Source organism: Salmo salar, chromosome 14 (genome assembly GCF_965601325.2).
Source record: "Salmo salar chromosome 14, fSalSal1, whole genome shotgun sequence".
Lineage (NCBI taxonomy): Eukaryota > Metazoa > Chordata > Actinopteri > Salmoniformes > Salmonidae > Salmo > Salmo salar.
Window position 1 is genome coordinate 27,691,240 of NC_138304.1, and position 72,089 is coordinate 27,763,328.

A 72,089-nucleotide genomic window follows, 5' to 3' on the forward strand; every position below is an offset into this window, starting at 1 on the left:
GACATGGTAGACACATAAATACATGTAAATAAAAATAAGGCAAATTAAGGTTGTGCAAATAATTTACATTGAAGTTAAGAATGAACAAATACGCTTTCATCTTCTGTTATTTTACACAGTTATTTCACAGAATTTGCCGTTTTTACATTGGTTATACCCCCAGCTTACTTAAAAAAATAGGGGGGCGATGTTGCACCGACTGATAGTCTGGTCGTCGTCAAAAAACACCAAAGAAGAAGAGAATTAGCTAACCGGATGTTACGTAAAACTACAAACTACCCAAGGCTGCTGAATTGTCTGGGGCAAAGCAGCATTTTCTTGAATAACCATAACTGGAAAACGATAATAAATCACTACTGGAAACTTATCAGGCTATAGAAGAAAACTGGGACGGCTGAAGAGCTAGGTAATTTGACCACGTCTTTTGTTTTACCAGTGACACATTCCTTTGATGCTGGGCATCATCACAAAAACATTAGCTAGCTAGTTAGCTTGCTAGCCTGTTAGTTAGCATTAGTTAGCTAGCCAGAATGATAATTTTGACAGCAACGCAAGTTACTGCAAAATGTTGATGTTTGCTAGAACACTCAGTATGGTCTTTAGCTTTGGTGTGATTAGTTTTGAGTTGCTAGGTGATGTGTAATGCTAGGAGGCACAGGACGGAGAACAAAACTGGATATGCTATTGAGGTAGCAATCATCTAGCTAACGTTAACATAGTGAGCATTATAAACGCATTAGCTAGTAGAATGCACAGTGACATTTCAGAGATATGGCGGAAAGAGAAAAAGATGAGACTCTGCGAAATGGTATACAATTATTTCCAACTGATTAAATCGATAGTTAATTAAACAGTAGCTAGCTAACGTTGTATACCTGACTAACGCAGCCGCAGCACCACGATTAATGTCCCCACTAGTACATGTTAGTTACCTAGATCAGGAGCTTCAACATACGGACAATTGTGGCATTGCCCCTGTGGTTGATCCAGGGTTGTCAATCAGGCCTGGTTATTGTCAAATTGCACCAGGGGGTATGTTCTACACTGAGCCAGAATGTGACCTCTTTGGACGATAAAGCGTTGACCTTTATGGGACCGTAAGCCTCCAGCTGTCACTTAGGCATGCCAATTAGTTACCAGGCAACTGCCAGTCCAGTCTGGGGAGGATAAAGTAATTTAAGTCATAGATTATCCCATATTCAAGGTGCTGCTGTACTTGCATTTTTTGTTCCCTGAGGCCTGGGAAATAATTGGCCATTTACATCATAGTTTTATATAAGATGTGCACTCCTGCAAATTTTACATTACTGTTTCCTATTCACACAGGTTGGAAAAAGTTTATACAAAACCATGGTGGAATATTATCACATTTTAGGAGTCCTAAGAAATGCATCTCAAGAAGACATAAAAAAAGCGTAAGTATTCTTGTCAAGTTTAGCGTATGTATTCCAATAGACTGGCACTAGGTGTAGATGATGGGAATTTCAGAAGTTTTAAATGTTTGATATACTGTGATAATAAGCTAGGCTTACATTTCAAGTCCCCTTGAGTTGCTGTTTAATGTATTTCTCTGCTTTCAGGTACAGAAAATTGGCACTAAAATGGCATCCTGACAAAAACCCAGAAAATAAGGAAGAGGCAGAGAAAAAGTTCAAAGAACTTTCTGAGGCCTATGAGGTTCTGTCAGATGGTAAGTCATACATTTGAAAGGCGTTTGAAGCCAAGAGAACACAGTATTTATAATATATGAACAATAAATAATGCACTGATATCTGCATCCATGACACGTAAAGTACATCTAACCAAAATAAGTTATTTTCTTTTCAAGGAAGCTGTTTTTCACATACAATAGCAGCATCCACAACTGTTATGCAATTGTTAAACTGTGTGTTAATGCGATGTGAGTAGTTGAGGTTGCGAAAGATTATATTTGATTCCTTCTGAAATTCCTCTTAATAATCCCATAAAGGCTGTATATGCTGATCTGCAGGTACTTACCCAGTGTCATGTCCCTCTGAACCCTTGGCAAGCATCCAGTGTATCTCACTTGTTATCATCCTGTATATCATTTTACTGTTTGTTTTGATGGGAGTTTACGTTTTTATATTCTATTGTAGCCAACAAGAGGAACATGTATGATCGCTATGGTAAAGCAGGCCTAACAACAAACAGTGGAGGAGGTGGTAAGTCCTTTATTAGGCTCTTGGCGGATCTCCGAAATGTATACAATTATTTTGTGGACGGTTAAATTGTTAGTTAGTCTCTATTCATCTGTAATAAACAGTCATAAGACTTATTATTATTTCCACTGACCATATTCATCCTTTTTGTTTTCATTTAGTTGGACATTACCACAATGGTGATCACTTCAACGAAGGGTTCACGTTCCGCAATCCTGAAGATGTCTTCAGAGAGTTCTTTGGCGGTCGAGATCCTTTTGCGGATTTCTTTGGTGAGCATTTTTGAGCTCAATTGCCCTCAGCTATGTTTAGACTGTTGTTGTTCGTGTTTGCTTGGTTCTAGTGTACTATGGAATATATTGCTTTCTTATTCTTGACGCTTCTCATAGCTACAGTATTTCACTTTTTAATGTGTATAGTATTGCTTACTAGGTTTGTCCAATCAATTTTGTAACCACTCCCTCTTCAAATTCAGGCTAAGTGGAAAAGCTGTTTTCAAAGAGGACATTGTATTATTTCTTTGTACCCCCTGACGAAGGCCATGCAGCCGAAACGTGTCAGTTTTTTTAAAAACGTTGTTTCTATTGAACATGCCATACAAATAAAGGCATTTTAATTAATTATATGAAGAGTGCCTTGGTCCTCCTTTCTTTTTTGATGACCAATTCACCCCGTTTACCAAAGGGCACCTTCTGTCTACGAAAATGTACTATTGTGTACCTTAGCAGCGCTTCCTTTCCTCCTCTTTCTACGAGCATTTTTGAGTATTGTTTTTTGAGTATTGGTAATACATTGTCAACAATATATATCTTTTAAAGCTTTTACAGAGAGCGCTGCAGACGGAAGAGGGGGACAATCAGTAGGAGATAGGGGAGCACAGAGAAGGAAGGACAGAGATGAGAGGCAGGCAGAGATGAAATAGGCAACCAGAGAAGGAAAGTCAGAGATGAAAGAGGGGGCCCAGTCGTCCTTTATGAGGATCGTGTTGGGTTGGTTACAATAGACACAGTATGCTTATCCCAGAAACTAATAATGTAAATAATTTAGTTCATAGCATCTACTAGATTGGAGATTTACAGTCAGTAAATTGCATTACATTCACTTTCTGTGCATAGGTGGTGTAGGTCTATTTATCTGAAAGCATGCAGGCTATTTCTCGTTGTTTATAACTTTAGCTGTCACCCAGAAACTGAACACAGTCTCTCTTCTCGTCACACTCTTTCTTCTCTTCTCCTGCAGGAGGGGATCCGTTTGGGGATGAGTTCTTCGGTGGAGGGAGGAGGCACCACAGGGGAGTGAGCAGGAGTCGAACGGGGGGACCCTTCTTCGGGGGATTCGGTGGCTTCCCACCGTTTGGTGCAGGCTTCACAGCGTTTGACCCAGGTCAGGAAACACAGGTCCCGGATATACAGTACCAGTCAAAAGTTAGGACACACCTACTCATTCAAGGGTTTTTCTTTATTTTTACTATTTTCTACATTGTAGAATATTAGTGAATACATCACAACGATTAAATAACACATATGGAATCATGTAGTAACCAAAAAAGTGTTAAACAAGATTTTATAATTTATATTCTTCAAAATAGCCACCCTTTGCCTTAGTGGCAGGTTTGCACACTCTTGGCATTCTCTCAACCATCTTCACCTGGAATGCTTTTCCAACAGTCTCGAAGGAGTTCCCGCATATGCTGAGCACTTGTTGGCTGCTTTTCCTTCACTCTGCGGTCCAACTCGTCCCAAACCATCTCAATTGGGTTGAGGTCGGGTGATTGTTGGTGGCCAGGTCATCTGATGCAGCACTGCATCACTCTCCTTGGTCAAATAGCCCTTACATGGCCTGGAGGTGTGTTTTGGGTCATTGTCCTGTTGAAAAACAAGTGATAGTCCCACTAAGCGCAAACCAGATGGGATGGTGTATCGCTGCAGATGGCTGTGGTAGCCTATTTTGTGTGCCTTGAATTCTAAATAAACCACCTACAGTGTCACCAGCAAAGCACCATCACTCCTCCTTCATGCTTCACGGTGAGAACCACAGAGATCATCCTAATCTGTGTCTCACAAAGACACGGCGGTTGGAACCAAAAATCTGAAGTTTGGACTCATCAGACCAAAGAACAGATTTCCACCAGTCTAATGTCCATTTCACGGGTTTCTTGGCCCAAGCAAGTGTCTTCTTCTTATTGGTGTCCTTTTAGTAGTGGTTTCTTTGCAGCAATTCAACCATAAAGGCCTGATTCACGCAGTCTCCTCTGAACAGTTGATGTTGAGAAGTGTCTGTTACTTGAACACTGTGAAGCATTCATTTGGGCTGCAATCTGAGGTGCAGTTAACTTTAATGACCTTATCCTCTGCAGCAGAGGTAACTCTGGGTCTTCCTTTCCTGTGGTGGTCCTCATGAGAGACAGTTTCATCAAAGCACTTGATGGTTTTTGCAACTGCACTTGAATAAACTTTCAAAGTTCTTGAAATGTTCCGCATTGACTGACCTTCATGTCTTAAAGTAACCTTGAATGAGTAGGTGTGTCCAAACTTTTCACTTGTACTGTACATGTTTAAACAAAAAGTTATCCCAAAGAAACAAACATGTATGTTATTTATCAGTTCACCTTCTAAATTCTTAGGAAATACCTGGTCCTGTCTCTACCGTCAAATAAAGTGTAAAGCTATCAATCCAGAACTTCTTTTCCTTAAAGCAGTTAGAGGATGTATTTCTTGTTGCCTTTAGAGATGTGATTGTTATGGATCTATAAGTGAATGTCATCTCTCTGTTCCCTGACAGGCTTTACCTCTTTCGGACACATGGGTCACATGGGTCATATGGGTCCTATGGGCCATATGAGTCACATGGGTCATCTGGGAGGAGGAGGAGGCCATGGTGGCTTCACTGCCTTCTCCTCCACCTCCTTTGGCGGCGGGGGTGGAGGCGGCGGGATGGGCAACTTCCGCTCTGTATCAACCTCCACCAAATTCATCAACGGCAGGAAAATCACAACAAAAAGGTAGATTAGTAGCTCTCTAACCACACGGTGAAGTTGATATTGTTTTGTTTAGTCTTTAATTGTTATGTTTTCAAGGGGAAAATGCAACTAGTTATCTACTTTTCAATTAGGCCAGATAGCCTCTGATGATAGTGTATCCTTTAACATGGGTTCTTATTGAAGTGCATTGATTTAGAAAAGTATTTTAATCCCCCTCAATACTTTAGAATTGTGGAGAATGGACAGGAACGCGTAGAGGTGGAAGAAGACGGACAGTTAAGATCACTAACCGTCAATGGTAAGGAACAACTACTGCGACTGGATAACAAGTAATCTACTGGAGCATTACCAGCACAAACTTGAGCTCAAAAAAACAATGTTATGTCATTGTTTGGATGTTTGTACTTTTGTTTGGTTTTCCCTTGTTAGAGTTTGTAGGTCAGTGTCCATTGAGTAAATTCAATTTTCTATGCATTTTGTTAATGTATTTATGAATTCGAGCTGTCAACAATTTGGCTCAGGATGGAGTGTTTTACTTGCGTTTGGGACCATGGTGTAAGTAAGTTAGGATCAGAGAACTTCTGTTTGTACTGTCTTTCCGTATGCACTTCTTCGCTCTATTGCAGTCTCTCTCTGATAGTGTTTTGGACAAGGAACGCTTTGTGCATTTGGATAAAGCATGACTTTGCTTTTTCATCTGGATATTAATATGAGTGTTAACTGGAAAACGTAACCCTTGCTTTAAAACCCTGTTTACGACCTGATTGCTTATCTAACCTTTGTTAGTAACATTTCTTTTATAAATGCTGGTAGAAAGTGTTAATATGCTATTTTATTTGTTCTAATACAAGTGTTTTTAGTTGTTTTGTTCATTTCAGCATGTATGCCAATAAATGTTGTTCAGTCTTAATGTTATGATTGCATAACCATGCACAAATTAACAATTCATTATATAAATGATACATGAATATACAAGGAATTTTGTGTACTTTGTAAAACAATTTAAAATCAATAAATATGAATTTCATCCTTTTTTGGGGATTGGACGGACAGTCTTGAGTGGCGTGGTGTGCTGTTTCTTCTAACAGAACAAGCAGTTCATCATCCTAAACTGCTGCTTTGCTTACAGAGGATTGATCCCTTTGTGTGAGTGCTACTGTACTAACTGCACGAACAGGCTTTCTATCTTCTACATATCTTTCTACCTGCATTCTATTTTTCCTATTTTGCATGACATTTCTGTCTTGTCATTTACTATGTTTTCATGGTGTGAAAGCATAATCAATGGAGGATATTCTTGCCATGTACATGATGTCAATTGGTCAGCTGAGTCCATAATAAAGTAGCATGGGCGCTACTTTTACCATAAGAATCAATTTATTGTAGTTTAGCTATAGTTGACTTGACGAAGTTGCATGCATCTTGATTAGCCTCATTCACATTTATCTCTGCTCATCTACAGTGTATTTGAAAAGTATTCAGACCCCTTGATTTTTTCCCCCCACATTTTGTTACGTTAGAGCCTTGTTCTAAAATGTATTAAATTGTTTCCCCCCATCAATCTACACACAATACCCCATAATGACAAACCCAAAATTGTTTTTTATAATTTTTTGCAAGTCTATTAAAATAAAAAAAAAACATCACATTTACATAAATATTCAGACCCTTTACTCAGTACTTTGTTGAAGCACCTTTGGCAGCAATTACAGCCTTGAGTCTTCTTGGGTATGACGCTACAAGCTTGGCACACCTGTATTTGGGCAGTTTCTCCCATTCTTCTATGCAGATCTTCTCAAGCTCTGTCAGGTTGGATGGGGAGCGCCGCTGCAGAGTGTTCGATTGGGTTCAAGTCCAGGCTCTGGCTTGGACACTCTAGGACATTTAGAGACTTGTCCCGAAGCCACTGTCTGTTTAAGGTCGTTGTCCTGTTGGAAGTTTAACCTTCACCCCAGTCTGAGGTCCTGAGTGCTCTGGAGCAGGTTTTCATCAAGGATCTCTCTGTACTTTGCTCCGTTCCTCTTTCCCTCGATCCTGACTAGTCTCCCAGTCCCTGAAAAACATCCCCACAGCATGATGCTGCCACCACAATCCATCACCGTAGGAATGGTGCCAGGTTTCCTCCAGACGTTACGCTTGGCATTCAGGTCAAAGAGTTAAATCTTGGTTTCATCAGACCAAAGAATCTTATAGAAACATCTCAAGGATGATCAATGGAAACAGGATGCACCTAAGCTCAATTTCGAAGTCTCATAGCAATGGGTCTGAATACTAATGTAAATATGGTATTTCTGATGGATGAGGGAAGAAAATCATTTAATATATTATTTTAGAGTAAGGTTGTATATCAAAATGTGGAAAAAGTCAAGGGGCTTGAATACTTTCCGAATGCACTGTATGTGAGATTATTAAGTCCTCATTTTTTATGTTTCACTCCACACCTCCTCTTTACTGGAAAATGTTTAGAGTTATTGCAGATAGAAAGATGCAATATAGAACAGACTGTGTTCTCTCTCTCTCACACACACTGTCTCACTCCTTTGTTTATATGACCCAAAATAATACACCCTATTGAAAAAGCCACAACTTTCACTCAGAATATGGCATTTTTGAGATTTCACAGCATTTTGCCTTTGTCCCTTTTATGTATTTAGCAATTAACTGTTCATTTCAACATGATCCATCTGATGGTTGCACCTGTTTAGGTTCAGTCATTTACATACTGTACGTCCGTTCTGATCCATGCATGGAAATCCAATGGAGCGTTTCCTATTGAAGACCGTATGTATTGTAGGGGGTAACTGGTGTCACCCCTCTCTTCTTACAACACCCCATTCCTCTCCCCAGGGGCAAAGCCTATTGCCACAGTTCAAGCAGTCCAACAGGAGGAGTGCAGACAAACTGTTACTGCACACTCCTCCAGTGCCAATGCCTCCCGGTCCCCTGTTCCCCGTCCTCCTCATCATCATGTAAAGACTTCCTCCCACAGGCCCACTCCAGACAGAGAGGAGGGAAGGAGCCCAGCTTCAGGTTAGAACCACTTTCAATACATGATCCCTAACATTCCCATAATAGTATAGTGGGCAATATTTATTTTACTTTTATAAGTTACTTGGAAACATGGAGAAGGTGTGCAGGGATTCAATTCTCAATCAAAGTGGAATAATGGTTTTTTTGTTTTCATACTGTAGTTTTGTGCCTATCAAAAGAGTAAGAGTTGTGATCTAGTATCAATTTAGCCTTTTAAATCATAATGAATAAGACAAGGAGAGATCACATCCTAGATCAGGTTTCCTGCTCTGAGACGCAATGTGAATATGGGCCCTGGACTCACTGGATCCACAATCAAATAAGCTGTCTTTTTCTTATGCATCTCTCTCCAGTACACAGTGAAAACAAGAGGAAGAAACCCATGCCTGAGCCCACAGAGGATGCCAAAAAGAGAAAAACATGATCCAGTACACACAGATCCTTGTCCTCCTAGTCAGCTACGGAAACAATATGTTATTGATACACCCTTAACAATGAATATTGTTTTAAAGGACACTTAAATATGGGGTCCTCAAAGCGCTTTAGCAAGAATGCACAGATACTGTAAATGTATAATCCTGACTAGTTTTCTATTATATATCCTATCTTACGCCCATACGAAAATGTGGGGTGCATCTGACTAAATGATTCAGAAAACCATGCAAAATACAATTGAAATGAGTTTAAATCATGACACTTGTCTTCCCTTACATCCAGTAATATACATTACTAAAGGAACACTGTCGATTAGTTTAGCTGAAATATTGAATGGGTGATGTGCAGGGGTTGACTTGTCAGTCCATTATAATATATGTGATGGATGTTACTTCCTAGCTGCCAGTGCCCTCAGCAGAGGGTTCCATTTGTTCTGGGAGGGGAGGGGCTTGTCCCTGTAGCCCTGGAACAGCTGAGGACCGTCATGCTCCTCCTCAGCCTCCGAACTGATCTCCATCTTCTGAACGATCAGCTTCAGCAGGTTGTGCTGCTTCTCAATAACATTAGACATCTCCTTCAGCCTGGGTAAATAATAGATTATCTATTTTAATAGTCTAAAAATGTCTGTAGTATTGAAGCGCTTAATACAAAATGGATAGAATGCACTTTAAATACTGATAGATTTTTAAATACTGATAAACTAAATACTGATAAACAATATCATGTTGCTCTGGTGTTGTATTTGAATAAGGTCAAACAAACCACTGGTGTGAACTAAGTCCTCACCTGTACTTCTGTTTACTGATTTCCTGTTCCATAGGTGTAGATGGATGGGAAGTGGGGTTGAGACGGGTTCTCTCATGCCCCATACCCAGCATTGCAAAGAACATTTCTCTCTGTTAAAGGAGATTCAGACTATTCATTATTACTATGTTGTTTACCAAACATCTATACCAAAAACTAACAGTGTCCTATGGTGGGCTTGGACAACCTCCATGTCTCTCCAGAAGTATTTCCATGCAGAGTATTAGTTGATTAAACAATCCTTTAAACTAACTGATTCACAATTTGTATAGATCAATAGATAAACTGAAGAAAGTCCTTTATTAAACGCCTTCGAAAGGATCTCAAAATGTTTGTTCTGTTTTTCAATTTGAAAGCCCTTCCATTTTACACAAACATTCAAAGGGCAGTTAACATATTCTTTTAAATACGACCACTTGTAGAAAGGACACACCTTTCTGCCGCAGGCTCTGTTAGGGTACTCAGTGAGAGAGGCCTGGTCAACCCTCTTCATTAACCAGTACGGCATCTTCTCCTCTAGACTAGTGTGAAGCTCAATCTGTAGAATAATGGTTTATAATACATGCCATTTTTTTTTATCCTGGCTGTCAAACACTAGTAAAGAGTTTAAAAATTCTTTATGAGTTTAAAAAAAATTACAAAGAAATCAAAACACACCTGCATTCCCATTTGCTTCAGCACAGCATTCGCCTGTACCTCTGCTATGTCACCAACAGCCAAGCCAATCTATGTCACACAAAAGGTAGTCACGTAGATGCAATGAAGCATCCTTAGTTGATAATGGGAGTTTAAGTAAATTGCTTCCTGTAAGATTTTAGGACTTACCATTAGGTTCATGAGGAGAATGGGCACAGCGAAGGTGAAGATAACAAAAATGGCGTAGGTCAAAGAAGGGAATGGCAGATTCCCTTCCAGAAATGGCTTCAGGATATTTTCTTGGTAGTTGAGTTCTCCAACCATCATGACAAATACTTGCATGATTGCTAGCAGCATGCCAGATCCACTGTCAACAAAGTTCTGGTAACAAAGATGCATAAAGTCATATACAGTGAACTCCATTAGTTTGTTGTTCTTTTGGCTCTGTAGTCCAGCGCTTTGGATTTGAAGTGCAGACTGTCAGCTTTAATTTGAGGGTATTTTCATCCATATTGGGTGAACCGTTAAGTAATTACAGCACTCTTTCTGCATATTCATTGCGCATAGTCACCCATTTTAGGGATCCAAAAGTATTGGGACAAGTTCACTTACAATTGAAGTCGGAAGTTTACATACAACTTAGCAAAATACATTTAAACTCAGTTTTTGACAATTCCTGACATTTAATCCTTGAAAATTCCCTGTCTTAGGTCAGTTAGGATCACCACTTTATTTTAAGAATGTGAAATGTCAGAATAATAGTAGAGAGAATGATTTATTTCAGCTTTTATTTATTTCATCACATTCCCAGTGGGTCAGAAGTTTACATACACTCAATTAGTATTTGGTAGCATTGCCTTTAAATTGGTTAACTTGGGTCAAACGTTTCGGGTGGCCTTCCACAAGCTTCCCACAATAAGTTGGGTAAATTTTGGCCCATTCCTCCTGACAGAGCTGGTGTAACTTGCTCGCACATACTTTTTCAGTTCTGCCCACACGTTTTCTATAGGATTGAGGTCAGGCCTTTGTGATGGCCACTCCAATACCTTGACTTTGTTGTCCTTAAGCCATTTTTCCACAACTTTGGAAGTATGCTTTGTCCAATTGGAAGACCCATTTGCGACCAAGCTTTAACTTCCTGAGTGATATCTTGAGATGTTGCTTCAATATATCCACATAATTTTCCTGCCTCATGATGCCATTTATTTTGTGAAGTGCACCAGTCCCTCCTGCAGCAAAGCACCCCCACAACATGATGCTGCCACCCCCGTGCTTCACTGTTGGGATGGTGTTCTTTGGCTTGCAAGCCTCCCCCTTTTTCCTCCAAACATAACGATGGTCATTATGGCCAAACAGTTCTATTTTTGTTTCATCTGACCAGAGGACATTTCTCCAAAAAGTATGATCTTTGTCCCCATGTGCAGTTGCAAACCGTAGTCTGGCTTTTTTATGGCGGTTTTGGAGCAGTGGCTTCTTCCTTTCTGAGCGTCCTTTCAGGTTATGTCGATATAGGACTCGTTTTACTGTGGATATAGATAATTTTGTACCTGTTTCCTCCAGCATCTTCACATGGTCCTTCGCTGTTGTTCTGGGATTGATTTGCACTTTTCGCACCAAAGTGCGTTCATCTCTAGGAGACAGAACGCGTCTCTTTCCTGAGCGGTATGATGGCTGCGTGGTCCCATGGTGTTTATTCTTGCGTACTATTGTTTGAACAGATGAATGTGGTACCTTCAAGCGTTTGGAAATTGCTCCCAAGGATGAACCAGACTTGTGGAGGTCTACAATTCTTTTCTGAGGTCTTGGCTGATTTCTTTTGATTTTCCCATGACTTCAAGCAAAGAGTCACTGAGTTTGAAGGTAGGCCTTGAAATACATCCACAGGTACACCTCCAATTGACTCAAATTATGTCAATTAGCCTATCAGAAGCTTCTAAAGCCATGACATCATTTTGTGGAATTTTCCAAGCTGTTTAAAGGCACAGTCAACTTAGTGTATGTAAACTTCTGACCCACTGGAATTGTGATACAGTGAATTATAAGTGAAAAAATCTGTCTGTAAACAACTGTTGGAAAAATGACTTGTGTCATGCACAAAGTAGATGCCCTAACCAACTTGCCAAAACTATAGTTTGTTAACAAGAAATTTGTGGAGTGGTTGAAAAACGAGTTTTAATGACTCCAACCTAAGTGTATGTGAACTTCCCACTCCAACTGTATATGTGTATTAAAGAAGTCAAAGTATTTGGTCCCATATTCCTGGCACGCAATGATTACATCCAGCTTGTGACTCTACAAATGTGCTGGATGCATTTGCTGTTTGTTTTGGTTATGTTTCAGATTATTTTGTGGCCAATAGAAATGAATGGTAAATAATGTGTTGTGTCATTTTGGATTATGGATAATCCTGAATAAATTGTGAATTATGATGAGTGAGAAAGTTAGACACACAAATATCACACACCCCCAAAAATGCTAACCTGTCCTATTATTGTAATGGTGAGAGGTTAGCATGTCTTGGGGGTATGATATTTGTGCATTTTGTAACTTTCTCACTCATCATTATTCACAATTCATTCAGGATTATCCGTAATCATGGTAGCATCCACATTAATGTAAACGTGTTAGAAAGATATTATATTGTTATTTGCAATAAAAGAGACTCCAAAATGACACAATACATTTTTTACCATTATTTTCTATTGAGCACAAAATAATCTGAAACAACCAAAAATGCATCCAACACATTTGTAGAGTCACAAGCTTGGTGTAGTCATTGCGTGCTATGAATATGGGACCAAATACTTAACTTTTGACTACTTTAAAATACATAACTTAATTTGTCCCAATACTTTTGGTCCCCTAAAATGGGGGGACTACAGTATGTACAAAAAGTGCTGTAATTTCTAAATGGTTCAGCCCATATGAATGAAAATACTCTCAGATTAAATCTGACAGTCTGCACTTTAACTTCATAGTCGTTGCATCATTTAAAATCTAAAGTGCTGGACTACAGAGCCAAAACAACAACAAATGTGTCACTCTCCCAATACTTTTGGAGCTCACTGTAACTGTGGAAATGCATTATACAATTACAGGTACCAGTTATTGGTCATTTTAAACAGATGTTCACAGACAAAAACACTCAGCTACATACATTACACAATACCATACAGTACAATGTTCTTCATACACATTGTTAAATCTCTGTGGTCCTGTAAACATACCTGGTCTTGTATCAGGGCATAGAAAGCCAATGCAAATGCCAGCAGCAAGAAGAAGAACAGTACGATGATGCTTAAAAGAGTTTTTGCAATCTCTAAAAACATCACCACGTAGATCCCAACACGTTCAAACCTGTGGACCAATAGTGATTTTATTTGTTAAAATTGCTGTTGTTGATCAGAGAAATACATTTGATCAGTTTATATAAATAAATGTTTCTTCAAAGATGAATCTCAGTAAACCTATACTATTTTATGTAAAAAAAACATTCAGTCTCCATACCGTTGGAAATAGAGGAGAAAGTTGATCCAGGATAGAAGAACTGCCACTACCCCAGCCTCCCAATGCCATGTGTCCTTGAAGTCCATCAGTAAAGGGGTCACAAACAACAGAGAAGTGACGGCAGCACCCCAGTCCAATGCATTGGTCACATCACGGAAGTACTTTGAACCCTTGAATAGAAACACATCAAATGAACGTCTATTTCAATATTGCAATGAATTCGGGAGGTAGCCCCGAATGGGACTCGAACCCGGGTTCAGCGACTGTCAACCCAACACCTTAAACGTTATACCAAGTTATCCAAGCTCTTTGACAAGGTTGCTAGATGTTGGGTTAACTTCGCTACAATATATTTAAAATGATCAAATCACACTACCAGAAAAATCACATACCATGGATTGAGGCTACAGTATTTAGAACAGATTTATATTTCCATGATTACCTGCTGAACTATCTGCACCAGCTCCTTGCCAACTGTGTACAGATTCATGGCAAGAATCAGGAACATGCAGGTGGTGATAAAATAGCTTTGCTGTGAAGATGGAGGAGTTGTTATTGAATTGGGTTTCTGAGACAAACAAATACACTAGGAAAGAAGTCTAATGTCTTGCTGTGGATGTAATCGGATCTCATACGGCACCTTGTCAAGGGAGGTGGTCACCATGCTTACTGATGATGATGGTGATGTAGTATGGGTGACATTGGTGTTGAGGATGGGCTTCAGAGTATGAATGATGTGTGTCAGAGGCCCCAGACCAAGTGAGTAGACAGCCAGATTGAGCAGATGCACTTTGATACCATAGGCGTTCCTATATAGATATAAGAAATCCTTTGGTGAGTATTCGCAGGTGACTGTGCACTAATACATTTTGTATATAGCTTACTATATACTGTAGCTTGGCATGACTTTTAATCTGATGTTGTTAATATTTACAGTGTTGGAGACAGTAGTATGATGTTAATATTTACAGTGTTGGAGACAGTAGTATGATGTTAATATTTACAGTGTTGGAGACAGTAGTATGATGTTAATATTTACAGTGTTGGAGACAGTAGTATGATGTTAATATTTACAGTGTTGGAGACAGTAGTATGATGTTAATATTTATAGTGTTGGAGACAGTAGTATGATGTTAATATTTACAGTCTTGGAGACAGTAGTATGATGTTAATATTTACAGTGTTGGAGACAGTAGTATGATGTTAATTTTTACAGTGTTGGAGACAGTAGTATGATGTTAATATTTACAGTGTTGGAGACAGTAGTATGTTGTCAATATTTACAGTGTTGGAGACAGTAGTATGATGTTAATATTTACAGTGTTGGAGACAGTAGTATGATGTTAATATTTACAGTGTTGGAGACAGTAGTATGATGTTAATATTTACAGTGTTGGAGACAGTAGTATGATGTTAATATTTACAGTGTTGGAGACAGTAGTATGATGTTGTCAATATTTACAGTGTTGGAGACAGTAGTATGATGTTAATATTTACAGTGTTGGAGACAGTAGTATGATGTTAATATTTACAGTGTCGGAGACAGTAGTATGACGATAACGTATTATGATAAAGGTCATGCAGTGTCACTCACCATTTCATTTCTAGATACTTCTTGCAGACAGGATGGGTCAGAAGCTCTATGCGGTTAAATTGCACCATGGACTAGTAAAAAAATAACAATATAAACACTTTGAATACATATCAGATAATAATGTTTTCCTTTCCACTATCCAACAATGTTGTGTTGTGGGAATGACAAATACATACAGTGCCTTCAGAAAGTGTTCCGACCTGATTTTTTCCACATTTTGTTACATTACAGCTTCATTCTAAAATGAATTAAATATTTTTTTCCCTCATCAACGTACACAAAATACCCCATAATTACAAAGCAAAAACAGGTTTTTAGAAATGTTTGCTAATTTACAAATCTTTTTTTATTTTTTATATCACATTTGCATAATTATTCAGACCCTTTAAGCAATACACTGTTGAAGCACCTTTGGCAGCGATTACAGCCTTGAGTCTTCTCGGGTATGACGCTACAAGCTTGGCACACCTGTATTTGGGGAGTTTCTCCCATTCTTCTCTGCAGATCCTCTCAAGCTCTGTCAGGTTGGATGGGGAGCGTCGCTGCATAGCTATTTTCAGGTCTCTCCAGAGATGTTCGATCGGGTTCAAGTCCGGGCTCTGGCTAGGCCACTCAAGGACATTCAGAGACTTGTCCGGAAGCCACTCCTGTGTTGTCTTGGCTGTGTGTTTAGGGTCGTTGTCCTGTTGGAAGGTGAACCTTCGCCCCAGTCTGAGGTCCTGAGCACTCTGGAGCAGGTTTTCATCAAGGATCTCTCTATACTTTGCTCCGTTCATCTTTCCCTCGATCCTGACTAGTCTCCCAGTCCCTGCCTCTGAAAAACATCCCCACAGCATGATGCTGCCACCACCATGCTTCACCTTAGGGATGGTGCCAGGTTTCCTCCAGACGTGACGTTTGGCATTCAGGCCAAAGAGTTCAATCTTGGTTTCATCAGACCAGAGAATCTTATTTCTCATAGTTTGAGAGTCTTTAGGTGCCTTTTGGCAAACTCCAAGCAGGCTGTCATGTGCCTTTTACTGAGGAGTGGCCTTATTAAAGGCCTTATTGGTGGAGTGCTGCAAAGATGGTTGTTATTTTGGAAGGTTCTCCCATCTCCACAGAGTGTGATTGCTCAGATTGCTCAGTTTGGCCAGGCGGCCAGCTCTAGGAAGAGTCTTGGTGGTTCCAAACTTCTTCCATTTAAGAATGATGGAGGCCACTGTGTTCTTGGGGAACTTCAATGCAGCAGACATTTTTTGGTACCCTTCCCCAGATCTGTGCCTCGACACAATCTTGTCTCGGAGCTCTACGGACAATTCCTTCGACCTCATGGCTTGGTTTTTGCTCTGACATGCACTGTCAACTGTGGGACCTTATCTACACAGGTTTGTGCCTTTCCAATCATGTCCAATCAATTGAATTTACCACAGGTGGACTCCAATCAAGTTGTAGAAACATCTCAAGGATTATCAATGGAAACAGGATACACCTGAGCTCAATTTTGATTATGTAAGAATATTCAAAGGTAAATACACAACGCAGAGGACTAAAGGTCAAGAGGGGAACTGAAGATGAATGGTTCAGGGACATGGGAGGAATTTCAGTCCAGGACTCATAGCTACATGTGCCCAGTTCTCATTGGTCCAAATTGTCTATACATTGAGCCTGAAACGGGATACTTGTTATTTGGCCATTGGCCCAATTTTGCTGCAAGGAATTCTAATTGGTCAACCACAGGCTAGGGTTGGGGTATAAACTACATCCTGTCTCTTTGTTCAGTGGAGAAAACATTGAGGACAGGGAAGAATGAACATCTGTCATCTACGTTCCAGCTTAACAACTATGATTTGTTCTCTTTGAAGAAATATATTTTCCCCCCCTGATTTGCTTTGGGGTCTGTGTTATTGAAGAATAACATCAACTGCTCACAATTCTCATAGGCAAAGGGTCTGAATACTTATGTAAATTTGGTATTTCTGTTTTTATTTTTAATACATTTGCAAAAATGTCTAAAAATCTGTTTTCGATTTGTCATTATGGGTTATTGTGTGTAGATTGCTGGACTTTTTTTTATCCATTTAAGAATAAGGTTGTAATGTAACAAAATGTGGGAAAAGTCAAGGGGTCAAATTACTTTCCAAAGTCACTGTATATGACCTGTTCCTGATATTGCACTGTTTTGCTTTAAAGTGTTAGTTGGGGAAACTTCATGGCCCTTAACCCTAGAGCAAAATACCATGTTTGAAAACAGTGCAGTTCAGTTTACAGCAGTGTTTCCCAACCCTGGTCCTGGAATACCCCCAACAGAACACATTGCTGTTGTAGCACTGGACAAACACACCTCATTCAACTCATTGAGGGCTTGATGATTAGTTGACAAGTTGAATCAGGTGTGTTTGTCCAGGGTTACAATAAAAATATGTACTGTTGGGGTACTGGAGGACCAGGGTTGGGAAACACTGGTCTACAGTATTGCAGTGGGTACTAACGTTCAGAGCAGTGAGAGGCTGGAAGTAGTAGCTTTTGTCTGTTTTTGCAAGCTTAATGATATGAATGGGAGCTTGGAGCCATTTGAAAGTGTACTCGATCTGTTGATAAAAGACATATTAGTTTACAACACACCCTAACTGGAATGTTTTTGTGAATTTGATTAAGCAATAATGAATCTGCGTTTTAAGAAGGTAATACCAAATACAGAATAGAGAGAACAGACGTACAGAGTAGTTGTAGCTATTTTCTTCATCATCTGACTCCTTCACACAAGTGTCCAAAAGATGCTGTGGAGAAACACTGTACCATTAATGTTTTCTAATATGCTGACTGAGAAATGGGAGATTTGTATCCATTTCCTTTATGATAGTTTCCTTTATGCATAGTTTCTTTTATAAAACTAACTTTGAATGACTCTGGCAGGAACTCTATCATGTCCATGACAACACATCGCTTAGTTGACTTCACTTCGAACAATAGCATAGCCTCAGCACATCTGAAACAGACAGGTTATATTGTACATCTCAATATGGTATTGTCATACAATCCAACTGAATACCAATAATCAAACACATCACTGTACTGTCAAAGCATCGTAACAGCACATAGATAAAGTATCCGCTGTATCGTACAACAGTGGCCCAACCTCTCATTGTCGATGACAGCGAAGGCAACGTCTTTCCTGCCGTTGAGAACAGCTTCGTGGAGGAAGGAGGCATCACTCTTGTTGAGCATCATCTGGGCCCCTCTGCCCAGGAGCAGTGTCACTGCAGCCGCATGGCCCTCCCTGGCAGCCAGATGTAACGCTGTGTTCTGCACCAAAAGTAAAACATAGCACTTCGAAATTAGAACAGAGGATTGTATATAATGGCAACAATAACCTTTGGATTTCTTTTTTCAGAAAGAGGAATGATATCTATTTGTGGAAGACTTTCTCTGTATTTCAACATAGACATCTTACTCCCTCAAGCTAAACAGAAAGGAAACAGATAAGATGAGCCCACCTCAAGGGTACGGGAATGTGAAGATGAGCCCACCTCAGGGTAAGGGAATGTGAAGATGAGCCCACCTCAGGGTAAGGGAATGTGGAAAAAGAGAGGACCCAAACCCTGTCTTCATCTGTTTTGTCCAGCAGTTTGATATTTGATTCCAGGAGTATGATCATGGTCTGGGTATATCCCTCTGCTGCAGCATGATGTAGACAGGTCCAACCTTTAGAATCACTGCAATGGCATACAGTAAACATTCATTACTACTGTAGCTGATTCAAAATGGAAAATTTAGTAAAAAGATAGACATTGGTTTCCACTGGTTTGGGCAGTAATGGTTCACCTCACTCGGATTAACATTGAGTTTGAGTGAGTGTGTGCGTAGCAGGTCTGAAATACTGTCAGTGGTGTAAAGTAATTAAGTAAAAATACTTGAAAGTACTACTTAAGTAGTGTTTTTGGGTATCTGTCCTTTACCACTTTACTTTTACTTTTACTTCAGTACATTCCTAAAGAAAATTATGTACTTTTTACTTCATACATTTTCCCTGACACCCAAAAGTACTCGTTACATTTTGAATACTTAGCAGGACAGGAAAATTGTCTAATTCACACACTTATCAAGATAACATCCCAGGTCATCCCTACTGCCTCTGATCTGGCAGACTCACTAAACACATGCTTTGTTTGTAAATTATGTCTGAGTGTTGGAGCATGCCCCTGGCTGTCTGTAAAAAAGAAAAAAAGAAAATGATGCCGTCTGATTTGCTTTATATAAGGAATAAAAAATGATTTATACTTTTACTTTTGATACTTAAGTATATTTTAGCAATTACATTTTCTTTTGATACTTAAGTATTTTTAAAGCCAAATACTTTTGGACTTATACTCAAGTAGTATTTTACTGGGTGACTTTCACTTTTACTTGAGTCATTTTCTATTAAGGTATCTTTACTTTTACTCAAGTATGAACATTTCTGTACTTTTTCCACCACTGAGTACTGTACCTGTGGAACAGAGCTCCTTTCCGCAGCAGTAGCTCCAGCACTTTAATATGGCCGCCTCGGGATGCCAGGTGGAGGGGAGTCATCCCCCTCTCATCTCCCTCATTCAGCAGCCTGGTGCAGGTCATCCACTCCAGGAGTCTGTGGCAGGTGTTTATCCTCCCATACCTGGAATAGAAAAGATTGATCATAAAAAGTAAGTTATCAAATACAACTAATGCTAAACTGAAAACCAGCCAAAATAGCAAACAGCGAAACTGTTCATGTTTTTGGGGTATAATGAGTCTATTGACAACTCAATGAGTCAATAATGTAGAGATTTATTCATAATTATAAACTGGGTGGGTCGAGCCCTGAATGCTGATTGGCTGACAGCCGTGGTATATCAGACCTTATACACCACGTATGACAAAACATTAACTGCACTAATTACGTTGGTAAGCAGTTTATAATAGCAATAAGGCACCTCGGGGGTTTGTGATATATGGCCAATATACCATGGCTAAGGGCTGTGTCCGCATTGCGTCGTGCCTAAGGTATATCGCCGTGGTATATTGGCCATATACCACGTCTTATTTGTTAAGTAACTCACTCGGCTGCGAAATGCAGTGCAGATTTCTTCTGCTTAGACTTCTGGTCTAGTGAGACGTTGAGTCTGAGCATGTTCGTCACTGACTCTGGGATTCCCAGTCTGCAGGCGTAATGCAGGGGAGTACAACCCTCATTGTCCTCCGCACCCAGGAGCTCTCTCACATTGCTGCACTGTGTGGCAAGAGACAATATGATACCATTGGGGTCTCAAGAGTCAAACTAAGTGTTTACTGCCAACTTTATTCAAAATGATTGTACATGTCAATCCTACTGAGACAGTCACAAGAAGATATATGGTTTTAATAATGAATCTTGTTTAATACAAAGGCTAACACTTATGATCCTGTGATCCTTCTTCGTGTGTTGGATTTGCTTCAAGTTCTCTACGCTAGGTGGCAGTAACGCACTACGTGTTCGTTCTTACAAGATCCCCCACTTGCGCTCATTAAAACATGCTCTATGAGCTCATTGCAATATTTAGAACTTATGAAATTGCCTTAAAATTTTAACATGGATCTCAGCGTCATTTTGGAAGCTTCATCCTTTCTATTGAAACTTCTAGCAGGTACGTTCATTATAGAGTATTACCTGTAAGACTTCTGGAGGAAGGTTTTTCAGACCTTTAGGCTGCAAGATGGCAAGGTGAAGGAAATTGCAGTCATATTTGTCTTTTATTTTCAAATTAGCCCCTAAAATAGGAGAGGATGAACAGGATCATGACAAACCATACAATAGTGTAAACTAAATGTGAGACATATGCTTCTCTTTGAGAAACGTACCCTGTGTGAGAAGAAGGCCCACTGTTTTCCATGCACTACAGCTTGTTGCCAGAAGCAGTGGCGTATGACCCTTACAGTCAATGGAATTAATGTCTGCACCCTGTCAAAGAATTCATATTAATATGATAAGATGAAACACTGGAAATATTCCGATTTTTCTCTTGGTTCTTTTCATGTTTTGTGTTTACCTTTGAAATTAGGTATTCAGCCAATCCAACATGGTCAAATATTGTTGCCCTGTTGGTGAAAAATATGATAAAAGAGTAAGAGAGTAGGATATCATTTTTACCTAAACGTCTTGTCCAATGAAAATGCATACAGTATACAGTGTACTACTTATGCAGTGGAGTTTGGCTAGCTCCATCTGGGATATTGATGACATCACAGACTCTATCATATGCCGATAGCATGAGTTTGACGGCCTCGGATGCTCCCTGGATGCAGGCAAAGTGGAGGGCTGTGGATTTGTCACACTGTAAAGAGAAGCACAAAGACATGACAGAGGTCACAATGACTCAGACCAGTTTGAAATGATGTCAGGATATTACAGACACTGGTCCATTCCCCTTGATTAGATTTAGAGTGGATTTGGTTATCTTCCAATGTCTCGTGGGTGTAACATGAACTGACAATGTACCCATTATGGGTGGATGCATAATAGCTCATTGTTGCTTACTGTAACACATTGTAAAAACCTCAGTTCTAAGAACCTTTCAAATGAATGCCAGTAACGGGAACTGTTTTATAGTAGAAGAAAAGGATAATTAAGGTTCATAATTGGTCTTTCCTATTACTCAGAAGCCTTCTAAATATATGTGCTTTTGTCTATGGTTCTGAGAAAGAACCAAAGTTATTTTTGTGTTCGATTTTGAAATCCATATACGTGAATATACTTGTAGGTGCAGTTTGAATGATTATTTCCATATCCACAGAAAAAGCTTCTTAGCGTCATCATCACCAGATGACATACCTGTTGTTGGTCGATTTTTGCTCCCTGTTCTATGCAGAGTTTGATCGCCTCCAGGTTTCCTCCATGGATGGCCAGATGAAGAGGAGTGCTGAATGATTTGTCCACGTAGTTGATGTGCGTTTTAGTTGATAAACCCATCTCCTCACCTTCAGCAGAGAAAATTACTGAGTAAGAATTATCTGCTGGATATCGTTTGAGTACCAAAATGAGTATTTGATTACTGTAATAGGAAAGCAAATGTTTCTTATTTACTTACCTTTCTGAAGAACCACCAGCATTGATTTTTTAGCCCCTGCAAACGCTGCTGCGTGAATGGGATAATGCCCCAGCTTGTTCTGTTGACATAGTCTGGCTCTGTATTTAAACTGAGAACAGCAGATGAAATTAATGTAGTTACATTACAAAAACCTCATAGGACATCACTAATGATCAATGAATCACACACGTCTCCTTGTTCAAACATACAAGAACACACAATTTGACATTTATACAGTGGCCGTATAATTAATATTCACACACAAGTAGACGAACAGCTTCATGGTTATCAACCGAGCAGGCCAACATTACAGGTGTGTTCCCCTGGTCTCCCATCAGGTTGGCATCTGTGTTGCTGTGAGACAGTAACAGCTGTGGAAAAACATCATTATTTATAATATCATATCATACTGAATGATATCATATCTTATTATATCATATCATCATATAATATCGTAGTATATCATATAATATAAACTCAGCAAAAAAAAAGAAATGGCCCTTTTTCAGGACCCTGTCTTTCAAAGAAAATGTGTAAAAAATCCAAATAACTTCACAGATTCACACACATTGTAAAGTGTTTCCCATGCTTGTTCATTGAACCATAAACAATTATTGAACATGCACCTGTGGAACGGTGGTTAAGACACTAACAGCTTACAGACGGTATGCAATTAAGGTCACAGTTATGAAAACTTAGGACACTAAAGAGGCCTTTCTACTGACTCTGAAAAACACACAAAAAAAAGATGCCCAGGGTCCCTGCTCATCTGCATGAACGTGCCTTAGGCATGCTGCAAGGAGGCATGAGGACTGCAGATGTGCCAGGGCAATAAATTGCAATGTCCATACTGTGAGATGCCTAAGACAGCGCTACAGGGAGACAGGAAGGACAGCTGACCGTCCTCGCAGTGGCAGACCACGTGTAACAACACCTGCACAGGATCGGCACATCCGAACATCACACCTGCGGGACAGGTACAGGATGGCAACAACAACTGCCCGAGTTACACCAGGAACGCACAATCCCTCCATCAGTACTCAGACTGTCCGCAATAGGCTGAGAGAGGCTGGGCTGAGGGCTTGTAGGCCTGTTGTAAGGCAGGTCCTCACCAGACATCACCGGCAACAATGTCGACTATGGGTACAAACCCACCGTCGCTGGACCGGTAAAAAGTGCTCTTCACTGACGAATCGCAGTTTTGTCTCACCAGGGGTAATGGTCGGATTCGCGTTTATCGTCGAAGGAATGAGCGTTACACCGAGGTCTGTACTCTGGAACGGGATCGATTTGGAGGTGGAGGGTCTGTCATGGTCTGGGGCGGTGTGTCACAGCGTCATCGGACTGAGCTTGTTGTCATTGCAGGCAATCTCAACACTGTGCTTTATAGGGAAGACATCCTCCTCCCTCATGTGGTACCCTTCCTGCAGGCTCATCCTGACATGACCCTCCAGCATGACAATGCCACCAGCCATACTGCTCGTTCTGTGCGTGATTTCCTGCAAGACAGGAATGTCATTTTTCTGCCATGGCCAGCGAAGAGCCCGGATCTCAATCCCATTGAGCACGTCTGGGACCTGTTGTATCGGAGAGTGAGGGCTAGGGCCATTCCCCCCAGAAATGTCCGGGATCTTGCAGGTGCCTTGGTGGAAGAGTGGGGTAACATCTCACAGCAAGAACTGGCAAATCTGGTGCAGTCCATGAGGAGGAGATGCACTGGCGTATCAGATACTGACTGTTACTTTGGATTTTGACCCCCCCCCCCTTTGTTCAGGGACATTATTCCATTTATGTTAGTCACATGCATGTGGAACTTGTTCAGTTTATGTCTCAGTTGTTGAATCTTGTTATGTTCATTAAAATATTTACGCATGTTAAGTTTGCTGAAAATGAACGCAGTTGACAGTGAGAGGACGTTTCTTTTTTTGCTGAGTTTATGTTATTAGACTGAATGAATAATAGTACATGGAGGTGCACTAGCTAGAAGTGTTGAAGTATAATTGAGGTGTATTAGAACAGGGATTATCAAACTTAGTCCTGGGTGCATGTTTTGCGAGAGAGAGACGAGAGCCCACAACCAACCAAGCCGACTCGCGCTATAGCAAACTAATAGCTGCCATAGCCTGGTTCTATATCGTGGAGCTTCGCCCCATAGGGGAGCTCTGCTCCTAGTGGCTTACCCCGCTGCTTAGGCAGCGAATAGCCTGAGAGAAAAATATGCATACACCTGCAGCCAATGGGAGTACAGGTGTCCCTATGGAAGGGGATGTTTCCCCTCAATCAGCCTCCCATTATCTTCAGCGACTGGACTGGACTGACTGGCCAAGTAGAGAAGAGAGAAGATAAGTCTCAGGACGAACCCGCCCTCGTTCTCCAAGTCTCAACGTCGTCCTTATAAAATGAGCACGTTTTTTCCACCCAATCCAAAAGCTCTTTTAAGAGCTCAGTGTCGCTGCTCCACCATGACGTGGACTCACACGACCTATGTTTCGTGTGCTTAGGATCCCAGCACGCTAGGGGCGGCCTCACAGATCCCCCGGAATGCCCTAGCTGCGCCCTCCTTTCATTAAAGGCGAGGAAGCAGCGATGGGCATTTTTCAGGGAGGATATCCCTCTAGAAGACGCCATGTCTGTGCTAGCCTCAGGTTCTGAGGCGTCATATGACAATGCCGCTTCTAGAGAAGACGAGGATATTGGGAAGTTTGTGGATCTTTCTCCAGAACATTCCACTCCACTGACTGAGGTTGAAAAAAAAAAACTCCCTATGGAGAGTGAGAGGTTTTTCACATCCTTGGACGAGGAAGAGACAGGCTCTGAGTTCTCAGCTGCCCCCTCCTACGCAACAGCCTCTCTGCCCTCTGATTTTCCAGGGCTCACTGAGCAGGCTGCGAGCCGGCTGTATATCACGCTGCCCCCCATTCCCTCCAACCCGGAAGTGGATATGATGGTGGACGACCCATACTCTAGATCAAGAAGGGCGGCTCTGCCGTTGGCACCAGCCATGCCCTCGCTCGGTAAGTATGTGGAGGGTGAATGGGGGTCGCCCTTAACAGCCAGAGAGCCGGCAAAGGCGTACACCCCATTCAGCAGAGTGGACAACAGACGGCCCCAGGAGATCCCCAGGCTCGCGGATGCCTTGGCTGCATACCTTGTCCCGGGTTCGAGCTCCTGGCCATCTTCCAGAAAACCCCACTCTACCTACGACCAAGGACAAGCTCACAGCTCAGCTGATAGAGAAGTCCTTTGCTTTGGGTGTCCAGGCTATAGCAGCAGCAAATAATATTGTCCTCCTAGCAGCCTCTCTTCCCGTCTCACCACGGGTAGGACTGAGCTGTCGGGAGAGGAGATAGAGGTGGTGTCGAGAATTTCCGGCGCCATACTCCATCTCACACAGGCGTCGGCTGTGTGAGCGGAGAGGTCCATGGCCACTTCGGTGGTCGCGGATCGACACCTCTGCCTGTCTTTGACGGCCAAGAAGGAGACCTATAAAGCCACACTGTTAAACGCCCACATCTCTGACAGTGGTCTCTTTGGAGCCGCCGTCAAAGATGCGACGGAGCGTTTTGGGAAGCTGGAGGAGGGGAGGAAGCAGCTATCTAGGCAACTGCCTTTAGCAGGAGGGGCTAGAGCATCTTCCAGAGAGCCTCCCAGCTTCACCGTCTCTAGTAGACCGGGGTCCGCTCCACCGGCGAGAGAGGTGGTCGTGACGTCACCCTGGCGACACCCTAGGGGCGGCCAGAAGAGACGGCGACCATGACGGGGCGAGGGGGAGAGGACGGGAGAGAGCGCAGCGCCTTGTGCGGCGGCGCCCACTGTTCCCCCCCACCCTTGCAAAGGGATGGATGGAGGAGCCATCGTGTTGTTTGTTGAATAAAGGAATGTGTTCCAGTTGACTTTGTCACAAGAGAACCTCTTTTCCATAACAAACCCGAGACCGTTCAGGTTCCCTCTCTCTCTCTCTCACCACTCTGAGTGTAGCCCAGCCCACCACGGGTGTGTAGCTGAGCACACACATGAGGACGATGTGAGTGGGAATGACACGAGGGCAGCAAAGCGGACGCTCTTGATGAGCCGCCATGCTATACCTCATAAAAACCCTACACCACAGACTCCGAGGAGTAATGTGGCTCAGGGTTTAAAGAACAGCCTGCGTACACAACCCCATGTTGGGACGATGACGCAATCGCTGTTGGGAGATGGCGCATTAACTCAGGCAAGCGCCTCGGTTAGTGCAGTTCAGACCCGTGCTGCGTTTTCAGAGGGCTGGAACCACAAGGTTACGAGTATAACCAATGTGTCGTCGCTCCCGTTTCTCACAGAACATGCTAATATTTCCTCTCCCTTCAAGGGGGGCCCACCCTGGGCTGTGCCACCACTTCAATATCGGGGGACAGCGGCGGCCCTGGGCCATAGAGAAATACAGGTCCTTCCTACTGAGTGCACCACAGATTCGCGCTCTCCTGCTCTCAGAGTGTTGGGCGGAGTGATGAGGGAAATAGTACAGTAACTAGTATTACTTTACTATTGGACCGGTCACTAATTTTGATAGAATATTGAGGTATCATCTATCTGCTGAGCCAGATTAGTATGACCAATATTCTGTTATCTGCCCACGAATCATTGGCTTTGGCCTATGGATTGAGTGTTTCGGGTTACGCTGAGGAATCAGTGAGTATGTCTTCCAAATTGGTTCAGCCTGTATTCAGCATTGCTGATGGGAGGACTAGAACTAAGGGGAGAAATGCAGGACCAGTGGACAGGGTCCCATCAGGTCCACTTTTTCTTATTAGAATGACTACAGGGTGGGGTGTGGTCCATTAGAGTCATGTATTCTAACCTGCCCACATGTCTATGACTGTGTTTGGGTGGAAGGATGAGGGATATAGCTTCTGTAACTGGTATTACAGTACTATTAGACCAATCTTTTAATATTGAAGTATAATCTATCTGGTTGTATAGATTAGTATGGCTCATATTCTGTTTTATCTGCCCACTAGTCATTGGCGATGCCTCTAGACTGAATAGGGCGGATTGGACCGAGCACGTAGTATATTGTGACACAGTGTGTTACAGTACTGCAGGATTTGGTCGCAGCCATGGCTGAGCCCGACCTTTTCATTAAGTGGGATGTGTTAGGCTCGGCAGGGAGTACATTTTGGAGCGTTTCGCTCGGCCTTAAACCACTAGGAGCTTTGGGGTGGAGCTCCACGATATAGTTACCAGAGTTGTAACTCCAGTTCTATGAGTGGAGCGGAGCCCCATAGGACTGAAGGCCCTGCCGACCCCCAGGCTACAGGTGGATCAGTGAAAACCTCTAGTTGCAACAGAATACCATCATGGATACCATTTTTATGTCTGCATGCAGTATGACGTTAGAGGTAGTTTCACGGGCCAAAGCTCGCTAGCGTTAGCAGTTCCTGTTCATCAGACTCTGGGGAAGTAGATAAATAACTTCATTGCTAAAATGTCTAAACTTAGATGGAGGAAATTACAGTCATTGGAGCTAATTACAGTTTTTTTTCTGTATAGAAAATGAATGTGGTAAATTCTAGAATATGGACATTCAGGGCACATGCCCATTGATATTATTAAAATGTTTGAGCAGAGAAACAGAGCATTACAACTGCAAAATGCATAGAATTGCAGGAAATTAGCTTGAAAACTGCATAATTGTCTCTCTGCTCCATGCCAAAATATGTACAATTGCTGGAAATGAACTTCAAAACTTTAGAACTCTCTCAGCTCAATGGAAAAATGGCAGAATACTTGCTTTACAACAGCAACATTTTCTCTACGACGCCAAGATACTTTTCTAGCTAATAGACTATGTTAGAGTGTACACTTCCTCTTCCAATGAACTGTTGGGAGGTCTATATAATGAAACTGTCCACCAAATCTATTACATTTCAAATGTTGATTTCTTGTACTTGCTATTATCATTCACCTGATGATAAGACAAGACGTTACTTTTTTTGTTTGTTAACCTTTGATGGGGCGGGGGTCCTTGAGCAAGAAACATGTGAAAACCCCTGTACTAGAGTAGAGCTGAATGGGGGGGTCAGGTAGAGGACGGACCTCAACGAGAGGGTTGTGTCCGAGGCTGACAGCCAGGTGTAGGGGAGACATGAGGCGGAGGTTGAGGATGTTCGAGTCTGCCCCCAGGTCCAGCAGGCAAGCACAGCTCTCTCTCTGGGTCCCCTTCACAGCCCAGTGCAATGGAGTGTTGCCCTCCTCATCACTGGCATTCAGTTCTTCACAAAGGTCACAGATAGAGATTTTGGTTTTCTCAATACATTTAAATATATACATCAATATCATAAATACGATTTTGGTGACAATATAAAATGGCAAACAATAATGATGTTTCAAGGAAGATATATACCACTGCATACAGTAAATAAATACCTACGTAAATACGTCTTACCATCTGGACCAGTCAACTGCACAATGAGCTGTATGGTGCTGATGTGCCCGTGTGAGGTGGCGTAATGCAGAGGGCTGGCATTGGCTTGGTCACGGACTCCCAGCAGGGCTGAGTGCTTTCCCAACGCTACAGAGTCACCTTGCAGAGCCCACTATTATCATAGTGTGGAAAGACCATATCAATCCTGTATTATGATCTGGTTTACAGTAACACATCTGTTCAAAAGACTATTGTACACACTGGATTCTGTTACTGTTCAGTTGACAGTTAAGTAAAACATCTTAACTGAAACCAGAGAAAAAATTGCCAAAGACTCCAGCCACCCAAGTCATAGACTGTTCACTCTGCTACCATCCAGCACACGGTACCGGAGCATCATCTTTCGGACCTACAGGCTCTGAGACAGCTTCTACCCCCAAGCCATAGACTGAAAGACTGAAAATAGCCAGACAGCTAAATAGTTAATTAATGGTACTCAAACTATTTGCACCGACCCTACGCACCCTCACTGGATTATATACATGTATACACACCATATACACCCTACATTGACACTCCAACACATAACTCTCACACATTCACATACACTACATAGGCAGACACACACATAACACACACACGCATATCGACACCACACAAACACACATACATACCCATTACACACACAAGCACACATACACACTTTTACACTCATCATTTGCTGCTGCTACTCAGTTCTTTATTTTACTTATTATTATCTATTCTGATGCCCAGTCACTTTACCTGCCTTCATTGAGATTTTTTTTGTCACTGGCCTACACACAATACCCCATAATGTCAAAGCGGACTTATGTTTTTCAAATTTTTTACAAACTAATTAAAAATGAAAAGCTGAAATGTATGTCAAAAATGTGTCAAAGCAATTATACATTTTTTTCCTGAATACAGTGTTATGTTTGGTGCAAATGCAATACAACACATTACTGAGTACCACTCTCTATATTTTCAAGCTGTAGTGGTGGCTGCATCATGTTATGTGTATGCTTCTAATTGTTAAGTACTGGGGAGTTTTTCAAGATGAAAAGAAACGGGATGGAGCTAAGCATAGGCAAAATCCTAGAGGAAAACCTGGTTCAGTCTGCTTTCTCTCAGCTCAATGGAAAAATGTGTAGAATTTAAGAAAATTTGCTTTACAACAGCAACATTTTCTCTACGCCGCCAAGATACTTTCTAGCTAATAGACTATGTTAGAGTGTACACTTCCTCTTCCAAAGAACGGTGGGGAGGTCAATATAATAAAACTGTCTACCAAATCTATTACATTTCAAATGTTGATTACTTCTACTTGCTATTATCATTCACCTGATGATAAGACAAGACACATTTTTTTTTTTTATGAATTCACCTTTCAGCAGGACAAAAACCTAAAACACAAGGCCAAGTCTACACTAGAGTCTCTTATCAAGAAGACAGTGACTGTTCCTGAGTGGCCAAGCTACAGTTTAGACTTAAAACGGCTTGAAAATCTATGGCAAGACCTGAAAATGGCTGTCTAGCAATGATCAACAAACAATTTGACAGAGCTTGAAGAATTTTGAAAAGAATAATGGGCAAATCTTGCACAATCCCGGTGTGGAAAGCTGTTAGAGACATACCCAGAAAGACTCACAGCTGTAATCGCTGCCAAAGGTGATTCTACAAAGTATTGACTCAGGGGTGTCAATACTTATGTAAATGCAATATTTCTGTATTTCACTTTCAATAAATTTGCAAAAAAATCTAAAAACATGTTTTCATTTTGTCATTATGGGGTATTGTGTGTAGATGAGTGAGAAAGAAAATATATTTTAACCATTTTGAATTCAGGCTGTAACACAACAATTGGGGAATAAGTCAAGGGGTATGAATACTTTCTGAAGCCACTGTAGCTCAATTTTTGTGTATTTGATTTTATTCCTCGTGTTGCTATTTTTATATGTATTATTATTTTGAAACTCTCCATCATTGGGAGGACTCGTAAGCAAGAATATCACGGTAAACTCTATACCAGTTGTATTCGGTGCTTGTGACAAATATAATGTGTTTTGATTTAGACCAATGTATTTTTTACTAACCACAAAATCATATTAAAATAGTTTATCATATTTGCAGAGGATGGCTCTCATACTCAACTAATAATGAGTAAGGTTTGATAAGTAAAAAACTGTACATGCAATAATAACATTAAAAAAGGAATTGAATATCTGCAAGATCTGTTTTCCACATGACTTACCTCAAATATTTTGGCAGAAATCTCTGTAGCATGATCTCCATGAATCATAGACTGGTGGTAGGTCTTGTCCTGCATCAGGTCGGTCTTTGAAGAGCTCGTCAGGCTTTTCTGTTCATGTCGACATTTCCACAAGGACGTGAAAGTTTCATGTGGTTTGGTTTGTGACCGAATGTGTAGATTAGTAGTATGTTCTACAATAGGTAAGAGCAGAGAAGTTACATTTCAACATACATTAATATCTATAGTTAACAGCTGTCAATGTATAAGCACTAAGTGTACATATAAAACATACAGTATTGAAAACAAAGACATCCAGCAGGCTGCATAACCGGCTGTAACATATTATAATGTCAACCAATGAGTCTAACCAGTAAGATGTAATACATCATTTTACCTTAATGTTTTCTGGGTGTGAGATGAGCTTTCTAGTGTCTTCTGTTGTTAGAGAGAGGGGGGGGGGGGGGTTATATAGAGATTTGCCATTTGCCAAACAGATCGAATTACATTGCATCTTGGTTGGTCAGACTTTGGACTGACAGTGGAGAGGGTTATTATCCTAATGTAAATGCATCGGGTCCATTGCCACAGAACAGACAAGTTAATTGGACAAACAGTCCTTCCTGAAAAACAACATTAGCTGAAACTGAGGGGTAACTTTGTGGTTTAGAATAAACCTATGAGATTCACAGGCTCATTACTGCACTATGGTTCTAGGATTTTCCTGTAGTAAACTAAAATCAATAATTCTCTCTTTGTTCTGAACTATGTAATGACCACAACGGAATGGACCTATTCACTTATGTTTCATATGTAACATACAGCTGAGGATCTTTAACAATCATCTTATAAAACATCCCGTTGCAATAAACAATTATTAAAACCAGGATATGCCATTATTTCTGTCATGGCTGATATTCAAATTGCATGCATTGTCTTAAATTTGCCAATTAAACTCTGTGATAGTAGTTGTTCCAAAACTTTATATTTGGCGTAAAATACCACATGCACAATGCTTACTCTCGTCTGTTAAAAGAAATACACCTCCTGTATGCACAAATCGTTTGTCATTTATTGACTAAAGCGTCAGGTTCAGCTCTTTTATTCTATTGTTTTATAAGCAGACTTTCATAAGGCATTCAGGTTTTCTGTTGATAACAATGCTCTGTGGGAGCCTGGGCAATGAACCATTTATATGTTCAAGAATATTTTCAATAAAGATAGGGACTTCCATTGTTGAGGCGAACCAGAGTCAATATTTGTTTGGTTAGCATTACAGAGGGGCAAACATGGTGTTATATTTCATAATGCTCCCTTGCCATCATCTGATAAATATCTGGTTTATTGTTGTATTTTGAATTAAAGTATAGTGCCTTCAGAAAGTATTAATTCCCCTTGACTTTTTCCACATTTCGTTGTGCTACAGCCTGAATAAAACATGGATTACATAGATTTATTTTCTACCCCGTCTACACACAAAGCCCCATAAAGACAAAGTGAAAACATGTTTTTAGAATGTTCTGCTAGTTTATTGAAAATGAAATACAGAATATATCATTTACATATGTAGTCACACCCCTGAGTCAATACTTTGTAGAAGCACCTTTGGTAGTGATTACAGCTGTGAGTCTTTTTGGGTAAGTCTCTAAGCACTTTACACCGGGATTGTACAATATTTGCCCATCATTTTTTTTAAACAATTTTTCAAGCTCTGTCAAGTTGATTGTTGATCATTGCTAGACAGCCATTTTCAAGTTTTGCCATAGATTTTCAAGCCTATTTAAGTCAAAACTGTAACTAGGCCACTCAGGAGCATTCAATGTCTTCTTGGTAAGAAACTAAAGAGTTTTGGGTTATTGTCCGGCTGAAAGGAGAATTAGTCTTCCAGTGTTGGTTTGAAAGCAGACTGAACCAAGTTTTCCACTAGGATTTTGCCTGTGCTTATAGCTGTATTATGTTTCTTTTTATCAGAAAAAAATTCCCTAGTCCTTGCCGATGACAAGCATACCCATAACATCATGCAGCCATCACCATGCTTGAAAATATGAAGTGTGGTACTCAGTGGTGTGTTGTGTTGGATTTGCCCCAAACATAAGGTTTTGTATTCAGGACAAAAAGTGTATTTCTTTGTGACATTTTTTGCAGTATTACTTAAATGTCTTGTAGTATTGTTGCAAACAGGCTGCATGTTTTGGAATATTTATATTCTGTATAAGCTTCCTTCTTTCACTGTTATTTGGGTTAGTATTGTGGAGTAACTACAATGTTGTTGATCCATCCTCAGCTTTCTCATATTAGAACCATTAAACTCCACAACTGTTTTAAAATCACCATTGGCCTTATGATGAAATCCCTGAGCGGTTTCCTTCCTCTCCAGCAACTGAGATAGGAAGGAAGACTGTATCTTTGGAGTGACTGGGTGTATTGATACACCATCTAAAGTGTAATTAATAACTTCACCATGCTCAAAGGGATATTCAGTGTATGATTTTTGTATTTTTACAATCGGTGACCCTCTTTGTTAGGCATTGAAAAACCTCCCTGGTCTCTGTGCTTGAATCTGTGCTTGAAATTCACTACTAGATTGAGGGACCTTACAGATAATTGTACTTATGGTGTACAAAGATGGGGTAGTCATTCAAAGATCTTGTTAACCACTATTATTGAACACGGAATGAGTCCATGCAAATGATCATGCGATTTTTGTTAAGCACATTTTTACTCCTGAACTTATTTAGGCTTGTCTTTACAAAGGGGTTGAATACTTATTTACTTATTTCAGCTTTTACATTTTTATTAATTAAAAATATTGTCTACAAACAAAATTCCACTTGGACATTATGGGGTACTGTGTGTATACACAAAATCTCAATGTAATGTTTTTTTTTATTAAGGCTGTAACACAATTTAAATGTGAAAAAAAGTAAAGCGGTGTGAATACCTCATGACGGCACTGTATGTTACTATGTTTGATTGATTTCCAATATACAGTGCATTCGGAAAGTATTCAGACACCTTGACTTTTTCCACATTTTGCTACGTTACAGCCTTATTATAAAATGGATTAAATAAACCATTTTCCTCATCAATCTACAAACAATACCATGTAACGACAAAGCGAAAAGAGGTTTTAGAAATATTGGCAAATTTATTCAAAATAAAAAACAGAAATAACTTATTTACATAAGTATTCAGACCCTTTGCTATGAGACTAGAAATTGAGCATCTTGTTTCCATCGATCATCCTTGAGATGTTTCTACAACTTGATTGGAGTCCACCTGTGGTAAATTGAATTTATTGGACATGATTTGGAAAGGCACACACCTGTCTATATAAGGTCCCATGGTTGACAGTGCATGTCAGAGCAAAAACCAAGCCACGAGGTCGAAGGAATTGTCCGTAGAGCTCCGAGACCAGGATTGTGTCAAGGCACAGATCTAGGGAAGGGTATCAAAACATTTATGCAGCATTGAAGGTCCCCAAGAACACAGTGGCCTCCATCATTCTTAAATGGAAGAGTTTGGAACCACGAAGACTCTTCCTAGAGCTGGCCGCACGGCCAAACTGAGCAATCGGGGAGAAGGGCCTTGGTCAGGTGACTAAAAACCCAGTGGTCACTCTGACAGAATTCCTCTGTGGAGATGGGAGAACCTTCCAGAAGGACAACCATCTCTGCAGCACTCCACTAATCAGGCCTTTATTGTAGAGCGGCCAGATGGAAGCCACTCCTCAGTAAAAGGCACATTCCAGCCCGTTTGGAGTTTGCCAAAAGTCACCTAAAGAACTCTCCGACCATGAGAAACAAGATTCTCTGGTCTGATGAAACTAAGATTGAACTCTTTGGCCTGAATGCAAAGCTTCACGTCTGGAGGAAACCTGACACCATCCCTACAGTGGAACATGGTGGTGGCAGCATCTTGCTGTGGGGATGTTTTTCAGCTGCAGGGACTGGGAGACTAGTCAGGCTGGAGGGAAAGACTCCACAAGAATGTGAGAAACTCTGCAAATACAGGTGTGCCAAGCTTGTAGAGTCATACCCAAGAAGACTCAAGGCTGTAATCGGTGCCAAAGGTGCTTCAGCAAGGTACTGAGTAAAGGGTCTGAATACTTATGGAAATGTTATATCTGTATACATTTTTTTTAATACATTTGCAAAAATGTCTGAAAACCAGTTTTTGCTCTGTCATTATGGTACAATGTGTGTAGATTGTGTGTAAACAATTTAATACATTTTAGAAAAGCCTGTTACGTAACAAAATGTGGAAAAAGTCAAGTGGTCTGAATACTTTCCAAATGCACTGCAGTTGAGCTATAAAATGTCCCAACACATATAGAGCTATTAGTCATATCTGTCATGAAATATTCCTTTAAATGTATGAAATAATGACATATAGTATTTAATGAAAAAAGAATGTAAGGGCCTATTTAATTGAGAGGAATTTTCTTCTCTCATTTAATATTTTACTGGTGCAATGCAAGAGTCAATGCTGTTTCAATGGATAACTGACTGATTTCTTTAGTAGTAGTCCACTGGATTCAATGTCAAACTTTGTCATTGCAAAATAATGTTCTTACAGAAAACAGTATTATTTTACACTGTATGCTTTTGTGGAACATCTTTTATACTATGAATGAGCAATCTCCCCCCTCTTGTGGTCACTTTTGATACAGCCATTTATTTTACCCATGATGAAGTCATATATGTCCCCATCTCGGGCAAACATGATCTTAAAAAAAAACACATACAGTGCATTCGGAAAGCATGGGATCATGGCATCTGTGCTTTATGTTCAAATATTTTTTATTGAACACATACACAAGAGTGGTGTATAGGTATAAAAGACAAGTTTACAGTTCTTATCTAAACATAAGAGAACAGACATTAACCAAAAGACCCATAGTTCTGGGCACAAAACAAATATTACAAAACAAGACATACAAAACAAGGACAGGTAGGAAAAAAAAAAGGGTCGATGTAGCCCCCCACTTATACCCCACTTTATCCCCCCTTATTCCACCCCATTCCCCTCCCAACTGCTCGGGTGGCGGGGCCAGCACACACTGCCCAAAGGTAGATTACCGTATGACAATTGAGAGTGCGTTAAGTGCAAATTCACAGCGCCGCCTGGTCCAAGTAAGAGAGGAAAGGCTGCCAGATTTGATCAAATGTTGATAATTTATTGTTCAAAATATATCTAATTCTTTCTAAGTGTACAGTGTTTGCCAATTCGCTGAGCCATAATTTGGTAGAGGGCGCTTCCCTCTTTTTCCAAAACAACAAGATTAATTTTTTTGCCGAAATGAGACTGTAAGAGATGAGTTGTTTTTGGGAGTTGGTTAATCCGTTTAGGGAATCGGACACTCCCAGGATTATCAGAAGCGGGTCTGGGTCTATTGAAGTCTCCAGAACTTCAGAGAGGACCCCAAAAATTCCACACCAATACCCATACAAGTTAGAGCATAGGGCAAAGCAGTGGAGTAGTGTACCCTGCTCAGCCTTACATTTATCACACATAGGGGATGTACCAGGAAATATCCTATGCAGTTTGGTTTTGGAGTAGTGTAATCTGTGTAATACCTTGAATTGTATGAGACGATGTCTGGAGTTAATGGAGCAGGTGTGGATATACACCAAGCTATCTTCCCAGTCTGCCACCGAAATGTCAGTCCCTAGTTCTTCCTCCCATTTTGCCTTAATGGCATCAGTAGAGGGTGCGCTAACAGATTGAAAAGCATCATATATACGAGATATCAGTTTGTCTGAGATGGGGCATATTTTTATGCATCCGTCAAACGTGGAAGGTTTAGCATTCCCAAATGTTGGGAGGTATTTTCTAACATAGTCTCTAATCTGTAGGTATCTGAAAAAGTTACTTCTGGGAAGATTATAAGTTTCCCTCAGCGATTCAAAGGAAACAAAGGTTCCCCCTATATATAAATCCCCTATGGTACTTATCCCCAACTCTCCCCACCGCTCAAAGGTGTTATCAAGGTTAGAGGGGGCAAAGGAGGGATTCCTGGCAACAGGAAGCATGAATGATATTGGTCTAAGCTCAAAGTGGACTTTAATTTGCTTCCAGATTCAGACTGTGCTATGTATAATAGGATTGTTACGGTAAAGTGACATCTCCAGATTAACAGGTGACAAAATCACAGCACCAATAGAGAAGGGGTGGCACTCCTCTCGCTCCATACTAAGCCAGCTGGATGGTGAGTGTGCGTCATCCAGCAGAAACGTAACAGCGCGGAGGTTGGCGGCCCAGTAGTAAAATATAAAGTTTGGGAGAGACTATCCTCCTTCCATCTTGGATTTACAGAGGTGTTTTTTACCTATCCTGTGTGTTTTATAATCCCAGATGAAAGGATTGATAATAGAGTCCAGTTGTTTATGAAAGGATTTAGGTATGAATATTGGGATGTTCTGGTATAGGTAGAGCAGTTGTGGGAGGAAGACCATTTTAATGGCATTAATTCTTCTGAGCAGAGAAATTGGGAGAGTTCTCCAAAATTGTATGTTTGCCTTAAGTTTTTGCATCAGAGAGGGGAAATTCTCTTTAAATAGTAAGGAGTATTGTTTGGTAACTACAATTCCAAGGTAGGTAAATGTATCTGAAGATCGCTTAACTGGAAGATGTTCTAGCCAGGAGGTGTTTTGCAACCGAATGGGCATTAATTCAGTCTTGTTCCAATTTATTCTGTATCCCGAGAAGGTACCAAACAAATTAATCACCTCCAGAATAGCTGGAATACTATCTTGGGGTTCTGTTACATAGAGGAGAATGTCATCTGCGTATAGGGAAATCTTATTTAGAGTATCTTTAGTATTATAGCCGTGTATTGCTGCATGAGATCTGATCGCTTGAGCGAGAGGTTCAATAATTAGGGCGAAGAGCATAGGCGACAGCGCACAACCCTGCCTTGTCCCTCTGTAAAGGTTAAATCGGGGCGACAATGATTGGTTAGTGAGTATTCTCGCACAGGGGTTCCTATATAAAAGCTGGATCCACTTTATGAACCCATCTCCAATATTACATTTCTGTAAGACCTTGAATAGATAGGGCCACTCAACTTGGTCAAAGGCCTTTTCAGCGTCAAGAGATATAACGGCTAGGTCCACGTTAGGTAACCTCTGAGAATACATAATGTTGAATAGGCGCCTGAGATTGAAGAATGAGTTTCTGTTATGGATAAAGCCGGTCTGGTCTGAATGGACCAATTTGCCAATTAAAGTGCTCAGCCTGTTAGCCAAAGTTTTTGCTAAAATCTTTTGGTCTGTATTAAGGAGGGATATTGGTCTGTATGACCCTACCTCTTCCGGATCCTTACCCTTCTTATGTATAACTGTAATAAACGCCTCATCCAAAGTGGATGGGAGCACTCCATCCTCGTTGGCCTGAACCAACATTTTGTGTAGGTAGGGAGAGAGCATGTTGCTGAATGTTTTGTAGAATTCACTCGGGTATCCATCTGGGCCTGGGGTCTTGCCACTCTTTAGAGATTTTATTGTTTCTCTAATTTCTTCAAGAGATATTTCCTTATTCAGGAAGTTAGAGTCTTCCTGGTTCAGGGCAGGAAGATTACAGTCCTCCAAAAAGTTTTGCATAACTAAGGGGTTAGGGTCCGCTTCAGATGTATATAAAGTCTCATAAAACTGATGGAATCTGTCATTTATGTCTTTGGGGGAAGAGAGTAATTCCCCAGATGCAGACTTAACTTTGTGAATCATTTGGTCACTCACATTCTTACGAAGTTGTCTGGCGAGTAGTTTGTGTGGTTTGTCACCAAACTCAAAATATTTTTGCTTGGCATAGAGAAAAGATGTAGCAATTTTAGCAGAGAGGATCTGATTGTATTTACATTTTAAAGACATAATTTTTTATTTTTCTCCCTAGATGAGTGTCTAGCATTCTCCCTATCCAGTAAGTGAATTTGTCCCTCCAGTTCTACCAATTCTCTTCTGTTTTGCCTACTCCTGGCAGTCTGAAAGGAGATGATACAGCCTCTCAAATAAGCCTTCAGCGTTTCCCACAGCAATGCTGGGGAAGTCTCTGTGTTGTCATTGGTATCAAAGAAAAATGTCATTTGACCTTTAAGATGTTCACAGAATGTTGGTTCTGTGAGGAGCTGAGGATTCAACCTCCAGACCCTCTCGTTTGGTACGATGTCACCCAATCTCAGGGAGAAGGTGAGTGGACTGTGGTCAGAGATTATAATATCATGATATCTCACATTACAGGTATAGGGGAGTAGTTTAGCATCAACCAAAAAGTAGTCAATTCGAGTATAAACATTGTGAACATGAGAGTAAAAGGAGTATTCCCTACCTGTAGGGTTAGAGATCCTCCATATATCAAATAAGTTCGAATTTTTTATGTAGGTATTCAAGAATTTGCTTGAATAGAAGGTAGGGGTTCGCCGGGTAGAGGATCTATCCAAATATTGGTCTAGTACACAGTTGAGGTCCCCTCCAATGACCAGGTTAGTATGGGAGATATCTGGAATCAGGGCAAGGACTCTTTTGAAAAAAGAGGGTTTATCAATGTTTGGCCCATAGATATTAAGTAGAGTTACAGAAGTAGAGTGGATCTCTCCTATTACGATCACATAACGACCCTCTTTGTCCACAATAGTGGTTTTATGTTGAAAGGGAATTCCTTTCCGTACCAGAATCGCTGTGCCTCTCGTTTTGGCAGAGAAGTTAGAGTGATACACTTGCCCCACCCACTTACATTTAAGTCTGTTATGAGAATTGTTTTTCAGATGGGTTTCTTGCAAAAATATAATATCAGACGAGAGTGCTTTCAAGTGGGCTAGGACCTTGCCTCTCTTAATTGGTTCATTTAAACCCTTGACATTCCAGGAAGTGAATGTAAGCCCCGCCCTCCTCTCATTTGTAGTTCCTATGGTGGCCTGCATAGCATGTAAGTTACTAAAAAGGTAAGAAAGCGCACCAAACCATCACGATCAGCATATGTAGCACCTACACCCGAGCAGTATCCAACCCACCCCTCCCCCCCTGCAAGCACCTTTACTCTCCACCCTGTTCCCCTACTTTCCCCAACATTTACCCCTCCCATCAACCCACATTTAACAGGCATACACAAAAAGGAGAGAAAAAAACATGAAAATAAAAATAATAAACACATTGTCTGGCCGATGCCAAAAAAGCACGGCGCGACCTCGAACAAGAGGTAAAACAAAAATAAAATCCCAACTATATGTTCACCTCTCACTATCCTAGAAGTTCTACTAACATATGAACTGAGGAGGCTCCCACGATTAAAGTGTTCAATTAGCATCTATTAAACCTAATTGCAACTTAAATATATTGTGCACTTAAGCTTCATCTTGGGTCAATCCCTGAGATAAGCAAGATATAGCATCACAAGATTACATTGCTAAGCAATGCCGGTCTAAACATAAACCATCACCAACTGACATAGACAGTAGTACAATTACATATTGTGGGTTAGGAGATGGGAACAAGGATTTTGATAAATTGAATGTACCCCCCAATCAAAAAAATTAAATACAAAATAATAATAATAAAAAATAAAAAAATACATTTTTTTCCCTTCTAAATAAAAGTTTTAAAATTATCTTTTTAATAACTAAAAAAACAATAGTGATATATATATATATATATATATACACATATATATATATATATATAATATATATATATATATATATATATATATATATACACACATACATACACACATACATACATACACACACATACACACACATACACACAAACACATATACACACAGACATACATACATCCATACACATACACACACATGTACATATACATACATACATACATACATACATACATACATACATACATACATACATACATACATACATACATACATACATACATACATACATACATCCATACACATACACACACATGTACATATACATACATACATACATACATACATACATACATACATACATACATACATACATACATACATACATACATACATACATACATACACGTGCACATATATACACACACACGTGCTGCATCTGTGCTTTAAATGGTAGAACCTCAACAAAAGTATTTGGCAAATAATAAAAAATTCCAATGTCCCCAGAGCATACGGCAAGTAACCGAAAGGTAGCTGGTTCGAATCCCTGAGTCGACGAAGTGAAATATCTACTGATGTATCCTTGAGCAAGGCATCTAACCTTAATTGCTCCTGTAAGTCGCTCTGGATAAGAGCGTCTGCTAAATGACTAAAATGTACAAGTGTAAATCCCCAGCTTGTTCGCAAAAACAGGCTTTTCCTTTGTAGCTTGGAATGTGTAGTGAATAATTATACAGCAGAAATAACTACTTTTTCTGCCAGAGATGACCATTATCAGCAGTGGCAGCTAAATATCTCATGCTAGAGGTTTATTCTGTAGGCTATTTCTTGGTGAGCAGCCAGATGCTATCTGCTTCTGCCAACTCCAGCCAAGGGGAGAGGGTCCTTTCTGTGCTTATTCCTAAAGTTCAGTAGCCCCCAGGATGTACTCTTTGCCACCTGGCAGGGCCCTAGTGTTCAGGGAGGGTTCGAGGTGTGGATTATTTCTTTGTTTTGTTTTTATTTGTTTTATGTTTTCTTAAATTACCAAATTGGATATAGGCATCCAGTATTATCTTGACTCTGTAGCAGGTTGCTGGCAAGTTAATATGCACAGGTCATTCTTCCCTAAGCCAAATTAAATTAAATGTTATTGGTCACATGCACATGGTTAGCGGATATTAATGCGAGTGTAGCGAAATGCTTGTGCATCTAGTTCCGACAGTGCAGCAATATCTAACAAGTCATCTAAGAATTCCACAACAACTACCTAATACAAACATCTAAAGGGATGGAATAAGAATATGTACATAGAAATATATGGATGAGCGATGACCGAGCGGCATAGGCAAGATGCAATAGATGGTATAAAATACAGTGTATACATACAGTATGAGATGAGTAATGTAAGATATGTAAACATTATTAAAGTGGCATTATTTAAAGTGACTAGTGATCCATTTATTAAAGTGGCCAATGATTAGAGTCTGTATGTAGGCTGCAGCCTCTCTGAGTTAGTGATGGCTGTTTAACTTTCTGATGGCCTTGAGATAGAAGCTGTTTTTCAATCTCTCGGTCCCAGCTTTGATGTACCTGTACTGACCTCGCCTTCTGGATGGTAGCGATGTGATCAGGCAGTGGCTCGGGTGGTTGTTGTCCTTGATGATCTTTTTGGCCTTCCTGTGACATCGGGTGCTGTAGGAGTCCTGGAGGGCAGGTAGTTTGCCCCCAGTGATGCTTTGTGCAGACCGCACCACCCTCTGGAGAGCCTTGCGGTTCAGGACGGTGCAGTTGCCGTAACAGGCGGTGATACAGCCCGACAGGATGCTCTCAATTGTGCATCTGTAAAAGTTTGTGAGGGTTTTAGATGACAAGCCACATTTCTTCAGCCTGTCTGTGTGAGTAGACCATTTCAGTTTGTCCGTGATGTGTATGCCAAGAGACTTAAAACTTTCCACCATCTCCACTGCTGTCCCGTCGATGTGGGAAGGGGGGGGGCTCCCTCTGCTGTTTCCTGAAGTCCTCCTCTCCTCTGCTGTTTCCGATCATCTCCTTTGTTTTGTTGACGTTGAGTGAGAGGTTATTTTCCTGACACCACACTCCGAGTGCCCTCACCTCCTCACTGTAGGCTGTCTCGTCATTTTTGGTAGTCAAGCCCACTACTGTTGTGTCATCTGCAAACTTGATGATTGAGTTGGAGGCATGCATGGCCACGCAGTCATGGGTGAACAGGGAGTACAGGAGGGCGCTGAGCGCGTACCCTTGTGGGGCCCCAGTGTTGAGGATCAGCGAAGTGGAGATGTTGTTTCCTACCTTTACCACCTGGGGGCAGCCCGTCAGAAAGGGCGGGGTTGAGACCCAAGGCCTCAAGCTTAATGATGAGCTTGGAGGGTACTATGGTGTTGAACGCTGAGCTGTAGTCAATGAACAGCATTCTTACATAAGTATTCCTCTTGTCCAGATGGGATTGGGCAGTGTGCAGTGTGATGGCGATTGCATCGTCTCTGGACCTATTGGGGTGTCTAGGGTGGCAGTTGAGGTGGAGGTGATATGATCCTTGACCAGTCTCTCAAAGCACTTCATGATGACAGAAATGAGTGCTACGGGACAATAGTAATTTAGTTCAGTTATCTTTGCCTTCTTGGATACAGGAACAATGGTGGCCATCTTGAAGCATGCGGGGACAGCAGACTGGGATAGGGAGTGATTGAATATGTCCGTAAACACACCAGCCATCTGGTCTGCTCATGCACTGAGGACGCAGCTAGGGATGCCGTCTGGGCCAGCAGCCTTCCGAGGCCGCTCCGTCTATTCTTCTGCGGCGACGTTGCTTTGGGTCGGCCTCTAGGATTAGATCAAATGTCTTGGGTGGTGGTCTGAACAAAGGATCCGCTTCAAATGACACAGCACCCATGAAACAACAGTTCCCTTTCAGTCAGTCAACTTCAGTATGACATACTATGGGGAGTCGCACTCTCGCGACTTCAGTTGAAGGATCTACAATCACGCCTGACAAGGCCAATGAAATCCGCGCCTCACTATGATTTGAGATAAGTGACATGCAAGTGATAAGCATGAGGCTTCACCTCGGTGTGAACAGGATCGATTCACGATACTAAAATAAACTGTTAGAAAACGAGACTGTCTTACATTGCACCAACTAAACTGTCCAATAGCGGTAGAGCATACTCACCCCCTGGTTGTTTTGTGCTGAAATTTGTACTTGTTCTCATAAGTTTTAGAATCACAAATAATTAGTTATTCTTCAATTTGCTGGTGCAATGAGTAAGGTGGCTAACAAAACGACCAAGATGATGATAGCTAAGCTGGGTTCGGGGTCAAGATCCTGACCCCAGTCATGAGGTTATAGCATTTCTCTGAAAGATACTCAAGATCTATGTGTAGTTTGTCTCAGCTTGGAGCACGCGCAGGCGGTCTTCGCTCGAAACAATCTGTGTATGCATTGCCACATACTGCGTACAAACTCCCTGGAAGGACGTGTAACATTCTTGAGGAAGCTGTTCTTGCCGGCACCTCGGCTGGGTCCAAGGTGTAGAAGCGGAGATGGATTGGGTGGTCGGAGAAAATGTTGTCTGCCCGGGCATGGGGTATGCGGTGGGCATGGGGTATGCGGTGGCTGCCCGCACCCAACACATCTCCTGTGCGCTCTGTCACCGGTTATGGGAGGCTACTCAAAGAGAGAGAGTAGCCAGGTTCGGTGGGCCCCCCGCCAGCTGCCTGTGACTGCCTTGGTCAAGCACCGCTTGCCTCTCTTCCCAGACTTGTTGATGAAGTGACTACGTCGACTTTGGAGACTGGGCTAGCTAAACTAACGCTGCATATTGTGCTAGCCAGGTTGGCTACATCGCCGAGGCAAGCTACTATAACTAGCTTTCCCTGCCTCACCACGGAGGAGTTTCTTGGGTTGCTCTCTGGTTTAGTATACGTAGCGTACAGTCGCTTGGTTATTCTAAATGGACCATGCTGCGGTCAAATAGCCTAGCTAGCCTAGCTTATGCAAAAAGCCTCCTGGCTAACATCGGCTATCATGCTTGAACTTCCAACGAGTGAAATTGACTAGCTTTCCCCTGGCGTTATGGCAACCCCATTCCTATTTTCAGTTCCTGCAGTTGAAGGGAGTGAAGGAAACAGGGTTTGCGTGCACCTCCGATGAAAAAGCAAACCCGCACACACTTGGCTGGGGTAACCCCTGAAGCGAGGGGCATTGGCACGCATCTGAGTGATCAGTGCGCCCCTCCACAATAACTTTACTGTGACAACAGTGCCCCCACGTTAGCAAACAACGTACTACGTCAGCCATTGCCAGAGCCCCCTGTGCCCGTAAAGGTGCCAGGCTTCATGCAGGCTATACAGTCTCGTGGAAGCCCAACGTATGTTGGAAGCTTGTCTATGTTTAACGCTGCCCCCTCTGTTACCTGGCGTTTCACGGTGTTCACAGGGGGTATATCAATCTCCCTGGGTGAGAGTGACAAGTTGGGTCACTGTCCACAAGGGGTTGCCCCTCCCCCATAGGTGGCTCATTACTGGTATTCATTGCTGATTATTGCCTGTAGCTCACTAGTCCCTATGAGGTGTCTAGTGATACAGGTTATGGGGTCTATAGGTGATTAGTTGTTGGTAGTGGAGTTGAAGGAATGAGCAGGGTTGGACACGACCACACTATTATCCCACACACAGTCTCTGTGGTTCATATGAGCCCCCAAATTAGCTGTCTGTCTCCAGCTCAATGCTTTTCATTCCTGGGAATTAGATTCAATTACGAATTGCCCCTATCTGTTACAACAGAATGGGTCTGTTTTCAGAGCTGTCTGTCCCATTACCAGCTAGGTTACAATGCACTATGTCGGCAGTACCTATGACTGGTCGGTAGGGTAACCTCCACGATAAAGTTTTTCCCCTGGGTCCATTTTTTTGTATGTCTGCAGTCCAGCACCCAGCCGGAACGCATCTTACCGCCTAAACCGAGTGAGGCTTGTTGTTACAACTACAGTACCCCCAAGTGACACGGCCAATCGGGGTAGGTGGTAAGATGTGTTCCGGTAACAGGCTGGGTGTTACCCCGAAGCCCATGTACCCAGAGTGGGCTGGGCTTAAGGCAAATGTTGGAACATAAACACAGTTTTTTCAACCGAGTTCCACAGTGTTCACGGGTGTTAAAAGTGTTGTCTCCCGCATGTGAGTTTGATGACAAGTGTTCCTTCTCCATGTTCAGACATATAGTTGTCAAGAGTGGCGGAAATGGAAGAAGAACCAACCTCTCCCAGTCCACAAGGTGGGATCCGGCCCCTTCAAATGGCACTTCACGGGAGTCTCGCTGTCTGCTCCGACCAATGGCATGCATGCGCAGTTTCGCAACCCTGGATAATGCGAACAGTGACGTCAGAGTACAGGCTCCAATTTGTTGTGCGTCCCCCACATTTCTGCAGCGTAATCATGTCGACTGTTACCGAGGCCTCAGCGCCCATTTTGAGGGAGGAAATATCCTCCCGTCTCCAGAAGCAGGCAATCCGTGTGTTTCCTGTATTGAAGATCTAGGACTGCTGGCACAGATGGTATTTCTGGTTACAAAAAGGTATGGGACATTGCATCCCATTCTAGACCTACGAGCCCTCATCAAGCACAAACTCAGAATGCTCACGAGCCACGAGCTATTGCAGTGATTGGCTGGTGGCGGCGGAGTTGAGGGGGCAAGCAGTGTTACACAAATCCTGACTACTGTCCTGTATTCAGTCTCTAGGCTTCATAAGAAACCATAAAAAGCGCTGTCTGTCTCATCTCAGCGCATTCTGTTTCTGGATCTCGAGCTAGGCTCACTCGCGTATTGTACTTTTGTATCCCCATGGAGGTTGTCCGGGTTCTGGCTCTGCTTAGCCAAATCTCAACTGGGTCACAGTGCGTTTTTGCCAGTGCCTATGCCTACTGGGGATGATGGTTTCTGTGATGGAAATCCAGGGCTGAGTGCTAGTCATTGAACGGGAAGCATCTCGCAGTCTAAGCCGGTTGCTGCAAGTGTCCCTTTCAGGCATATGGGCCATGGCCCAGTGGTGGGAACGTCATGGGGCTCCCATGGGCTGAGTTGTATCCCGCAAGGTGATCACGACAGACACATCCCCAATAGGGTGGGGTGCGCTGTACAAAGGCAACTCGATTCGGGGGGTATGGAACCTTGTGCGGAGCGCACAGCATGTCAATTTCCCCCTGTTTTTGTAGAGCCGGCTTGTGCTGGTCAGAACTGACAATATGTCAGTGGTGGCGTGCATCAACAGATGGGGAGAGACTCTATCTCTCGCCCTCCTAACCTTGGCTCACTCCCTATTGCTGGGGAGCAGTGCGCACATGCTGTCCCCGGATGCCTTAACTCAGGTGCAGATATTTTATCCAGGTGGTACCTTCTCTCTCAGGAGTGGAGGCTCTCCAGGTATTAGACATTTTCGGCAGGGCCGACATAGATCTTACGCATCACGGAAAAATGTGATGTCTTTTTTTTCGATGAGGGACCCATTGGGAACGGATGCTCTGGCGCACCAGTGGCCTCGGACACTCCTTTACGCTTTTCAGTGGTTCTGATTCAGCCTACTTTGGAGTGGGTGCACCGGGAGGGCTTACCATTGATTCTTGTGGCGCCCCATTGGCCCATGCAGCCTTGGTTTGCAGAGATCATTCGCCTTTTAGTCGGGGATCCGTGGAAACTCCCATTGCGCAGGGACCTGATGTCCCAGGTGCATGGGCAGGTTTGGCAAACAAGAACAGAGATTTGGTTCCTAGAGACCTGGCCACTAAGAGGGCCAATCTGATGGCTAGAGGTTTACCTCTGAATGTTATTGCTACCATTCAGTCTGCAATGCCTACTTCCACAAGAGGCCTGTATGCATATAAGTGGCAAGTGTTTGAGCTCTGGTGCCAAAATAAAGGACATGTTCCTAAATATGTTGGGGACCTCCACGCATTATCCATACACCTTTCCAGTACTCAGTTCGCCCAGGGCGACTCTAAGGTGATATTGCGTCCAAATGCGGCCTTCGCCTCAAAAGTCATGGCAATGTCCTACAGGTCCCTTTTCACCTCCTCCTTTTGATTCTGAAGAGTAACAGAGGTTAGATGCCCTGGATTGTGGAGGCTATCTCATTGGCAAAAAGCAGCAAGGGGCAAGGGTTACCTAGCTGTGTACACGCTCACTCCACCAGGGGTCTAGCAGTGTCTTGGGCATTGTTTAAAGGGTTAACTATAGGAGATATTTGTGCTGTGGTGAGTTGGGCATCACCACACACTTTTGTGAGGTTTTATTGCTTGGATGTCACTATTCCCAGTGTAGCCCACAGTGTGCTTACGCCTGGGACATGGGAAAGTCACTAGGCAGCACAGCGTTTGCGCAATACCCAGACAGCTGCATCTGGCGGGGTCAGGTCTGGGTGATCTGCCATGGGCCATTTCATTTAGTATCCATTGGGGTTGGCTTGGGGCGTGACTATATTTCCCCATAGTATGTTGTACCGAAGTTGACTGACAGAAAAGGAACGTAAGATTATGACTATGACTACTGTTCCCAGAAGGAGGGAAACGAGGAACAACACCTGTTTGGCCCCGCACCGCCCGTTCCTGGGCTCGATGAAGAACTCGGTGAAAAGCGGTATTAAATTAAAGGAAGGAATCAGAATCTCATGCTTATCGCATGTCGAAGGCGTTGCTTCCAGCAAGGCGCGGATTTCCTTGGCCTTGTCAGGCTTGATTGTAGATCCTTAAAGAGAGAGAGAGTGCGCCTCCCCATAATCAGTTGTACCTCATTTCCCTCCTTCAGGGAATAGTAGTTATAGTCATAATGTTCTGTTTTTCCAGCATAGGCATACAGTATCGGCTACTACTAGCATGAAAACAGCACTGTTCCCCACAAAATGTGTGAAATCTTACTGATAGTGGTGTTTTGGTTTTGTTCTCTTCTTCTCTGTTGTTCTTGCTCTCAGAATGGCTCATTCTATGAAAAATATACAGTACCATTCAAAAGTTTGGGTTTTTCTTTAGTTTTACTATTTTCTACATTGTAGAATAATGAAGAAGACATCGAAACTATGAAATAACGCATATGGAATCATGTAGTAACCAAAAAAGTGTTAAACAAAATTTAAAGTAGCCACCCTTTGTCTTGATGACAGCTTTGCACACTCTTGACATTCTCTCAACCAGCTTCATGAGGAATGCTTTTCTAACAGTCTTTATTTTATTTAACCAGGCAAGTCAGTTAAGAACAAATTATTATTTACAATGACACCCTAGGAACACTTGGTTAACTGTCTTGTTCTGGGGCAGAACGACAGATTTTTACCTCGTCAGCTCAGGGATTTGATCTTGCAACCTTTCAGTTACTAGCCCAATGTTCTAACCACTAGGCTACCTGCGCCCCATAGTCTTGAAGGAGTTCCCACATATGCTGAGCATTTGTTAGCTGCTTTGCCTCTACTCTGCGCTCCAACTCATCCCAAACCATCTCAATTGGGTTGAGGTCAGGTGATTGTGGAGGGAAGGTCATCTGATGTAGCACTCCATCACTCTCCTTTGTCAAATAGCCCTTACACAGCCTGGAGGTGTGTTTTGGGTCATTGAAAAACAATATTATTATTATAAAAATGTTTTCACCTTTATTTAACCAGGTAGGCTAGTTGAGAACAAGTTCTCATTTACAACTGCGACCTGGCCAAGATAAAGCAAAGCCGTTTGACACATACAACAAGACAGAGTTACACATAGAATAAACAACATACAGTCAATAATACAGTAGAAAAAAAGTATATATACAGTGTGTGCAAATGAGGTAACATAAGGGAGCTAAGGCAATAAATAGGCCATCGTGGCGAGGTAATTACGATATAGCAATTAAACACTGGAGTGATCGATGTGCAGAAGATGAGTGTGCAAGTAGAGATACTGGGGTGCAAAGGAGCAAAATAAATAAATAAATACAGTATGGGGATGAGGTAGTTAGATGGGCTATTTACAGATGGGCTATGTACAGGTGCAATTATCTGTGAGCTGCTCTGACAGCTGGTGCTTGAAGTTAGTGAGGGAGAAATGAGTCTCCAGCTTCAGTGATTTTTTTCGTTCCAGTCATTGGCAGCAGAGAACTGGAAGGAAAGGCGGCCAAAGGAGGAATTGGCTTTGAGGGTGACCAGTGAAATATACCTGCTGGAGCCCGTGCTGCGGGTGGGTGCTCTTATGGTGACCAGTGAACTGAGATAAGGCGGGGCTTTACCTAGCAAAGACTTTAAGATGACCTGAAGCCAGTGGGTTTGGTGACGAACATGAAGCGAGAGCCAGCCAAGGAGAGCATACAGGTCGCAGTGGTGGGTAGTATATGGGGCTTTGGTGACAAAACGGATGGCACTGTGATAGACTGCATCCAATTTGCTGAGTAGAGTGTTGGAGGCTATTTTGTAAATGACATCGCCGAATTCGAGGATCGGTAGGATAGTCAGTTTTACGAGGGTATGTTTGGCAGCATGAGTGAAGGATGCTTTGTTGCGAAATTGGAAGCCGATTCTAGATTTAATTTTGGATTGGAGATGCTTAATGTGGGTCTGGAAGGAGAGTTTACAGTCTAGCCAGACACCTAGGTATTTGTAGTTGTCCACATATTCTAAATCAGAACCGTCCAGAGTAGTGATGCTGGATGGGCGGGCAGGTGCGGGCAGCGATCGATTGAAGAGCATGCGTTTCGTTTTACTTGCATTTAAGAGCAGTTGGAGGCCACGGAAGGAGAGTTGTATGGCATTGAAGCTCGTCTGGAGGTTAATCAGCACAGTGTCCAAAGAACTACATACTACCGCATGGCAAGCGGTCCTGGAGTGCCAAGTCTAGGACAAAAAGGCTTCTCAACAGTTTTTACCCCCAAGCCATAAGACTCCTGAACAGGTAATGAAATATGGCTACCCGGACTATTTGCATTGTGTGCCCCCCCCCCCCCCAAAAAAAATATATAAATAAATAATGTACTTTTTACTCCCAACATTTTCCTTGACACCCAAAAGTACTCATTACATTTTGAAGGCTTTGCAGGACAGGAAAATGGTTCCGATTCACGCACTTATCAAGAGAATATGTGGTCATCTCTACTGACTCTGATCTGGCTGACTCACTCAACACACATGCATCATTTGTAAATTAGATCTATGTGTTGGAGTGTGCCCCTGGCTATCCATACATTTTAAAAACAAGAAAATGGTGCCGTCTGCTTTGCTTAATATAAGAACTTTTAAATTATTTATACTTTTACTTTTGATACTTAAGTATATTTAGAACCAACTACTTTTAGACTTTTACTCAAGTAGTATTTTACTGGGTAACTTTTACTTTTACTTGAGTAACTTTCTATTAAAGTATCTATACTTTTGCTGAAGTATGACAATTGGGTACTTTTTCCACCACTGGTTTAAAATAGCAATAAGGCACCTCGGGGGTTTGTGGTTTAATGCCAATATACCAAGGCTAAGGGCTGTATCCAGGCACGAAGCACCAGGCACTCCCAAGTTGCGTCGTCGTCGTGCATAAGAACAGCCGTTAGCCTTGGTATTGTATTATTGGCCTTATTAACTACATGGGGAACGGGAAGATATTATTTTCTGTTGTATTCTATTAAAAAAGTCGACATTTCTAACACAGACACGCATATTTTCATTCAACCACAACAGAGTTCTTTTCTTTTTTCTTATCGAAGTCTTTTCAGAAAAACGTTGCATGCTTGACTAGTAGATGTGACTAGACACTAGACTAGAGCATTACAACATGCAGTCTTCCTCGTTGACAAATGTCTCGCACTGTGTAGAGTTCGTAGAGGGCTTGTTCTCGTTGATCTGGAGCTGTCCTTGGTGATGTACAACTCAATCCAATTAGCTTTCACCTCTGGGCTGTGTTGCAGCCAGCGGGTGGAAAGAACGCTCACCGCTTTCAGTCGATCATGTGTGTCTTGCTATGCAGATAGCCCCATGGTGCGCTCATCCGTTTATTTTTTACATGCTCGATATCCGAGGGCAACCTCTTTTACCATATCCCCATGGAGTGTGTGATCTGTAGTTTTACTACTGGTAGTAGTATTTCCTCACTACGAGGACGATATTTGTCTGTTTATTTCCAAATTTGATCAAGATATGTGGAAGACTCCAGTTACAGACGGCTTGCGGTACTAGTCTGATGGGAGGGTAGCCTAATCACGAATAACCTGCCTCTTCAATTATTTTCGGGGGAGAGGAGTTTGGTTTGAAAGGTAAAGTGATACAAAAAGGTAGGAGACGGATTGTTATTAGCCTACATTATAGTGTTTGAAAAAAAATCTGAAATGTTCACCTTTCACGTTTTTCTGAAATGTTGTTTAAAAATAATATATCATATTTTAGCCTATCTACAGATCTATTATTTAATGATAGGTTGTGTAAAATCAAAACATGTTAATAATAGCCTAAATGTGAAATAGATTGTTTGATTACAGTGAAATACAGGATCAAGTCAGGATGTGATTATTGATAAGATGCTTGAAAAGTTAAGCTTACTGAATGAATATGGTATATTGTGTAATATAACCAATCGTATATTGGTTCCATTTGATCTTCAAAGCAGTATATTACATAAGTAACCTTGGGGTGATAAAGTACAACTATGTGACCTCTATCAGAATTTACCCTAGGCTATGATCATCAATCACAACCACAGCCTTATCAAGACCTACAGTATCAAGATGGAGTTGGGTACCATTTACCCTCCATGTGATACATCTACTGTAAGTTAGTGCAACTGAGTGCCCTAGAGCTTCCTGTATAAATAGCCTGGAGGCTATTATCAAGTCATGTATTGTAGCCTAGCTAAGTGTAATAGGCTAGCATGCTTGCAGTGGGATTTGTGGTTGTCTTACGCCTACACAATCACATTAACGCTTAGGCCTATTGCCTTCAATGCTATAGAGAAATTCAATCCTTTTTTATTTTATAAAGAATCACTTTTTAGGGTTGTTCTGCAATACCTTGAGCTCACATCCCATTTATTTAATTGGATTGGCTATATTGTTCTTCAATCCTGGTCTTGGACCACAGGGTGTGTAGAATTTTGTTCCAGTAGCCAGCTAAGGAGTTGAATTCAGTCTGGATTTTCTTGCTATACTAAGAGACCTGATAGAAATAGTCAAGGGCGTGATGATTAGTTGAGGCCTACTGGGCTGAAACAAGCCTGCACACCCTGTGGGTCCCCACGATCAGGATAATGTATCCAGATGTACATTTGTCATCAACTAATGGGTAAATTAGTGTCCCTGTTTTCTTTTTCTTTTTTTTCTCTCAGTTGAAGCCATGGGGCAACCGGTTTGAAGTTTATCTCACATTCAAAGTTGGTGTGCCCATTCCTAACTGAGGGGTCAGTGGATTTGACCTGACCTCCTCCTGACCTATCAGAACACCTGAACTGTGACCATCATGGCAGAGAGAGCTGGCTTTGGGATCCCCAAAAGCAACTTACGTCCTGTAGGGTCACTCCCACCAGAGCCTATCGATATCATCCGCACCAAAGCCCGATCCAGAAGAGTCCGCATCAATGTTGGGGGTCTTGTCCACGAGGTCCTATGGAGAACACTGGACCGTCTCCCCAGGACCAGGCTGGGTAAACTCAGAGACTGCAATACCAACGAAACCTTAATGGAGATCTGCGATGATTACAGCTTGACTGATAACGAGTACTTCTTTGATAGGCACCCAGGAGCGTTCTCCTCCATTCTGAACTTTTACAGAACAGGGAAGCTGCACATGATGGAGGAGATGTGCGCCCTGTCCTTCGGCCAGGAGCTTGACTACTGGGGTATAGACGAGATCTACCTGGAGTCCTGCTGCCAGGCCAGGTACCACCAGAAGAAGGAGCAAATGAACGAGGAGTTGAGGAGGGAGGCCGAGTCTCTCAGAGAAAAGGATGGGGAGGAGCCGGAAGAAGGCTGCTGTCCTGACAAGAGACAGAAGCTGTGGGACCTCCTCGAGAAGCCTAGCTCTTCTCTTGCTGCTAAGGTAAGACCAAAGCATTGACCTGAATTAAGTTTAGTCCTACTGACTGTGGGTCAGTCCAAATCCATCCCATCCCATGGTGTCATAGCTGATGCAGGAATCTCTCTAATTTATTGATTTAAACATAATTTATGATCTTGGATTTTCCTCATGGCAAACATCCTAAAGTGGCTGCTGTGAAGTAGTGGAGTACTATAGAGCCTATGCTCTTAACCCCTTTTCAACTCCAGCTCAGCTGCTGGAAAAACTCTGAATGAAGTAGATCTCAATATATCAGGAATTTGATATATGGAATTTGATCAGATAGTTTTATTCACAGATCTTGTGTTCCACATTGAGTTTTTCTTTAGATACCTCCTTCCTTCCAACTCAGGAGGAGAGTATTGTGCCCCCAGCAGCTTAATCCTCCTTTAACCTATGAAGTAATCAGATAAGAAAGAACCCAGAAGATTATGGTGCATGTGTGATTAGTGCATACTGCTCTGTGTATTGTACAGATGATATGATACACTTAAAAATATATATTAATAATATCATACATATTGATACACAGTATTTTGCATCCTTAAATACATTTAGTTCATTTCAGTATAGGGTGATCAGTTGCTTAATAAGGGATGAATATGAACTAGGGCACTAAATGCCTAGTGTTAGGTTAGGTATTATGGTTTTGTATTCATGTTCAAGTTAAATCAAATAACTATGTCTCCAGGACTAGGCTCTTATATGAATCTGTCTAATGTGAAATATTATTTCGCAGACAGCAACTTAATTTCTTGTCTTGCGTACACAATCCCAATGGTATACCATGTGTACTGAGCTTCCCAGAATTCAGGCCAAGGAAAGTAGTCAACCCATTAGTAACAGCTTTAATGTGCATGCTTTTATCTTTTTTTTCTAGAGTGGGGAAGTATAATGCATTGTATTCCCACAATTGCACATTTGTCCTCTCTATGGGCAGAATCTAAAACATCTAATGGTTCACACAGATGCTAACCTCAAATGGTATAAACAGTACAGGCGGTTTTCTGAAGGACCATGCTGGAGTTTTATGGAGAGTAGTTGGGGAGGGATAAGCAGAACATTTAGTTTTGCTAAAAAACACAAGTGATACCGTCAAGCGCAGTGTGCAAGTTTTTAATTTCTTCAATAACATTTAGTCACCTAATTCTGGAGGAGGTGCAGAGAATGTCTTATAGGAGTTTTAGGAGTAGGCCTGATAGGAAAGCGTTTTAGGAGGAGGTGGTGGAGGTAAGAGGACAGATAGTCAGGGGAACCCACTGTTGGCTCACACAAGTACTGGTCAGTCCCCATTATCCTGCCTCACTAAACTGGCAGGACACTCAACAGACTGCCAACTGGGCAATCCTTTTGATTTCACTTTGTCCCTGTGCAATATTTGAGCCACTATGAACATCATGTAATTCAAGCTGATGGGCTCCAATCCCTGAAACATGTCCTCCTTCACATACCTGTACTATATTTACATTGAAACCTGACTATCCAGAGATAGGTATAGTAGCACCAAACCAAATGTGTTTGTGAAATTAGCTTGGTGATTTGTAATGATAGAGTGAACAGTGAAGTAAGAAAGGGCATCCCTTACCCCCCCTTGACGGACACTTGGCTTGCAGAAGGAAGCATGGGGGTAGCACTAGCTAGCACATGGGGATTAGGGAGTGCTTAAAGCACAGAGTTGATCCCAGGGTGTGCTGCCCCCTTTGACCTGAGAAAGACATGGAAAAGCAAAAGGCACAGGGAAGGACAGTGGCTGTGTGCACCGCCAACTCCTCCTAGGTGTGATATACTGGAGGAGCGGCAATGGGTTGTACCCGGCCTGTCACAACAGTGCAGTATGTTATGGTTGGCTCCCAGTCAATCATATTTTGTGAGTCAGCACAATGACACAGTATCCACTCAAGCGCTTGTCATTACATCACCCACAACTGCTGACAGGAATGGAAAGGGGCCTTGCATTGACCATATCAAGTTACCTCACGGACTACTCTAGAAGTCATCATTTTGGGAGGCTTCAATGGATGTTCATTACTGTAAAATGTTATTCCAGTTTATTACTTATAGTACAGTATTTGATTTGGTATATTTATCAAATCTACATTTGTATTATGAAATTATTGGAAACAACTTTACAACGGGTGTCAAAAATGTATTGTGTGGTTTTCAATGATACAACCAAACATTATAAACTTTTGTGAATATGAGTAACTTCTTGACACAGAACATGTGAAACTTCCATGTGAGTGTTTACAGTTTTCTGTGTCCTGGGCATACTGGTCATCAACTCCTTCATTCTACACACCGTTCTTAAATATCTGTCAGTTTTAACATACTTTTATATGCTATAAAAGCCATCAGGAACTCATACCGGTAGGCCTACTACATAATGGTATGTGTCCCTATTTTTGCTGAGGCCTGGTTGTACGGCTCAGTACTGTAGGGAGTCATGGAAGTGAGACTTAATCTCCTTTGGGGGTTTTACCCTGGCTGCTTCTGCAAATAGACTGTTGCGAAGGCTGCACACCGTCTGGCTCACAGTGAGCTAGGTTTGCAATATGCCGGTCGGCCTGGCCAGGGGTCACGTGTGCGGTAGAGCTGTTAATCAATTACTGGAGTTGGGTTTGCTGCTGCTATAAGATTAACAAATGAAGTACAGGTAGTCTCCTTCTCGCTTCATGATGAGTTCCTTCAGTACTTGTTGAATAGATACAGGTTGAGGGTCCCCTGGTTAATTTGAGTTAATGACTGTGAGATTGTGCAGATGGCAGGAGCTTGTTTCCTTATCACACTCAATTTACTCTTGAAGAATGCTTAAAAAGCTTGAGTTAGTTAAATGTGTCCATTTGGCAGGTTAGACAGAATGCTTGGATAGCAGAATTGTTTTTCCCAATTGTGTTGTTGATGCGTTTCCTTTTTAAAATTCTTTCACCCATTTACATTGATTGACCTTCAATTGGAGCTGATAATGTCATATGGGTCATAGGGCATTGTTCTCAAAGAAAGGTACAGGTTTTTCACTAGCTCATGTGGCTCAATAGCTGTGGTCTGGAACAAGCACTATAGTTGTACAGGGTTATCTTAGCCTTGGCTAGATTGGAATTTTGTGCATGGTAAAACTGTATCCCAACGTTTTAGCTTTTTTGAGAGATGTCTTTCAATCCACCTCAATTTACCCACTGGATAGAAAGGTCACAATTTTGACATGGGGACCTGATCAACTCAGAGCATTTAATTAAGTGCTCTTTATATATTCGGCAGCCATGGGAGTATATTCACACAGGCAAAGTTGAATCATTATTATACCAAGGATGTTATCCTGTTATTGATATATGGGATGAGGGATTTTGAGTCTTGGCAAGTAAACTGCTCCTCTCAGCATAATCCATTTTGCCTTCAGTTCATATAAGCATGGCAGTTCAGTTCATATAAGCATGGCAGTTCAGTTCATATAAGCATGGCAGTGCGAGGCGCAGGAAAATGTAAATTGCATCTGTGTGGTAATGTGCCACCCTTTATATAACTACTTGTCTCATCCCTCCTCCCCTCTCCTCTATCTGCAACTACCTCAATATTAAAAGCCATAACCAGGAAAAAATAAGCCCATCAATTCTCATCCTGTGTCACTTTATACAGGCACGTGCACAGATCGGACTCTACCTGTGCAGAGCACATGTCCCTTTTCCCTTCCTGTCTCTGAAGTGTCCTTTTCTTGCTGTTGTTCTGAACCCACTAACTGCAAGTTGTCGTAAATATGTGTGTTAAATATATTACATTTAATTAGACATTAAGATGTGACCATCTATTGCTTTTATGTAACTTAATAATGAAAGTCATAACTGCTCAACAAGTCTTAAACATTATTAAACAAATGTTACACCTGCCCCTCAAGAGATCTTTGCACGGCCCTGACTTCATATATGCATTGTGTTGCTAAGTAATTTAATTTAAAATGCCCTTCACATTCCACTGTTGTTAAAATTCAAAGCATGAATCGTCCCTTTACTTTTTACAAACTGCTGGTTAAACCTTTCAAATAATTACTCCCATTTTTATCTTAGATTTATATCAACTTTGAGAGAATTTCATTCCATTATGGCAGAGGGTCCATCTGGACCTTTTTAGAGCTAGACTTAATCATCAGTGACCCTTAGGATGTTCAATATTACTCAGATGCCAAACAGTATCTTCGCTCTCAGGTTAGTCTTAAAGGTGAACTGTTTGTAGTTTGACCTATTGTAAATTAGTTTTTCCTCATTTTTGGAGGTGTACGATTGAATGAGTCAGTTGATCCTCTTCAATAAACACTTTTGTAAGTCAAGCTCATGCGATCGATAAGCGTACTTTAAATGTACTTTTTTTTGCTTATTTTTCATTCTTATTTGAGAAATCATACAATTGATTGCGTGTCTTGTGGGTGGTGAGTGTGATATGATTTATTTGACTGCAGTTGGCAGGCTGTAGGCCTACAGCACAATGGCACATGAAAGGAACTGGGCACTCTACTATAGTTGGAAATCATTGCCCTGAGTTGAGTAGTCTATTTATGTAGTGGGTAGCAATCGAAAATGTAGTAATATGCAAATGAGCTCTGCATCAGCAGATGACATACGCATGTTGTTTTTTTGTTGTGATGCTGTGGCAGTCTGCTCTTCTCCATTCAATGCAATACTGTGTGGTGAGCACGTGGCCATTGCAACATCCAATGTTTGTCCCTAAAACAGAATACCTTGGACATAAATATCAGTTCAGTTTACATGCTGTGTTGAAGTACAGGTTGCCACTCAGCACGTCGTCTGAATCTATGTCACATGTTCATGTCACCTAAATTACCAAGCTTTTGGTGGGCCTGTATATCGTGATGACCAATCAGGCACATGTATTTGACTAATTACTATAATTATGGCCTTCTCCCTTCTCCCCTCACACAAAGAGACACCATCACACCCTCACCAACCAACTGAACACAATCCAGTGGGCTTTGGTCTACATAGATCACAGTCAAAGACCATAGCCTGAGCCAACATGGTCTAAATAAAACCTATTTTGTGGGGTAATAGCATGGTGTCTTTGACCATAGTAATGAACTGTGAAATCTATGCAAATTCCCTTCATACTGCAATGTTATATTGATACATTTTTGAGTGTCTATATGCATTTTCACTGTATATTGATAATTGAGTCATGGCATTGCTAAGAAACACTAATATTTTTGGTTTCCAATCCAGTGGTACATCCCTCATCAATAGTGAACATGTACACACACATACACAAACACACAAGGCTTGATATTGGTTAAGTTATGGTCTTATGTAGGCTATATAACCATTTTCCAGTTGCTATTGTTGTACAATGTCCTGAAATGCCACGCCTCCGCTGTGCCCCTTACTCAGCAGATTCTCCGTGACAAATGTGGTGGGTTGGCTCCAGCTACATCTCACCTATAAAAACACTGCTAATCCAATATATCCTACGTCACTTTTCCATAAATACCCCATCATTGATCAAGATGTTCTTGAGTTTCCGTGCTCAGTTCGTTTCCCCTCCGAGACTTTTGTCAGAGGAAATCTAACCTTCAGTCCTTACATCCTTTGCATTGAGATGGTATTTCCTTTTTGTCTTGTTGTCTATCAGATTTATAAACTGTGAGCTCTTTGCTGTATGACAAGTATACCCCAGAGGAAGTAGGCTCTGTATGTCAGCCATTTTGTTATTGGCTCAGAATAGATATTTTATATACTGTAGGATTCATTTTTGCTGGCTGTGTACTGGCATACATTTTACGGGCATACTTGCATCTCAATTAATTATTTTAGTAAATTACATTTTGCCTTTGGCAGTTATGATGACAATATTGCTACTGGACTTGAGGTGAATGTGGAACCGTAATACTGTTTGACTGATGGATTTACTGTTATTTGCACATCATGTTTACATGAAATTTTACAAGTGGTGTTTCTCTTTTATGTCATAACCATAACACTTGTGATACAGTCATTATTTTGATGAAGAGTCCCCTCAAACAGCTGTGTTAAGCCACAGTTCTCTGCCTTCCACATGTCTTAATTTCCTCTCCGATGTCGTTGTAAATCCAAACTCCTGTCGCAGATTATAGCTGGAACAAATCCCTGTGTTCTGCCAGATTGAACCTCTACAAACAATCTTCCCAGGACAATGTTTTGTGCATTTCCTGGGAGCCTTTGTTTGAAGTTTAGCAGCAACCCAAGAGCTAAACGTAACTGAGTGGGAGGAAGGCACTGGCCAGGGCTTAATGAGGAAAATCCAGATCTTTCAATTAATCTGCTTACCTCTCAGTAGCCAGATGTTCCCAAGGACTGCACCATGCCGGTCCAGGTCACACATGCATGCAGCCTGGTGGGGACAGAGAGAAACACAGCTGAGGCAGCTCAACCAGCGTACTAGCCCCATTGTCCAGCGGTCCCACCTCTCACGTACTATATTGGATATCTCCGCCACTCATAACCATAGAGCATCATGCTCAGATTGAGCCATGATCAATCATCACACTCAGGGTTATGTTTTGAGGGATTTCTGTGTTTTGAGGGATTTATTGTCAAAGCATATTATAATGAAAATGTGGATTAGCAGAGTATAATACTCAAAGCTCTTAGACTGGGTCTCCCGAATGGATTCCCTTGTTGGATCTTAAAATCGCCAAAGGGCATTTTCTAAATACAGAACATACCTATATCTACAATACCAGTCAAAAGTTTGGACACACCTACTCATTCAAGGGTTTTTCTTTATTTTGACTATTTTCAACATTGTAGAATAATAGTGAAAACATCAAAACTATGAAATAACACATATGGAATCATTTAGTAACCAAAAAACTGTTAAACAAATCAAAAAATATTTTTGATTCTTCAAAGTAGCCACCCTTTGCCTTGATGACAACTTTGCACACTCTTGGCATTCTCTCAACCATCTTCACCTGGAATGCTTTTCCAACAGTCTTGAAGGAGTTCCCACATATGAGCGCTTTTTGGCTGCTTTTCCTTCACTCCGCGGTCCAACTCATCCCAAACCAGCTCAATTGGGTTGAGGTCGGGTGATTGTGGAGGCTAGGTCATCTGATGCAACACTCCATCACTCTCCTTCTGGTCAAATAGCCCTTACACAGCCTGGAGGAGTGTTGGGTCATCGTCCTGTTGAAAAATAAATTATAGTCCCACTAAGCATAAACCAGATGGGATGGTGTATCGCTGCAAAACGCAGTGGTAGCCATGCTGGTTAAGTGTCCCTTGAATTCTAAATAAATCAGACAGTGTCACCAGCAAAGCACCCCCACACATCACACTTCCTCCATGCTTCACGGTGGGAACCACATAAACTGAGATAATCCGTTCACTCTCCGTCTCACAAAGACAGCGGTTGGAACCAAAAATCTAAAATTTGGACTCATCAGACTGCACTTGAAGAAACTTTCAAAGTTCTTGACATTCTCTGCATTGACTGACCATCATGTCTTAAAGTAAGGATGGACTGTCATTTATCTTTGCTTATTTGAGCTGTTCTTGCCATAATATGGACTTTGTCTTTTACCAAATAGGTCTATCTTCTGTATACCACCCCTACCTTGTCCCAACCCAAATGATTGGCTCAAACACATTAAGGAAAGAAATTCCACATATTAACTTTTAACAAAGCACACCTGTTAATTGAAATGCTTTCTAGGTGACTACCTCATGAAACTGGTTGAGAGAATGCCAATAGTGTGCAAAGCTGTCAAGGCAAAGGGTGTTTAACACTTTTTTGCTTACTACATGATTCCATATGTGTTATTTCATAGTTTTGATGTCTTCACTATTATCCTACAATGTAAAAACATTGTAAAAATAAACACCCTGGAATGAGTAGGTGTGTCTAAACTTTTGACTGGCACTGTACTTGATCTCAAATTCAAATTACTTTTTTGCCCCAGAGAGGGAACTTATTTTTTTAAATCTGTTGTTTTCTATGAAAAATATGTGATCTATATGGAAAATAGTAAATTGTTATTGCTGTGAAAAATATATTTCCTGTAGACTACAGATGAATCCTGAAATACTCTACAATAACTGTTGTAGATACCCATAGCGATATCTGTCTTGAGAAAGTAATGAAGGTGACATACTGTACATTGTCTATTGATTCACCTTATTATTTCCTTTTTACATATTCAATAAAAATACAACAAATGTGCTTCAATGGTAATTGCTCCACTCCACTGAGAGCTCCATGGCCAAAGAGAAAGCTCTGTCATTTGCAGTTATTTAATTAATGAGAGCTTTGTCAGACTGTGCTCTTTTAGTGGGTAAATATTGTCTGTCAGGAAAACCACCCAGAATGTTTTGCAGGAGAAGAACAATACGGGTGTTTTATGACTATTACACAGCGTATCAAAGAAGACTCTTACACCTTAGCCATGAAGGTGCATTCTTGTGGCTGAGTATCTGATGATCCTTTGGCGTTCCCTCCCTGTGTGTACACGCATGCCCTGCCCTGGAGATCTCAAGACGTAGGCTAGCTATTTCTCTGTATCCAGATCACTGTTCATGTAATTAAGTTTGTGCAGATCTAAAGATAAGGTCAGGAGGAAGCTAATCCTGCTCATTCCACCCCCACACCCTCACCAGTGATGTCTGTCTACCTGGACTATATCTAAATGCACCACACGCGCACAAGGCCCATGAGTGAATTACTCTGTATTAAGTGCTTGGGTAGTATATCACATAGCAATGTGAGGGTAGAATCTATAGGGCGTTTGCTGAACGAGGCACAGTGGTCTCAATGAATGGTGTAAATGCCATGTGGTGTCATAGACAAGACAAAGACACATGGTAGTGGCCCACTAGTGTGGTTTTCACAGAAAAGTTGTTAAGTGTATAATGTTGAATACTGACTTCAGTGTCCTGCCTGTGAAATAGTCCAACTTTTCAGCGTAGTCTTTGCCATTGTGTTGTTTCTTCATGTACAGAGCAACTCAAGTCACTCAAGGCTATCACTAATTTCCCTGTGAAATTTCTACGTGAAGCAGCATGAATTTAGATTAGACCAAAGTGGAAAGATGCAAAGGTCAAACTATTTGCCAACTATTATGCCACTTTAGTGGGTGTTGCACTTGCACTTTGATCCACCTGGTGGGTGATAGTTCAGGTCACAGTTGACCAATGAGACCTCAAGCAGCTCTGCCATCACAGCCAATAGGCATAATGCTGGATGACCATTGACTTGACCTCAGCAACCACGACTGTAGCCTGATGGGTTGCTCATCCTGACATGCCCTAGACAATCCCTGCGTCACGCGATTCCTACAGCCAAGGCTTTTCAGAGGCTTTGTCTTATCCCTCCCTACACTCTTAGAATAAAAGGTGCTATATAGAACTGAACCCTTTCCTGCAGTCAAATGACCAAATCTCCCTCTAGTGGCCTCATAGGTGGAATGTTATTTACCCTTGGATGCGTTCGGTCACATATTTGTGCCTTCACAACTCTATTCCTCAATTTCACCATTTATTGTAAAAGATCAATTCAAACATCATCCAAGCATCATACGGAACACATCCACAGCCAAACTCATTCCATAAACCAATCTAAATAACAGGTTGCATTGACAAAATAACAAAACATAAGTTAGCGACCTAAGAGTTTGACTTGTTAACAATGTACCACATATCTGGTGAGCACAAGGGAGAAATGTAATATTTTTTAGAAAAGGGACACGTATCAGCGAAGCTAACAGCAGCTAAATTCTTTATGATGGCAGCCATGTTTGACAAGTGAAAACTCCCTAATCCCAGAATGCCATTCACTATAAGAAGCAAATAAACTAAGTCAAAGTCAAAGATGGCTTCGGCCATTGCCCGAAATATATGAACTTAGTTTGGCCACTTTTTGAACGGTCATCCAACTCAGAATTCCAACTCGGGAACTCTGGCCTCTTTCTAGAGCTCTGACATTCTGACCTGAAGATCACTGACATCATGATTTGACCTCATATTTTTCAGAGTTCCCAGTTGTCTTGAAAGCACCATAAGTCAGTCAATTGAACCATCTCTTCACCTTGTTGTGTTATAACATCTTTGGTCTGACAGACGCGTTGTATGATGTCAAAAACATGGTGTTACACATAGCTATGTCTTGGGTAGCCTCAGACAATAACATTGACGTACAGAATACGCTGACTCGGTGAGCGAGTTTATAAGGAAGTGTATAGGAGATGTTGTACCCACTGTGACTATTAAAACCTTCCCTAACCAGAAACTGTGGATTGATGACAGCATTCGCGCAAAACTGAAAGCACTTACCACCACATTTAATCATGCCAAGGTGACTGGAAACATGCCCAAATACAAACAGTGTAGTTATTCCCTCCGAAAGGCAATCAAGAGACAAAGTGGAGACAAAGTGGAGTTGCAATTCAATGGCTCAAACACGAGACATATGTGGCAGGGTCTACAGACAATCATGGATTACAAAAAGAAAACCAGCCCCGTTGCGGACACTGACGTCCTGCTCCCAGACAAATTAAACAACTTCTTTGCGCGCTTTGAGGGCATTACAATACCACCGACACGGCCCACTGCCAAAGACTGTGGGCTCTCCTTCTCCGTGGCCGACATGAGTAAAACATTTCAACGTGTTAACCCTCGCAAGGCTGCCGGCCCAGACGACGTCCCTTGCTACGTACTCAGAGCATGCGCAGACCAACTGGCTGGTGTGTTTACGGACATATTCAATCAATCCCTATCCCAGTCTGCTGTCCCCACATGCTTCAAGATGGCCACCATTGTTCCTGTTCCCAAGAAAGCTAAGGTAACTGTCGTAAATGACTATCGCCCTGTAGCACTCACTTCTGTCATCATGAAGTGCTTTGAGAGACTAGTCAAGGATCATATCACCTCCACTCTACCTGTCACCCTAGATCCACTACCAATTTGCTTACCGCCTCAATAGGTCCACAGACGATGCACCCTGTGCAACTGGTTCCTGAACTTCCTGACGGGCCGCCCCAGGTGGTGAAGGTAGGAAACAACATCTCCACTCTGCTGATCCTCAACACTGGGGCCCTACAAGGGTGCGTTCTCAGCCCTCTCCTGTACTCCCTGTTCACCCACGACTACGTGGCCATGCACGCCTCCAACTCAATCATCAAGTTTACAGACGACACTACAGTGGTAGGCTTGATTACCAACAATGACGAGACAGCCTACAGGGAGGAAGTGAGGGCTCTCGGAGTGTGGTGTCAGGAAAATAACCGCTCACTCAATGTCAGCAAAACAAAATAAATGATTGTAGACTTTAGGAAACAGCAAAGGGAGCTGTTGCATCCTATCCACATCGACGGGACAGCAGTGGAAAATGTGGAAAGTTTTAAGTTCCTCTGTGTACATATCACCGACAAACTGAAGTGGTCCATGCACACAAACAGTGTGGTGAAGAAGGTGCAACAGCACCTCTTTTTTGTTTTGAGGGCATTACCCGGAAGATGGTCAATGTTATTTCATCAGCCGACACAGTATGTAGCACCAACACTTTCTATGAATACCTTTTTTAAGTGAATAAGGTGCAACAGCGCCTCTTCAATCTCAGGAGGCTAAAAAACGTTGGCTTGTCACCGAAAACCCTCACTAACTTTTACAGGTGCACAATTGAGAGCATCCTGTCAGTCTGTATCACCGCCTGGTACGGCAACTGCACCGCCCACAACCGCAGGGCTCTCCAGAGGGTGGTGCGGTCTGTACAACGCATCATCGGGGGCAAACTACCTGCCCTCCAGGACACCTACAACACCCGATGTCACAGGAAGGCAACAAAGATCATCAAGGACAATAACCACCCAAGCCACTACCGGTTCACCCCGCTTCCATCCAGAAGGCGAGGTCAGTACAGGTGCATCAAAGCTGGGACAGAGAGATACAAAAACAGCTTCTATCTCAAGCCATCAGATTGTTAAACAGCCATCACTAACACAGAGAGTCTGCTGCCTACATACAGACTCAAATCATTGGCCACTTTAAAAAATGGATCACTAGTCACTTTAAATAATGCCACTTTAATAATGTTTACATTAGTCATCTTATATGTATATACTGTATACTGTATCCTTCACTATCTATTCTTTACTATCTATTGCATCTTAGCCGCTCTGTCACTGCTCATCCATATATGTTATACTTAAATAGTCTCATTCCATTCCTTTACAAGATTATGTGTATTAGGTTTTGTTGTGTAATTTGTTAGATATTAGGTTTTGTTGTGGAATTGTTAGATATTACCTGTTACATACTGCTACACTGTCAGATCTAGAAGCGTAAGCATTTCTCTACACTCGCAATAACATCTGCTAACCATGTGTATGTGATTTGAGCTGGCAAATAGCTTAGCAATAGCTCATCATAATCAGTACAACTTTCATAAAAGTATTTTACACACACCATTACAATCTATGCAAGAATTGGAATGCATGATTTGTCACCAGTACTTGGAAACATGAATAAAACAGTAAATACATTATCCTCCATACATACATGTGGTATGCGCAGTAGAAACGACAAAACAATTTACAGAAAATAAGGCACTTACTTTGATAGGAACGCACACGCACGCATGTCCAAAGTTATTATTTGTAAGGAAAACAAGAATGAAGGCAATGCGGGCACCAGCCAGAAAATGTGCCAGGGGGAAAAAGTTTGTTCAAGGCCTGTTCTGACTAGAGATGCGCATATGTCTGCATACTTGATCTGGGGAAACACGAGAGAAGTACTTGGGCACTCTTTGAAGAGAGAAGTTTGTCCGGCTCAGTAAAGCCTCAAACATAAATTGTCTGCAACAGTGACATGGGTGACTCCTCATTAATTCTTATGTGAATTAACGAGGAGGCCGAACACACCTCAATTCAAACTATTGTTGCAAAATCAAACTTGTTACAAAATAATTTCAAATTGACAATTTGAAACAGCCTATAGATAACTAGCAGGCAGCGTACCTTGGTTTGAGGGCAGCGCGGGTTAACTGTCCTGTTGCTTAACAATCACATTTTGAAACAGTGAGTGGATTCTGACATCACCTGCATTAAAAAAAAAACTCATGCCAGGGCGACCATTACATGTTGACTACACCGGGCACGCACGTGTGTCCGCGTGGGCTTCTTGATTTTGTCCAACCACACCAGATGCGATCAGGACACGCAGGTTGAAATATCAAAAAGAACTCTGAGCCAACTGATTAATTTGGGGACAGGTCGAAACACATGAAACATTCATGGACATTTAGCTCTACTCCGACAATTAATCCACAATTCAATCTGGTAATCTGTCCTAGTTCATTCTTCTTCTGTGGATTTTATATGGTGTTGGCAACCAACTTTAAGATAAATTACTGCAACCAACTGGACTGGAGTGTGGACCTCCTTCATCTTTCAATCACCCACGTGGGTATATGCTCCTAAAAACCAATGAGGAGATGGGGGAGGCGGGACTTCCAGCTTGTCAAGCATATAAAATAGAACCAAGTTCTATTTTAGCGCTTGGCTATGCAGATGCTCGCGAGCAGTTTGGTTGAAATGATTGAATAACATGTATGTGTACATTTATTTTTCAATGCTCACGCATGCAACACTGTCGGTGTGGTCAGCATGTTAGAGATATTTGGAATTCACGCGTGAAAAGTTTAATATAGTATTTGTCATAAATTCGTAACTAATACACTTTTTTTATAAACGCTGAAAATGCAATGTTTCTATGTCAAACAGTTTTGTTATTTTTCAGTCTTCTGTGATGTATATAAAGTGTAATATTGGGATGCAAACTCAAAATGTAATACATTTCAACTCTATATCTGACATGGTCCAGGTGCCTTATTTTTTTTAAACCCAGAACCATGTGTGTGAGGTGTATACTTTAGTTTCAATGTAGATTTGTTTACAACTACCAAGAAACACTCTGTGTGACCCTGATTTAGCCCACTGCAGTAAAATTGAAGGGTTATTTGCCTGTCCCCAAAGGAGAACCCCTTGAAGAACCCTTTTTGGTTACAGGTTTTGATTGCAGGGTTCCATTTAGAACCGTTTCCACAGAGGGTTCTACATGGAACCCAGAAGTGTTCTACCTGGAACCAAAAAGGGTTCTCCTATGGGGACAGCCGAAGAACCCTTATTCTAAGAGTGTACCTCTGCATCACATAATGACAGATTCTCTCTACGTCTCTCTCTGTAAAGCTCTATAGCAAGCCACCTTTCTTTAATGTGTTCTCAGTTGAACATTTGTATTTTTTATTTTTTTGGTTTTGAAATGTTCTTACATCTGATATCTTTCCAATGATTTGGGTTATTTGGGATTTACTTATGTAGTAACATAGTTCTTACATAGTTCTGGCATATTAACTTTTTCCACCTTATTAATATTAAAACCAAGTACAATTATCATTGTACTAATTGTAGGAAGCTACTGATTGTGTTGAATTATACATTATTTTCAATAAGTAAATAACAGGTAAACACCTGGAAGTACAGTAGGCCAACCCATTTCTACTTACCACATCATTTCGTAGTAAGAACCTGTCAAATACCATCTAAAACAGCACTGTAAAATTAAAAAAACATTACCAATACTTGTATGGATCATGGTACTTTATAAGTGGAACCAACTTATATATTATGTTTTACCACCAGTTGTGGCTCATTTCTTTTTTGCCTCGTCTTGGCAGGAGGCTTTCTCAGAAGTAGCTGGCAGCAGATGCAGGCAGTTGTCAGCAACTCACATGGCATCGACAGGCTGTCACAGCTATGGACACTCTCCATTTTTTATTATTATAATCATTTTTTCATCACTTTATATGTAGATGCAGGTATAATAAGTCAATATAACCCCCCCACCCCCTGTCCTCCAGAGGGCCATAAGTATAGGAGCTTCTGCATGTGCTTGCGTTGTCTTGTCTCTGTGAGGAGGACATTTCAGGATAATTATAATAGGATTTGGAGGCTATCTATAGTAAGGATAGAGAGAGGTTAGAAGTGGTTACTCATTCTTTCCTCAACAGGAAGAATCAACCAATAATCTGATATTTCTTCTTCGGTCAACATTGTAACATTGTAATTCTAAACACCCCCATGGAAACTTTCATTGAAAAATGCCAGCCAGACAGTATATTGTGTATAGAAAGCTGATGGTGTATGATAATTGATTAATGAAACTCATTACGATCCATACAGTATGGTTGTATGGCTATGGGCTATGATTAGAGACTCAAAGTTAGCATGTATTAGCCTATACATATAATATTTATGTTTCAAATAACAAAGAATATATGACAGTTAATAAAGTCTATAATTGCGTTTGCTTCATGGGATGAGGGAAACCCCTCCAGAAAGGGATTTTTCTGTGTAACCATCAGGCCAAGAGTCCCATCATTTGCTCTCCAAGCCAGTCAATAGCTCTCCCCCATTCGTCCCTGGCAAGACTGCCCTTCACTTTCATTGCACTCATATTTTAAAGGACTAATAACACTGCTGTGCCAATTTCGAGACTCAAGCTCATGCTCTCACATCTTTGTTGCACACGTACAGTATTGCTCATTTGACAATTTGTTCGCATAAAGCACTTGAAGATGAGCAGAGGGCGGTCACAGTTATTACAGTTAGTGACGTTATGTCCTGCAGCACTACAGAAAGGTTGTCGAGTGAAAATCTTTCTGTGCTAAATACGACAGTATGGCCTGGCCTGTTTGGGATATACCAATATACACTGACTATACAAAACATTAAGAACATTAAGCTCTTTCCATTACATAGGCTGACCAGGTGAATCCAGGTGAAAGCTATGATCCCTTATTGATGGCTCTTGTTAAATCCACTTCAATCAGTATAGATGAAGGGGAGGAGACAGGTTCAAAATACATTTTTAAGCCTTGAGACAATTGAGACATGGATTGTGTATGTGTGTATTGTGTATGGATTGTGTATTGCCTTTGAACAGGGTATGGTAGTAGGTGCCAGGCCCAGGTGCACCGGTTTGTGTCAAGAACTGCAATGCTGCTGGGTTTTTCATGCTCAACAGTTTTCCGTGTGCATCAACAATGGTCCACCACCCAAAGGACATTCAGCCAACTTGACACAACTATGGGAAGCATTGGAGTCAACATGGGCCAGTATCCCTGTAGAATTATTTTGACACCTTGAGGGGAAAGGGGGGGGGGGGGGGGTGTTCTGCTAGGAAATGTTACTGCTATCTCCTAACTGCATTATCTGCAATGAGGGATCTGTCTTTTTACGTCATTAGTTCTCCCATTCAAACACCTGTGCATATTTTAGATGAATTGAAATTAAATTGGCAACTGTCTGTGTGACTGAATCTCCAACAGACAATAGTGTATTTAGGGTTTGCAAAGCTCCGGTAATTTACCAAAGTTAGTGGAATCTTCAGTAATTTTGGTAATTAACAGAAAATCTATGGCAATCTATCGTAATTTTGGCAATTTATACTTGAATAACTTGTAAAAAGATGTATTCATATATAGTATAAAAAAACATGTCCGTGTCCATGAGTTTCTAGTAGATAGACCATATATGGTTTAAGAGAAAATAGCATCTAATCAATAATGGTATTATTTTCTATTAACTCTGCAACTATTGACTTTTCTTCTCAACTGCCACCAGTTTGACACCAAAACATTGAGAACAAATACATATTGACATTGTGAAATATATACAGTGCCATTGTGAAAGTAGTCACACCCTTAACCTTTTCCACATTTTGTTGTGTTACAGCCTGAATTTAAAATGGATTAAATTGAGATTTTGTGTCACTGATCTACACACAATACCCCATAATGTCAAAGTATAATTTTGTTTGTAGAACAAGGAATCAATAAAACATTAAAAGCTGAAATGTCTTGAGTCAATAAGTATTCAACCCCTTTGTAATGTCATGCCTAAATACATTCAGGAGTAAAAATGTGCTTAATAAATCGCATAAGTTGCATGGACTCATTCCATGTTAAATAATAGTGGTTAAAATAATTTTTGAATGACTAACCCATATCTTTACCCCACACATACAATTATCTGTAAGGTCCCTCAATCGAGTAGTGAATTGCAAGCAGAGATTGAACCACAAAGACCAGGAAGGTTTTTCAATGCCTTGCAAAGAAGGGCAGCGATTGGTAGATGTGTAAAAAATAAAAAAGCAGACACAGAATATCCCTTTGAACATGGTGAAGTTATTCATTTGGCTTTGGATGGTGTATTAATACACCCAGTCACTCCACAACCACAATACTAACCTAAATGAAAAGAAGGAAGCCTCTACAGAATACAAATACTCCAAAACATGCATGCTGTTTGCATGAAGGCACTTAAGTATTACTGCACAAAATGTGTCCTGAATACAAAGCGTTATGTTTGGGCCAAATCCAACACAACATATTAGTACCACTCTTCATATTTCAAGCATGCTGGTGGCTGCATCATGTTATGGGTATGCTTGTCATCGGCAAGGACTAGGGAGTTTTTGGGGGGGATAAAAATAAACTGAATACAGCTGTAAGCACAGGCAAAATCCTAGAGGAGAACCTGCTTCAGTCGGCTTTAAAACAGACACTGGGAGACGAAGTCACCTTTCAGCAGGACAATAACCTAAAACACAAGGCCAAATCTACACTAGGGTTGCTTACCAAGAAAACATTGAATGCTCCTGAATGGCCTAGTTACAGTTTTGACTTAAGTCGGCCTGAAAATCTATGGTAAGACTTGAAAATGGATTAATAGCAATGGTCAACAACCAATGAGCTTGAAAAAGGTTTTACCACAAGAATAATGGGCAAATATTGTGCAATCCAGGTGTGCAAACTCTTAAAGACTTACCCCAAAAGACTCACAGCTGTAATCGCTGCCAAAGGTGTTTTTACAAGGTATTGACTCAGGGATGTGAATACATGTGTAAATGAGATATTTCTGTATTTTCAGTAAATAAAAAAAATCATTAAGAAGTATTGTGTGTAGATGGGTGATAAAAAAATATATTTAATCAATTTTGAATTCAGGCTGTAAATGTGTAATAAGTCAAGGGTTATAAATACTTTCTGAAGGCACTGTAAAAGTGTGTTAAAAGGATATTTCATGCTGAAACCCTGGTATTGACTAATTTGATGGCTTATATTTCTGATAATATTTTAGAGCTTTGACATTCCATTTTTTTTAAATTTAATATCATTTTATTTAATTATTTAATATATTTTACATTTGATAAATCCCCAGAGGGCTAGAGATAATTACAGACACCTGTGATGATCTGAAATACCCAAAAGGGCCACTAAATGTCTTGTCATAGATTACATAAAATTCTTGAAAGATACCAACATTCTGGTAGTTTACTGGTACACTTTGAAAGTTTCAAGTAATATCCCCTCCCTTTGCAACCCTAACTATACTCTCATGCCATCGTTTTTTTTTTTATTTTGTCTCTGTCTGCTAATCACAATTGACTTTTTTTCTACAGAGGCGTTGGAGATGCAGATCTATTTCAGTGTCGGAGTCCTTTGTAACCT

At 41.4% G+C, this 72,089-nt stretch overlaps 3 protein-coding genes across 3 annotated transcripts in view; 2 read left to right on the top strand and 1 right to left on the bottom strand.

The window, feature by feature from the left end:
• Positions 1-225: 225 nt before the first annotated feature.
• Positions 226-8,881, top strand: LOC106569232 (dnaJ homolog subfamily B member 6). Its single transcript, XM_014140392.3, has 10 exons — positions 226-406; positions 1,327-1,415; positions 1,581-1,690; positions 2,118-2,183; positions 2,342-2,452; positions 3,420-3,563; positions 4,962-5,181; positions 5,388-5,458; positions 8,008-8,190; positions 8,544-8,881. The coding sequence occupies exons 2-10, from the start codon at positions 1,351-1,353 to the stop codon at positions 8,612-8,614; spliced, it is 1,041 nt and encodes a 346-aa protein (XP_013995867.2). The 5' UTR covers positions 226-406; positions 1,327-1,350; the 3' UTR covers positions 8,615-8,881.
• A 132-nt stretch (positions 8,882-9,013) lies between these two features.
• LOC106569231 (transient receptor potential cation channel subfamily A member 1-like) lies at positions 9,014-35,624 on the bottom strand. Its single transcript, XM_082960684.1, has 28 exons — positions 35,585-35,624; positions 30,903-31,093; positions 28,652-28,802; positions 28,303-28,478; positions 22,491-22,598; positions 22,228-22,336; positions 21,972-22,117; positions 21,338-21,474; positions 21,190-21,238; positions 21,002-21,101; positions 20,811-20,911; positions 20,224-20,393; positions 19,635-19,799; positions 18,747-18,861; positions 18,285-18,451; positions 18,044-18,134; positions 17,866-17,925; positions 17,638-17,736; positions 15,167-15,237; positions 14,213-14,381; positions 14,015-14,104; positions 13,573-13,742; positions 13,293-13,422; positions 10,255-10,446; positions 10,087-10,155; positions 9,863-9,967; positions 9,412-9,521; positions 9,014-9,206 (listed from the first exon to the last, which is right to left on the bottom strand). Exons 1-28 carry the CDS (start codon positions 35,622-35,624, stop codon positions 9,014-9,016), a joined length of 3,474 nt encoding a protein of 1,157 aa, XP_082816810.1.
• Positions 35,625-51,327: 15,703 nt separating this feature from the next.
• Positions 51,328-72,089, top strand: part of LOC106569230 (potassium voltage-gated channel subfamily B member 2) — a 26,717-nt gene continuing 5,955 nt past the window's right edge. Inside the window, exons 1-2 of the mRNA XM_014140388.3 lie at positions 51,328-51,757; positions 52,822-53,531. Of these exons, the coding sequence (XP_013995863.3) occupies positions 52,953-53,531 (579 nt within the window). The 5' untranslated portion in view covers positions 51,328-51,757; positions 52,822-52,952. The remainder of the gene's footprint in view (positions 51,758-52,821; positions 53,532-72,089) is intronic.

Excerpts from the sequence above, each read along its gene's own strand:
- LOC106569232 (XM_014140392.3), top strand. The coding sequence starts at position 1,351 with ATGGTGGAATATTATCACATTTTAGGAGTCCTAAGAAATGCATCTCAA. Across the intron at positions 3,564-4,961 it reads CTTCACAGCGTTTGACCCAG|GCTTTACCTCTTTCGGACAC; the intron begins GTCAGGAAACAC and ends GTTCCCTGACAG. Across the intron at positions 5,182-5,387 it reads AGGAAAATCACAACAAAAAG|AATTGTGGAGAATGGACAGG; the intron begins GTAGATTAGTAG and ends TCAATACTTTAG.
- LOC106569231 (XM_082960684.1), bottom strand. The coding sequence starts at position 35,624 with ATGTTTGCCCGAGATGGGGACATATATGACTTCATCATGG. Across the intron at positions 18,135-18,284 it reads GCTGTCATCGACAATGAGAG|ATGTGCTGAGGCTATGCTAT; the intron begins GTTGGGCCACTG and ends TGTCTGTTTCAG. Across the intron at positions 9,207-9,411 it reads ATCAGTAAACAGAAGTACAG|GCTGAAGGAGATGTCTAATG; the intron begins GTGAGGACTTAG and ends TTATTTACCCAG.